This window comes from Cebus imitator, unplaced genomic scaffold (genome assembly GCF_001604975.1).
Source record: "Cebus imitator isolate Cc_AM_T3 unplaced genomic scaffold, Cebus_imitator-1.0 Scaffold138, whole genome shotgun sequence".
NCBI lineage: Eukaryota > Metazoa > Chordata > Mammalia > Primates > Cebidae > Cebus > Cebus imitator.
The window spans coordinates 1,662,176-1,734,264 of NW_016107453.1; positions in this window are offsets into that span (position 1 = coordinate 1,662,176).

Here is a 72,089-nt window from a genome sequence, read left to right on the forward strand (position 1 = left end):
TTAGAGATTATACTTATTTAAAGGTGGGGAAACTGATGTAACTATTTTACAGTAGCAGGTAGAGGGCTCTGTCAAGTTGTCGAATCTCTCTCTTTTTGCTGGTAAATAGAGTTTTTGTTACCCCAGCTTTACGTAAAATAAAAATGGTATATTTATGGTATGCAGCATGATTGATGTACATATATTATAAAATGATTAGCATGATCAAAGAAATATATTAATCACCTTCCCCAGTTATCATTTTTCAAATGAAAAATTTCAGATCTACTCTCTTAGCAAATTTTGAGTATACAGTACTGTACTATTAACAGTCACCATGCTGTGTATTAGATTTCCAGAACTTATTTATCCTATCTAACAAACTTTGTACTCTCTGGCCAACATCTCACCATCTCCCATTCACCCAGGCCTGCTAACAACTTTTTAAGATTTCATATGTATGTGACACTATGGAATATTCATCTTTCTGTGCCTGAATTATTCACTTAGCATAATGTCCTCCAGCTTCATCAATGTTGCACATGACAGAACTTCTTTATTTCTGAAGGCTGAATAATATTCTATTGCAGATAGATAGATAATCACATTTTCTTTATGCAACCATTAATGAATACTTGGGTCAATTCCACACAATGGGTTTTATGAATAATGCTACAATAAGCATGAAATGTAGATATCACTTTGAGATATTGATTTCATTTCCTTTGGATACGTACTCAGAAGTAAGGCTGCTGTATAATATGGCAGTTCCATTTTTAATTTTGGGGGCAACCTCCATACTGTTTTCCATAATGGTTGTAACAATTTACATTTTCACCGAAAGTGTATCAGAGTTTCCTTTCTTGCACATCCTGGTCAACACTTACTTTTTCTTTTTGGTAATAGCCATTGGCTGTGCATTTGCCTGGTGATTAGTGATGTTGATCATTTTTTCATAAACCTGTTGTCCTGGTGCTAGAGCTATCCAATATAAATGATAGACAGGCTGTGTTTAAAATTTGAGTCAAATAAAATGGATAATAGCTTTTAAGAGTGTCTGCTCTATTTATTGCTAATAATTTGATATTTGGCCAAGGTAACTTTGACTTGAATTACTAAAAAGTTGCCTCATGACTTTATTGATTTTATGTTGTTTTATTTTCCAGCTAGTTTCAAAAACTGATGGCATGCAAAACAGTGATAAGTTTGACTGTTTAAGTACTATGCCAAAGTTGATGCGTTGGCTTGTTATTGTAGTAAATCAAAGACTAGAACATATATTAAAAAGGCTCCACCTGCTTGCCGTGTAAATTATCATAATGATACAAAGGACTTAGGAAATATTATATAAAAACATTGTCTGAAAGTTAATAGGCTATTTGCTCTCAAGTTTATTTTCTATTCTTCCTCTGCTCTGTATTTATGAGACCCTCACTTGCCAGAATCCTTTGCCTTTTAACTTTCAGAGAAATGTTAGGGGGCCTGACTTTTATCAATATGAAAGTCTGAATATAAAATTCTGCATTGTTAGTCTTTTACTTTCTGTATGTTAAAGATGTTATTCATAGTCTTCAGTACTGTCTGCTGAAAAGCATACAAATATTTTCACATTTGTTCATCTGAAGGTAATATGTCATCTTTCCTCTGGCTACTTTTAACATTTCTTCTTTATCATTGTTTTTAGTAATTTGATAACAAGCCTTGGTGGCCTTTTCTTTCCTTGTTTTTTTTCTTTCTTCCTTATTTATTTTTACTGTGTGCAGGATAAACATGCATTCTCACAGAAAAATGTCTTCCGATTTGCAAAGTTGTATTTTATTTCTTTTTCTGTGTGCATGTGTGTTTATTCTGCTTGTTGTTTTTTGAGATTCTTGGAAGTGTGGGTTGATAGTTTTCATCAAATTAGAAAACTTTTGTCCAATATTTTTAAAAAATATTTTTCTGGTTCCTGATTCCTTCAGGGACTTTTCATACACAGATGTTAGACCTTATGACTGTTCCAGAAGTCACTGAGGCTCTATTACGTTTTATTAGACTTTTCTCAGTACTTTAGTTCAGAATATTCTACTACTATTTCCATTTCTTAAAATCTCCGTTCTTCTTTTCTCCTCTCCTCTTCTTGTTATGTTTGTTCTCCTTTACTGGAGTTCTTAAATATAAGTTATAAAAGCTGTTTTGACATGCTTGAATGCTAATTACATTGTCTCTGACATTATTTTTAAATGTAGCTTTTTGTATTATTCAGATATTTTAAGACCAACAGATCAGGAGACAACTGCAATTGAAAAGATAGATTATTATACTTACAGATCCCAAGAGGAGGTGGAACCAGGGTTTGTCTGAAGGCAGAAGGAGCAAAGGGAAAATGTGGGCAATAACTTTTATTGTGGTTTTCATGGGAAGGAATGGGAGAGGCTATATAAACAGGTTTAGAATTGGCTAGCTTGAATAATTTCAGTGTGCTGCAAAACATGAGTTATCCCTGGTTGCCTGGTATTTGACCTAGGGTGGTTAAGGCAGAGGAACAGTGGCCCTAAGTGAGAGACCTGTGAATGGCTGGTTAAAATGGCAGTTGGAGTATTGGTTGCGAATTTGTTATTTTGCATATGAAAGGCATGCTTACAGAGAGTACAGTCCAATCACTAGGAATTGGCTAACTCTGAGGGGGGCAGTCCCTCAGAGTCAGCAAGGCCTCAAGATGTCAGAGCATCAAACACAGAAACTAGAAAATGTAATTATTACCAGATTTTTTTTTCTTTTTTGAGACAGAGTGTCACTCTGTTTCCCATGCTGGGGTGCAATGGCAGGATCTCAGCTCACTGCAATGTCTGCCTCCTAGGTTCAAGCTCTTCTCCTGCCTCAGCCTCTGGAATAATTGGAATTACAGGTGCCTGCCACCACACCCAGCTAATTTTTTGTATTTTTAGTAGAGATGAGGTTTCACTATGTTGGCCAGGCTGGTCTCGAATTCTCGACCTCAAGTAATCCACCCACCTTGGCCTCCCAAAGTGCTAGGATTACATGCATGAGCCACCACACCCAGCTACAAGATCTTTATGCCTGTTTGTATTGATTGAATTTTCTCTTTGTTAGGAAGAACATACCCTTGCTTCTTAGAATGTTTAGTATGTTTTGACTGGATGTTGGGCATCGTGAAGTTAAATTGTTGAGTGTCTGGAGTCTGCTGTGTTTCTTTACGGAGTGTAAAGTCTGTGTTGGTAGGCAGTTAAGTTACTTTCAGATTAGTTCAATCACCTTGATGTGTGTTTTTAAGTTCTGCTAAAGTGGATCTAGAAGAGATTCACTCCAGGGATATTTTAGGCCTCTTACTAAGGTACAAATTTAGTTTTCTTTATGGAATTATCATGAATGCTTATAATGTACCAAGAAGTGCACTAAAATATGCAATAGAACACAAAAAAGGTACAGCCTATATCCTTTTTTCATAAAACTGTTAAGTAGAATTAAGTATATAAATAAACTAAATGTTTGACCAATAGTGGCATATGAAAAGTGAGATACTGTACAAAGTTTTTACCAATAATAAAATATGTAGCTATAAAAATATTTAAATTATAGTGTATTCAGCAAGGTAGGCCTTGAGAAAGTCTGTTAGGGCTTCATAAAAGTGTATGCGCTTTAGCTTTTGTGCATCTATTATGTGCTGCTAGCAGAGCATTGTGCTAAGTTGTAGAGATACAATGGTAAAGAAAACACATCCCTGGCTACAAGGAGCTTATCATCTTATGAAGTACAAAGACAAGTAAATAGTTCTACTAGAAAAATAAGTCTTTTTTGTTGTGAAATTGCATATGTAAGTCAGTCATTAGACATAAGGGAAGCCTTCTAAGATAAAGTTGTATAAACTAAGAACAAATGATTATTATAATTTTGTCTAACAAAGGAGTAAGAAGATTGGGAAAGGGGTTAGATGTGATTCATAGTAGAGGAAAAATCATGCATAAAATCTTAGATACCTGAGAATAGTAAACATTTATGGAATGAAAATTATACTAGTTTGTTACTAGTAGAACATGCTAGTCACGAATTATGAAATATGGCACACAGCCACCAACAGTGTAAAAGTGTTCCTATTTCTCCACATCCTCTCCAGCATCTGTTGTCTCCAGATTTTTTAATGATCGCCATTTTAACTGGCGTGAGATGGTATCTCAATGTAGTTTTGATTTGCATTTCTCTAATGACCAGTGATGATGAGCATTTTTTCATATGTTTGTTGGCCTCATGTATGTCTTCTTTTGTAAAGTGTCTGTTCATATCCTTCGCCCAATTTTGAATGGGCTTGTTTGTTTTTTTCTTGTAAATCTGTTTTAGTTCTTTGTAAATTCTGGATATCAGCCCTTTGTCAGATGGGTAAACTGCAAAAATTTTTTCCCATTCTGTTGGTTGCCGATTCACTCTAGTGACTGTTTCTTTTGCTGTGCAGAAGCTGTGGAGTTTGATTAGGTCCCATTTGTCTATTTTGGCTTTTGTTGCCAATGCTTTTGGTGTTTTAGTCATGAAGTCCTTGCCTATGCCTATGTCCTGAATGGTTTTGCCTAGATTTTCTTCTAGGGCTTTTATGGTGTTAGGTCTTATGTTTAAGTCTTTAATCCATCTGGAGTTAATTTTAGTGCAAGGTGTCAGGAAAGGGTCCAGTTTCTGCTTTCTGCACATGGCTAGCCAGTTTTCCCAACACCATATATTAAACAGGGAATCCTTTCCCTATTGCTTGTTTTGGTCAGGTTTGTCTAAGATCGGATGGTTGTAGATATGTTGTGTTGTCTCCAAGGCCTCTGTTCTGTTCCATTGGTCAGTGTAAATTAGTTCAACCATTGTGGAACACAGTGTGGTGATTCCTCAAGGACCTAGAAATAGAAATTCTATTTGATCAGCAATCCCATTACTGGGTATATATCCAAAGGATTATAAATCATTCTACTATAAGGACACATGCACATGAATGTTCATTGCAGCACAGTTTACAATAGCAAAGACCTGGAACCAACCCAAATGCCCATTGATGATAGACTGGACAGGGAAAATGTGGCACATATACACCATGGAATATTATGCAGCCATCAAAAACAATGAGTTCATGTCCTTTGTAAGGACATGGATGAACCTGGAAACCATCATTCTCAGCAAACTGACACAGGAGCAGAAAATCAAACACTGTATGTTGTGACTCATAGGTGGGTGTTGAACAATGAGAACACATGGACAGAGGGAGGGGAGCACTACACACTGGGGTCTGTTGGAGGGAAATATGGGAGGGACAGTGGGGGATGGGGAGTTGGGGGTGATGGCATGGGGAGAAATGCCAGTTATAGGTGATGGGGAGGAAGGCAGCAAATCACACTGCCACCTGTATACCTATGCAACAATCTTGCATGTTCTTCACATGTACCCCCAAACCTAAAATGCAGTTAAAAAAAAAAGAAATATGGCACACAGCAAGACAAAATAGGCAGGAAGTGGTCAGCTGATGGAGAGCTTGCCATGAAATATGAAAGAATTTGTACCTTCTCTTGAGAAGAATGGAATCCTTCAAATGGTTTCCTGCACTGGAGATTTATAATCATGAAGCTCAGGAGAGAAGCATGAAATGGTGGCTCATGTGGAGGCTTGATGGATTAATGTATCAGTTCATTAGGGTTGCAATAATACAGTAGTACAAACTGGGTGGTTTTAAATAACAGAAAAATAGCAAAAACAGTTCTGAAGGCCAGAAGCCTGAGATCAAGGAGTCATCAGAATTGTTTTTTTCTAAGGGAGACTCTGCTGCATTCCTCACTTCTTGGCTTATAGATGGCCATCATCTCCCGGTGTCTTCACATCACCATCCCTCTCTACATGTCTGTGTTCTTGTTTCCTTTTCTTGTGAGAATACTAGGCATGCTGGATTAAGGTCTACTATAATGGCCTCTACTATAATGGCCATTTTAACTTGATTACATCTACAAAGACTCTATTTTAGAATAAGGTTACGTTCTGAGGTATTGGGGTTTAGGAGTTCAACATATGAATTTTGAGTGGACGTAATTCAACCCATAGCACCTCCGTGTAAGAGCTGGGAAGGAAAGTAGCTAAGTTGTGCAAATGCACACATTGGTTGGAGATGATTAACTTATGTCATATAGATTTGACACCCATGAAGTGAAATAAAATGGATAAAAATGACTAGAGGAGAAATTGACAGTGGCAATAACAATATGGACTAGGCTTGGCCAAGTTATGAAGCCAGAAAAGTAGGTGGCATATGAAGTATGAGGCATCCTCTACAGTGATGTTAGGAATTTTTTTTTTTAATTCTCCATCGATTTTAATTTGTGAATTCTTTGATTAAAAATGAGCTATAGTCTTATCCTTCTAGGGCTTGGTTACTAGGCTATAGTACATAGTACTATATACTATATGTACAGAGTATTAGACTATATTTTTGTCTTGTTACTAGATAAGGTAATGGTCATTTAAATCTATTTCTTCCAGCCATTAAGTCAGGGTATGATTAAGCATCCCATAAATAGCTTGATCACTATGAAATGAAATCTGTCTTCCTATGTTTGGCATTCAGTTGGTTACATCAGATGTTGTTATGAAAGTCTTTTCTCAATAACAGTAAAATACACAGCCCCGTATTCCCATTGAGAGTACAACAAATTCTTTTGACCTAAAACTAGCACTAGTGAGAAAGTTGTGTAAAAAAAGTATACCCATGTTAAAATGGATACATTGCTCTACCTCTAAATAGACTAATACTGGAAGCATTACAAATGAAGTAATGTTTTAATATTTTGCAGCTCAAAAATTAAGTGCTAATATTTCTTCCCTGAATTTGTTGAAAACTATTTTTATTGCTTGTGGTACTCCTGAGGAAATTAAGGTTCTGGATTTTGATTCAAGATTCCAACTTTGTATATATTTTCTGGGTCTTGGCTTTATTGTGTTTTTTCATAGGGGACCAGCTTTCTACAGAAAACAGGGCAGTCAATATATTTGGAGCCCTCATTCGCTAAACTTTAGCCACACAAGAAGAGACACATTCTCTCTATTTGTTACAGTTCCTAAATGCTCTAGCTTAGGACTGATATTCACCTTTGACCAATCAATTGTATCTAGGCCTGGAATCTTGGGGAATGGCCCTGCCCATCTTGGATCAGATGATCACTAGACGGATGCATTATGGTCAGTGTAGCAGGGAACTAATCAAGCATATTGAAGCTCACATGAAGCACATATATAGGTGCAAAGAGTTGGATGGAACATGGAGGAGAGAAGTAAGCTCTAGAGAAAAGGAAGTGCTGAGTAGATATTCTTCCAAGTAGATGTTCTACAATTTTGTTTCTTTACGTCTTGCTGAAATTATGTATTCATTCTTAACTCATGTATTCAGTAAACCTTTTCGAGTATCTCTGTGCCCAACACTGCTCTAGGTTTTAGAAATGAGACAGTGAACAAAGCAAACTCTGTAATAGCATGATGCTTACTTTCTGATGTGGATATGGAGATGGGACATAAACACATAAATGCATGGATAAATACTGTGTCCCAAAGGGTAAGAGTAACAGGAAAGTGAAAAGGGGAAAGGAGAGAAGAGTGCTGAAGTTCAATGTGGCTGCATTTTATATGAGTAACCAGCAAGGCTTAACTGATAAGGTAGCATTGAATAAGGGCCAGATGAAAGTAAGACGTGACCCATGAGGATGTCTGATTGAAGAACCCTCTGGTAGAGAGAATTTTTATGAACCAAAAAACCTACAATAAAAAAATCTTGTTTTCCTCTAATCATGGTATATATATATATATATATATATATATATATATATATAGTAGATTTGCATGCATTATAAATTTACTTTTCTTTAAGTAATATATAACTGGATATAAAATAAAATGAAGATTTTACTAACATTAGGTTTGGTTAATTATGCCTATGATAACCCTCAAAGTAAAGCACACACCCTATTGTCCCTCTTGACCTAGCATGATACTTAGAAGAACAGAAATAGTCCAATGCACATTAACATTTGAAACTAAAACCTATAAAATAATGATAAATAGTATCATACTATTTTCACAATGAAAATTATATTTCTAATTTCTGAGATACCGAAAGAAGCAACATTTTTTAAAAAGTTGTATATTCATCCCCAGCCTTCTATTGATTTATGTTAGAGTTTACCTTAGAAACAAATCTAAGTTTACCTTAGAAACAAATATAATTCACTGGTGATCTAGCCACTGTTGCCATGACAACTACCAACATCAATATGGCCAATTACTAATATATGGCCAGTGACTTTTGGGGACATCTTTATACTTTACTCACTTTACATCCTATTACAGTAATGAGCACTATCACCATGATCTTAATTTTGAAGATTAGAAAATCAAAATAACATTTACTGAAGAAATTGGAGACCAGGTCTGGGTATGCTAGTCATTACATTTGTTTTGTGACTATTGGCTGAATAGCATACCAGGCAATACAGAAAGAGTATTTGCATTTCCCTCAAGTTTTCTCCAAGACTACCATGGACACAGAGACTCAGAGTCATGCTAAATAAATACGGCTTAAAAAAGACGGACAATAAAGAATACCAAACATTAAAGAGAGTCTGATTAAGATATCTTGAGAAATAAAAATGTTGGCGGCTGCTGGCAGTAATGTCTTTGTTACTATTTTCTAATTTCTTGCAAAGAAAGAGATGTCGATCTATCTGATAGATTCTTCTAGTTAATGCTCAGGCAAATGTATAGACTAGTGAAGACAAACTGCCAAAATCCATCGTTCCTTTCATTGCAATTAATTCCTGCTTCTCCTATTTCCCTTGTTGGAATTTTACCAAGGCACCATTTTGACCATTTTAAATTGAAGCCCCTGTCATCAATTTTTGTTAGTTCTAGAGAACCTTAATTTCAAGTTCAAAACACAATTAAAATATTTACTAAGGTTAAATTAGTGATTGAGTATCATGTGATATATATTTATTTGTTCTTGGAGTAAACATAACATTTATTTTTCCACAAACAATACTACTTTATAGATATATTATTTCAGAACATGTGATTTGAAGAAAGATTTTAAATAACCTTTGGTATAAAATGATATCTTCAAAGTATATTTTAATTATCTATCAATTACTAAAATTGTTTAGCAGTATATGATTAGAATGTATAAAGAAAATAATGCAACTTGGAGCTTATACATTCTGCTAAACAATAAACTTTTGGAATTACTATTTGTTCTTAGACAGAGCCTTATGTGTTATAAAAAATTGGTCAATTTTTAAACAATCTAAGTGTTCTATTTATGATTGAGTTATATCATGCCAAATTCCTTCTGATTCAGAACTTCCTGATTTTCTTTGAAAGTATGTTGCAAGGTTTTAATGTCAAAATAGCAAGTAAATAACGCTCATTAAGCAGTCAGCTAGCACACAACTACCAATCCATCAAGAGTTACAAAAGGAAGTAGACAAACCTTGACATTTATAAAATAAAGAGCCACCAACTCAGGGAGTAAGTAGATCTGGCTCTTTCACTAATAAAAACTGTAGAACAAGGACTAAATCATCTGATACTGAAATTACCACCCTCTCAAATACCACTGCAAGGTCATATCTCTGTTTTCTTTTCTAAGTTGAGGTCGGACAGGATGGTGGAGATATTAATAGTTGTTCATTTTTAGTTTTCATTTATTGTACATTTGAAGGTTATACTTCTCTGTCTCCTTTAGTTAGGTGGAACTGAAGTGATGTGTGTCACATCCAGGAAGAGCAATTTATTTTTTTATTTTTATTTTTATTTTTTTAATTGCGTTTTAGGTTTTGGGTTACATGTTAAGAACATGCAAGATTGTTGCATAGTTACACATATGGCAGCGTGATTTGCTGCCTTCCTCCCCTTCACCTATATCTGGCATTTCTCCCCATGCTATCTCTCCCCAACTCCCCACCCCCTGCTGCCCCTCCCTTATTTCCCCCCAACAGACCCCAGTGTGTGATGTTCCCCTTCTCTGTGTCCATGCGTTCTCATTGTTCAACACCCACCTATGAGTAAGAACATGTGGCGTCTGATTTTCTGTTCTTGTGTCAGTTTGCTGAGAATGATGGTTTCCAGGTTTATCCAGGTCGCTACAAAGGAAACAAACTCATCGTTTTTGATGGCTGCCTGAAGAGCAATTTAATTGCTTGTGTGAGACTCTAGCAATCTCTTGAAAATTGTAGAGGAAGATCATGATACAAGAGAGGTGACACAAGATTGAAGCATCCTGGATTTCTGGGTCTCCAAATGGAGACCTAGTTGTCATACATGGTCAGTTTGCATCATACCTGAAGAATCTCATGTTTAAGAAATCTGAATCTTCTCTTGGGCTGCAAATAATCTGTTTGAGNAGAGAGAGAGAGAGAGAGAGAGAGAGAGAGAATTATCTTCTTTATTTTATTGGAAAGCAAAACTACCTTCTGGTCCATAGATAATATATCCTCCAAAGCTGCTGGCATGCTAACATCCTTAAAAAATTTGTCTGGAACAAAGGTAGCTGGTGCCTGTGCTCACAAGACATGCAGGAATGTAAAAAAAACATGAGAATTGCCTCCAAACCCACTATTTCTGTTTTCTTGCTTATTCCTTCCCAATACATCTCAAATTCTACTTCTTCATGAATTTTTCTGGACTCCACCAGTCAAGTACATTTTCCTCCTTTTAACCTTGCTGTATTTTGGGTTTCTCTTTTAAGACAGGTATGAGTTTGCACTTTTTCATTGTTTATGTAGCTCTTTATCACCGCACTCTGAGTATTGGAAGTTTCTGGCTAGCAGAGACTGTGCTTCATTCATCCTTACATCGTTTATAGGAGATGATGCAACTTTTACCTAACTCTTTTCCGATTTTTTAGAAACTGCTTTACTAACATAATACAGCATAAAATTCTTATGAATCAGATAAGCAACCGTCCTAAAGGAGATATGATCAACACATCAGAATATGCCAAATATGACTAAAATACCTTTTAAAGTATAATTTGCTTTAGTCAAATGACATCCCTGAAATAGTCAATAATAAGAGATATTTTAGTAGAGCGCAACCTGAAGACAATCTAGATTACTTTGTAATTATGTTACATATTATCATTAGCAGCATGAAAATGTTTTTCTACTATTGCTGCTGCTACTACCAGCATTACCTCTATCACTTTTTGCAGCAACTACCACTAGTGTGTTGCTTCAGTGGGTTCCCAAATTACATGTTTTCAGCTATTTTATTTTATTTTATTTTGAGACACAGTTTCGTTCTGGTCACTCAAGCTGAAATATGGTGACATGATCTCGGCTCACTACAACCTCCACCTGCAAGGGTTCAAGCGTGATTCTTGTGCCTCCACCTCCCCAGTAGCCTGGACTACAGGTGCCCGCCACCATGCCTGGCTAATTTTGTATTTTTAGTAGAGACGGGGTTTCACCAAGTTGGCCAGGTTGGTCTCAAACTCCTGACCTCAAAGCCCACCTTGGCCTCATAAAGTGCTGGGATTACAGGCGTGAGCCACTGTGCCAGGCCACATGTTTTTAACTTCAAAATAGTGCAAAAGCAATATGTATTTAGTAGACACCATTCTTTGAATTTTGGATTTGGGTCTGTTCCTTGGCTAGTGATGTATGGTACCATACCCTCTCATGACGCTGGGCAGTAGAGAAAGCTGCAGCTCTCACTCAACCATGCAATCACCAGGTGAACAACCAATAATTTATACTTGCTATCTTCCTTAGGAACACTGCGCTTGCTGTAAACCATCAAGTGTTGATGCCCCAGCGCCTTCTACCAGCTATTCTCAAGCCTCATCAGAATAAAGATGAATTGATGACTCTGTCACTTCAGTATTTCCGTCATCCAGCAATTAATTTTAATTAAATACTTTAAACATTCTTCATGCCTGGTGTGCTTTCAGATGTGTATATTCATAGTGAGTACTCATACAACCATTCTGTTTTTCACTTTCAGTACAGTATTCAATTAATTTAATGAGATAGTCAATACTTTATTACAAAATAGGCTTTGTGTGTAGATTTTGCCCACCTGCCGCCTATGTAAATGTTCTGATCACATTAAAGTAGGCTAGGCTAAGCTATGATGTTCCATAGGTTAGGTGTATTAAATGCATTTTTGACTTACTATATTTTCAACTTAATAACAAGTTTATTAGGATGTAACCCCATTGTAAGTAAGTGAGCATCTGCAGTCTATGGGCTGCTAGAAACTATTCTACATACTTCATGATATTGTCTCTTTTATTATATTTCAGAATTTCACATAGGGATGTATGGATTTTTATAATCCCAAAGGTCAGATGAAGAAACAGAGGCTACCCAAGTAAACTGCCCGAATTCACATAGTAAATATGTGATAGAATTGTGATCAAATTTTTTTATTTAGTGCTTAAATCTGAGTTCTCAATTATTATCAAAGTGGCCTGCATATGAGCTTTTAAAGATTCACTAGCGAATACACCGTCAACCAAGGAGGAAATATTCTCCCATACTGATGATATTTTAAAACAAGTATTTGATTCAGTTCAACAAATTGAAGTGCCCTATTCTATTCTCAGGCACTGAGAAAGGAACTGCCATATGACTACAGATCATCTTCACTCTTTTGATTCTTTCAGTAGTGCTTGCAGAATAACAATTTATAAATCAACTGTAGAAGCAAAGAGTTAAAAATAAATCAGTTGCTGGCTCTTGGAACAAGTCCCAATTGTGTAATAATAAAGTAAAGGATACAATAGATAGATTTTCCCAAATGTCAATCAATGTAGTGATAATTTTTAAGGATTTTAATAGCTGAAGTCAGACTTTAGCTTTCAAAATCAACATCAAAGTAGTATCTTGATTGTTGCCTGCTGATCATGGGAAAGGATGGTGGAGAAGGTCATTAGGAAATATTTTTTAGTGTGAGTGCCATTGTGTGTCCTAACTCTAGTGTTCTGATTTGTACAGCCATAACCATGGCACATCACGCCAAGCTTTCCGGATTCATTGCCATTCACTGAACCATTATATATAGAGATAACATGTTTTTTAATGGAAGAAATTATGTTCTCTCTCATGTCAATGCATGCTATTTAAATCTGGTGACTTTTAAAGTATGAGACAGGTTTTTCTTTTTTTTTTTTTTCCATTGGCTTTGGCTTTGGTTGTTTTTTCCTTTATTAGACTCTTACACTGCCAAGTTTTGAATTTTGCATGTTCAGGTTATTGGGGATTTTGTTTTTCTGAGTGCACAAAGAGTTCAAGTTTCTTAAAATAGGGAAAATTATTGCTCCCTTTCCCCTCCCACTTAAAACATGCTTATGGTTCAACACTATTTGATTTAGGTTAAAACTAAAAATAAATTCTTTCAAGTTATGACTAAACAAGGGAAATTTCTGCTTAAAACTGCTTTTTTTAAAAAAAGTCCTAATTGAGTGTAAAGAAAGTGGATGAAGAATGATTTTTGCTTTTGAAATTTAACCCTAAGAAAAATATCCTTTTCTGGAAGGTAACTACTACCCCAAACTACCAATGCTTTCTAGGTCTGTAAGCAACTATTAGTACTAAAACCTGATGTTGTTGTTGATTTACTAGATTTAGTCAGCATATCTGATCTTTAATTTTTCGGTTTTGAAAGTAGAGAGCTGCTTGATCTGCTCACATTCCTGAGAAAGTACATCACCAGAAGATACCGGTCAAAGAATAGGAAATTTCATTTAAACAGGAGAAATAAAGTCAAGAGATCCATGCTTAATATGACATGATGGCTATAGTTAATAACAACGTATTATATTCTTGAAAAGTGCTAAGGGAGTAGATTTTAAGTGTTCTCACCAGAAAAAAAGAGTAAGTATGTGACGGAATGCCTATGTTAATTAACACAATTTATCCATTCCACAGTGTATATCTCTCAAAATATTGTGTTGTACATGATAAACAAATACATATGTTTTGGTCAACTTAAATAAATAAATGAGGAAAAAAATTACACTCAACCTGAAAAAGTAGTTTGAAAATACTTTCTCATAAACAGTATCATACTTTAATAAGGCTGAGCTCATAAAAACATTGTGAGAAAGATGAATCATTTTAGCTTCCTTTCAATTGTCCTTTTTAAAGTTCCTTCTCTCTAAAGATCCCAGCCAACTCTTCTATTCCTATCTCGGGCCCTTCTTTAGAAAATCCTACTGAGATTTCTCCTTCCTTAACAATGTTATCTTTGGATGTACAAAGTCTCCCAAGTTTTTCTTTCCATGATTCCCTTTTATCTACATCCCTTCACTTTCAACTCCCCCTCCAAAGAACCACTCAAGAACAATTTTCTATTTTATTCACCATTCCTTCACTCAGCACTTGCTAAGATATATTCAATGTCTACTCTGCATTAGGCATTACTGCAGGCATTGAGGATGTAGGAATATAAAAGATGGTACATCCCTAACTCAAGTCAGTACATATTCTTCGTAAATAAGAGTAGCCAACTACAAATAAAAGAGATTCACTAGTTATGATGGTTGCCATGAAGGAGGTAACCATGGTGATGATGGGGAGTTACTAGATTTAGCAGTGGGTGATGGAGGCAGTGTATTAACAGGAAGATCAGGGAAAGTCTGTCTGAGATATTATTCTGCTTAGACTTGAAATTCTGATAAAAAGCAGTTGGATTAAGAGTAAGGGGTGAACAAGGCTCAACCTGTTGAAGGAAATATGTCCAGAGAATGGTCTAAATGTGATCAGATGATATGAGTTAGGATGAAAAGTGGGGAAGATCCTACTTATAAAAATGTCTTAAAACCATTGTAAGATGTTTAGATTTTCTCCGAAGAGCAGTGAGATGCTATTGCAAAATCAGTGGTTTGCACAATTCTAAAATAATGTTTTGCCCTAATAGTGTAAAGTCAGGTGAATTTCATTGGTCACAGTTCATTGCCTTGATCAAATTAGTGCTTCTACCATGAATGAATTTTCAGGCAACATGCAAAACTATGTCTCCCAATGAAATTAAAGTGAGTCTGTTAAAAGTGTTTCTTTAAAACTCATTAAGTAGGCACGTGGGTGTTTTGCCTAAATGTGGGGTAGTCCCTTGATAGTTTTTCCTACCAAATATATTTTGAGACACATTTAAGAAATCTGAGAGATGTATTGACTCTTTGTCAGAGATATATGTGGAATTGACATAGCTTGAAAATTTTATATGAGCTTCCAAACTTTAATTCATTTGGAAAATTGATTATTAAATACCATTCTCAGCATAATGCTGTATAGGTTGGTATCAATCACATCACAGAAATGGTTGAGAATAGGAAAAGTCCTATCCTAGTCTATGTACGAATACTACTAAGTCATATTAGAAGTAAGTGTTAAGCTATGTTTTATGTGTTTAATGTTCATTATTATTTTTGGATTCTTTCTTTAAGCTCCAAGCAACATTTTCATATATCTCATAGTATAAAATTGTTGTTTTAGTTGCCCTTTCCACAACCGTTTCCCTAGTTCTTACCCTTAATTTTTAGATAGTACAGATGAATAGGACACACGGGAGGTAAAGGAAAGACCACTGGACCCAGGGCTGGCTTCACAGGTCAGCCAGGTCCTGTGTTCAGAAAGATGTGCATCCAGGTCCTGTGTTCAGAAAGACTCCACTCTGCTGTCATCATCTTGAAAAATTTATTTATTTTTCCCTTGAGTTTATGTTCCATAAGAGAGATTTGATTTGACAATGGATTGAATATTTCACAATTTATTTTCCGCTGACCTCCAAAAATTCTGTCCTTTTGGATCCATCACATCATATGCACAGGTCATTAGAGCCATCATTTCCTCCATTTCTTGGTAATCATCAGACCATACAACCACTGTTAACTATCAGCTGGGCATCAACAGCTCTGAAAGTTTTGAGGAATAAAATAAGCCTCTAAGGTGCATTCCAGAATGGTTAACTACAAATAAAATATTTCTGTTTGTAAATTGTAATAAAGCTTTCTTCAAATTGTAAATCTTTTATGAAACTGTTTTCCTAAATTCTTATGCTGTTAAAACCAGCCTTTCAAACTAAGGGTCAGTAGGTCATATTAATCCCATAATTATGATTTGTTTGACCAACATAGAAGTTTACAAAATATGAATGTGAGTGCTTTTAAATGGGGCCTGACATTCCAGAGAGTCATTGGCCTAACCATTTAATTGTCTTTTACAAGATAATTTGTTTATCCTTCCTGGTCTTTGGGAGCATTTGAATTTGCAATTCTGAGCTCTGAAGTTTAATGTCTAAAACAGTGGTTCCTAAATTTTAGCATACGTGTAAGTCACCTGGCTAGCTTGTTAAAACACATATTCCAAACTTCCTCCCTAGCATTTCTGACACAGGAGGGCTGGTGTGGAATTGGAAATTTCTAGCAAATTCCCAGGTGATACTGGTATTGTTGGTCCAGGAACCACACTTTAAAAACCACTGATCTAAAACAGCAACTGCCATTCTTGCTATTTGCTAAGTTTCATCTACTCAGTTATAAATGAGATTATGTGAATAAAACATATATACTTTAATTAGTCAAGCTAGCTAAATAAAAAGGCTATGACAGCATACATTAACTGAAGCAATTAGTGAGTCGGACAAATTTTTCTCTCTTAAATAGAATAAAATATCCTGCTATTCAGTAGTATTGTTGCAATCCTATTTCAGTGTTCTTCACTTTTTTATGCACATGCCTTGCTTTTTCAAAAATTAGTAATACAGCCTTAAAATAATCCAGCTAAAAAAAGTTGTAAAGTTGTCTCATACTCAGTAAATATAAAAAGCAATGAGGTAATGGAACAAGATTATTAAGGCTGTTGATGATTGATTCACATTGGACAGGGTCTTATCCTACTGTCAGAAAGTGTAAATGCCCTAAGCCCAAGATGCCAAGGTTTTCCTAGACATTTAAGAACTCAGGAATATTCATCAGATATATGCAACTCTAAGCTGAAATGGAATAAAGAGTTCAACCTGGAGTCATTTCCCTCCTCAATCACCTTTTTGAGACTTACAGTCTCAAGTCAATCAAAGAGGATTTCTCAGTAGTCATCATCAGCCATCAACTTCTCAAACGCTCACCTTTTAGAGGATATGTGATACTGCAACCTGGTGACTAAACTGGTTTTTCTGAATATAATGTGTCCTAAATTCCCTCTTTAGGTCTGCTTTCCATTTGTTTAATAACTTTTCTTTGGTAATGGAATAGAAAATGACTTGAAGAGAAATTAACATCTTAATTTTACCTTTTTTCATTTTTTTCTTTCTGCTTCTTTGTGTGAGGAGAAAAGGGTAATTATTAACAGGCTTTTATTTAAAGCACCAGTGGAATTTTCTCTAAATCTTGTCTTTAATGGGTTCATTACATTTACTTGTTTCTCTAGCTATCATCAGTCTTAATGATAATTCATTTAATTTTTATATTCAGATCATCCATTTTCTATAATAAAGGGAGATTGTGAGAATGTGAATAAATTATATCCACAGTCCTGTAATTATGTGTATAGCTTTTTAACCCACTAGACTGCAGATCACTTGAGGATCTGTCTCTTTTATCTTTGTCTCACACAATAGTGAACATAAAGTTTGTATGTATTATAGCAGACATTCAAGAAATGTAGATCAAATTGAAATGACCTCCCTAACACACACATAACTTTTTGCTTTCATTTCTTCTTTATTAAAGAAGGATAATAATCTACAGCTCAGAGGTTTCTCAAAGTGCTTGTGTATAAAACAATGTACTTAAAGCTCCATGACAGGTAATAAATAAGCCTTCAATCTAGGTTTGCTTTTAATTGTTAATAGGTATTTTTACTATGTTCATGATTATTATTTGTATTAACTGTTCCAAACTCCCCTATGGTGAATGGCTTAATGAAGTTTGTTTTCCTGAGCAAGTTAATTGTACTTGGCTACCTTCTATCTTTGTTTTTTCTGCTCAATGTTTTGTTAATTCTTTCACATTCCTGTAGCTTGATCAGTCTGATGTTAAAACCTGACATCAACAAAACACTGTAATCTATGGTATATCCTTAAGGCTTGGGATTATCAAATTACAATAGAGCAAAAGATACTTGGAAAACAGAACATTTCCTCTCTTTAAAAGTAGCTAATTCTAATCCCTGTTGCATGTTTTACTAATACATGTCACCTCATTAAATTTCCTTTTCTCCAAAGATTTAGCCACAAAATAATGTCAGGACAAGAATTGGAAGACCCGGGCTATTCCCTATTCTCTTTCTTTTGGTTGAACAAATCATTCAGCCTTTTCAGGATATCAGTGTCCTTAACTGTACACTGAGTAATCTCTATCTTAGAAATAATGCTGGCCTTACGGACTTGTGAACTTTCTTCACAAGGTTGCCCAAAAGGCTGCCCAGGTTGAGCACTGCACAACTCAGTGGTACAACTCACATAGATGCACTTGGCAGGACTGAGGATCTTCTTCCCGCTCTTTTCATCCATGAAGTAGTGGGTTAAGTAATCATGTGTAAGATCCCTCAGTAGATGTGCCACTTTTTCCTTGTATTAAAAGTATGGCCTATTACAGAAATTATCTGTGCACATTACCAAAAACAAGCAAGAGGACGGGGGACATTAACCACACTTAGAGGATATTTTCTGTTTTTACCACTTAATCCTTAAATGGACTGGCTCTTGGGGATTCCCTAGAACTGAGGATTTACAGGCAGCCATAAAGACTGCTTAGGACAGGATTATAAAACTAAAAAAATATCAAAAGTACCTTCATCTAAGAACACCTTTTTTGAGGAAGGGGTGCAATCACCCACTTTTACATGCAAAATGTCCAGTAGGAGAAGAAAGCTCTAGCTATGTATTAGCAGCTTATGGCACCTCACATATAGAAGAACGAGGGGCTGTGTTGTAAACCCAAATGAGCACAGCTGTTAGAAATAAGGTGCTGTCTGTGGAATTTAGGACTGAGGCCAGATTTGCCTCTGTAGCACATCTTTTTACAGCATGTGATTCCACATTTCACTTCACCACTTGATTTCAGGGAACTCAGAAATTGCTACAGGGAAAAAAAAGCGCAATCAATTCTTGCTATTCACTGGAATGATGCCAATAGAAAATTAATAAGCTTTTCTGTAATTGTTGAATAGTCTCGATTGATGAATTATTGGGCCCTCTGGTACGTCATCCAGAGATCTACATGGTCATAGACTGTTAACACCGGTAAAAGCCTTAGTCACCATCTTGTCTGTATCTGACACAAGTTATGCATGCATGCCTCTGGCTCTGGGCACTGCCCCTTCAGTAGGGTCTGCACTGTGCCTGCTGGTTCAGGAGCAGAACCGGCTGTGGACCCCCAGTCTGGCCTAACTGCACACACATTGGCTCTGCTTTTTCCATTGGCTACTACGCTCGAAGAATCGGTATGGAGGGTGAGATATGGCTTCCCTAGTGGAAACCAGAGAAACTTAGATGGAGAACCTAAAAGTGCAGGGGCATTAATACCCATTGGGGCAGACTTTCATAGTGAGAGGCAAGGAATTGAAAGGAACCTGAAAATGCCCTCTCCTACCTTTCCTCACGTGCTAGACTTTTGAAATCTAGACATGCAACATGATCTGCTGGAGACACTGGTCATGTCTAAGCAACAGACTTTTTTTTTTTTAAAGTTGTGGCCAGTTCAATAACTTTCTACCTTTTATTTGCTTTCCTTCCTTTAAGGTCTTGTTTTCTTTCTTCCTCCATCCTTGTTGCCCTGAGATTGTATCTCTTCTCTCCCCTCAAAATATGAGTGTACCAGCTTCACATGAGGCCTTTAGTTTGTTTGTTTCAGAACTTGGACAAGTCTTGTTTACAGAAGACTCAAAGATTGCAAAGTATATGTTTTTAAAAAGCTTGTTTCCTTTGCTTTCGTTATCAGCTATCTATGATAAAGCTACCCTGCTATCAATATCCAGCTGAAGCACCCCAGGCCTCACACACATAGCGTTTCCACCCTTTGCAATTTGTGCTGATTGTTCTCTTGATTGAGTAAAACAAATGTTTTTTGATTTTGCCTTTATTTGCATATTTTCATCTCACAGTTTCAGAGGGAGCACGCCTTATCTCCATATGAATTATGTTCCCTGAGAACAAGCAGCTCATTTTGATTTTTTTGTTCCCCAGAGTTTTGAATATAGTAAGGGCCTTCCATGCAGGTTTTATGAAGAGCTCTCCTTCAGTAAAAAGAACTCTTCTCTCCAATAATAGCAGGATTCTGGGGGAATCCTCCACCAACTACCAAAACCTTTTAGAAACACCAAATGACAAATGTTTCTTATACTCCAGTTCTCCAGCATACTGTTTGGCTCTTCTTCTTTAACATCCTTTCATCTGCCCTTTAGTTTTTATTTTTTTTTCCCAATCTTGCATTTCAGTTCTTTCATATGAAGAGTGTATTCTCTCTGAAGGTCAAAGCCTATAAGAGAACAAGCTGCTTCCACTACAGCTTTCAGAAAACTTATTAAACCTATCATATAGTTAAGTGTCTTGAAGGTACACATTATTAATTAAGATTTACTACATGCTTTTGATAATTAAAGGGAAATTTGTAAAAATTATAAGTAAAAGATATTTATAGTAGGAAAAGCAATGAATTTGGATGAGTAGATCGGCATTCAAATCTTAGAGCTATAATATACTGTCTGTATAGCTCAGTTTCCTCTTCAATGAGGAAGGCTCCTATTGGACCCTAATTACAGGCTTTTTGTAAGTCACACAGGAAACATATATAACAATGTGATTTGAAAATTGTTAAGAACAAAATGTATGTCACACTTTCAAGTCATGCATACCTCTTTGAAATGGACAAATGCGGTAGTGGCAAGTTGCAAAATTACTTTGGGGTCATTTGGCAATCTTAAACTGTTCCATCTCTTGAAATCCATTACCTTGACCAACAGGGCATCCTCCCTTTTTATCCTCTTTCCTCCTCCAGGATCATTTTCAGGGTTTTTAAGTCATTCCCTACACACATATCATGGGCTCATCTCATTTTCCTTCCACAGTAAGAACTACTTCTGGGGAAACATAATCCGTTACAGACAGTTGCAATAAAGTAATGTCATGAAGTATGACTTCCATTGAGAATATGACTTATTCCAAGCCCAGTTAATGAATTCAACTTTGGGTCAGTTTTAGAATTCTGTTGTTTGTGGAAAAAAAAATGAACTAAAAGAAATTCACTTAATATGAGTGCTCTGTGAGATAACATGAAAAGAGAGGTTACTGTGTAGGAAGGATCATTTAAGCTGGATTTTTGCAGACTGAGATTCAAGTAGATATTTCTACTTCCTGTGTAATACCTTCTGAGAATACTCTTTTTTTTTTATTATTATTCGATTATTCTCTAGTTTAGGTTCTCATTACTTCCGAGAAAGATTGTAAAAACACTGTCTGCCCTCAGCTCTCTGTCTCTAATGTTTCCAACTGCAGCATCTCTGTGTTGACCATCTTAGTCACATTTTCATTTGTAGCCCTCCTATATCTAAATGCCTTCCTCACTGTTTATAGCCTCTTTGGCAAACTCATCCCAGCAAAAGTCCGTCATTTACACTGCACTCTACAGTACAAATTTATTCTAGCAAAAACTTTCAAATAAAATTGATTTCTGTGGTGTTGCCCATATGCAAATGCTTATTCCAAACTGTGGCTTTGAGCATATTTGCATGGTTTGGTTTTAGCTTTTGGTGTAATGTCTTGTTCCATTGCATTTTTATTCACTGAAGAATAATGCACATGATCTTTCTTAGGGCTGATTTTTCCTACCTAGTTAAAGTGCATGTTGAAATTCAGTTTCATGTTAAACTTTTGGAGTTAATTTTAAGCAAATCTAAAACTGACTTGTGGTGATGGGAGAGATGGGCATCAGGAAGTAGAAGAATATGAAAAATTTATCAAAACAATTAATGTATAACTTAATTTAAGGGCCTATAAAGAGGTGTATGCATGGTGGTTTAATATGATTAATTTTTCTGTATTCCTAAACAGAAAAGAGATGAGTTCTGTATTTTTAAAATTTTTAACTTTGTTTTATCTCATTACTTTCTTAAAGACAGCTGTTCTGAAAGAGGATAGTAACATAAAGGTAAAAAAGTGGCATTATTAATCAGATTATTATATTGCTAGAATTTCAAATTTCTGTCATTAATGACAGGAATTAGTAGTTCAATAAATAATTGAATAAATAAATAATTGAAATGAATACTACTTTCCTTTAAATAATTGAAAGGAAAACTACTTTCCTTTCAATTATTTATCCAGAATTACCATTTTGTTTTACGCCTATCACTTTCCATATTTGTTTTATTTTTATAAGCTTATATCCTGTATTTTATGTTTTCTGTATATGATACTGATATTAATTTTGTTTCAACATGTAACAGTAACTTATACTTCCTTATCTAATGTTTCTTTTCCCTTTTTCCATAGAAATTTCTTGTTTATTTTTAATTATCATTATTATTTCAAACTTAAAACATTAATTATTAGGTTGGTGCAAAAGTAATAGCAGCTTTTGTCATTACTTTTAAAAATGGCAAAAAAAAAACACAATTACTTTTACACCAACCTAATACTATAATGAATAGCACTTTTAAAAATAGCTCAATGTTTCCATATTTTTAATCGTTATTTCTGAGGTGAAAGAGCATTAACGTTGGAAACCACTTTTATACAAGCCTCATTCCTGCTTTTAGGAGTGAAGTCATATTCTACCAACATTTACATTTCCTTATACCTTTCCAACCCCATTTCCTTCTAAAAACATGAAGATTTCAGTATGTCAATCCTGTTTAAGTCTTGAGGTTAAGGTTGCCAAGCTTAGTTGGTTGCTTCTCTTTAATGTATCTTTCTTCATTAGACTGCAGTCACCAGCTCATTTAATTAACAGGCCTAAAAGAGAGACAAAATGCTAATAATTTTAGGCCTCTGTAGAAAGACAAAAACACTCGACACCTTGTCAAATCAACCTTAGATTTTTATGTACAGGATCACCTATCTGTATTTTCTAATCTGTGCCATTACAATAATATCTTTTGAGCTATTGGAATTAGATTTCCCTTATGAAGAAAAGTTTGACGATTGAATTATGAAATGAACCTTTCTCAGGGTTGAATATCATGAGGCCGAGTGAGTATTAAATAGTGTACAGAGGAAAATGTCTGGGGTTCACTCCATTAATTTGGATAAAAATGGAGGAAAATGTAGCATCTGATCAGTATGAACATCAGGTGCTGTATTTAATACATCAGTTAGGTATTTATATGCCTACTTTTTCGTGTCACAAACAACTTGTGCCATTTAACAAGAGACCTTTTCATGGTTCTGTGTTTCGTCCTTGATGCCTACATGATTGTTTGGTTCTGAATGCCTGGAATAGCTAACCAATCAAGGTTAATTGAGAAAAAAAGATATCTTTGGCTTTAAGTTTATCTTGATTTGATGCTTTAGTCACCTGTGGTTAAGTAACCTAGACACAACAGCTTGGTCATGATAGAGTGGGCATTACTGTTTTTGTAAAATCACTTCTTAGGTAACTTAATAATGTTACAATAGATGTATGAAATATATTCCTGAAAAAAAGAGATGCCTTTTCCATTACATGTGTTTGGCATTGAAATGTGCTTTGTAAAGGTCATTTAAGATTTGCCCGTCCTCTGACATTGCACAGTACATTTCACAATTTTTAGTATGAGAGTAAAATGTTCATTCTTCTAAAAATCATTCTTAAATTGGACTGACTGGATAATTCTTTGTTATTTCTTAAATGTGCATGGTAATACTGAAGAGTTCTATTCTTCCTCTTAAAAATTTCAAAATTAATTTAATATGAGGAAATTATATTTCCTTTGGTCATTTTAAATTAAATTTCTGGCTTCTTGAAGATGGAGGTAGAATGGAATGGCAGTGTGGTGAGGGGGGAAATACATTTAATTTAACTACTAAAAAGTCATGTTTCATGGCAAACGGTCGCCTGCAGGTCTTTTATTAACACCATTTATTTAGTTCCTCATTCATCCGTCATACTATGCACCAGTCATATATTTTGACTGTCTATTGTCAGCACCTATTTGAGATTAAAAAGGTAAATAAGACATGGTCCTTAAGCTAAAGGAATTAACAGTCGAAAGGACGACCTTCTTACCTAGATTAAATGCATTATGCTTTTTAGCAAATTAATAAAAACTTTGTAATTCTTTCTACAGTTATTAGCAATCAAATTTTGAAAGCATGAAACTTATGCAGAGCAAGGAATCTTTCAAAATCAAAACTGAAAAGGGTAAATTATAGAATCTGAAATGAGGCTTTTAGAAAGACTGAGCTCATTTAGAAAACAGAGACATTTTGATTAGCTTTGTTAACCAATCTGTCCATGAAATAGAATCAAATGAGAACCCTTAGATTTTTAATTTAGCCTTTGGTTCCAGAGAAATTTATGACCTACTTTATATAAAAACATTTTAAACATAATCAGAAGACATTTATACTTAAAATATTACCAATGCCATATATAATCTATTATTTAATGTCTTTAATTTTTTTCAATTACTCTCATAATTTTATTTCTTATTTTCTGCAGTTTATTTTTTTCAGTCAAGTTCCAAAACATGGTCCATGCTTTCCAACTTGTGAATATGCTCTCAAGTCTTTTTAATTTATAGGCTTCCTCTTCCATTTTTTTTTATCCTTGCAAATTATTCACCAAATAAATAGGCTCATTTCATCTGTAGAGTTTTCTTATATTCTGGACTTTGCTGACTACATCGTGTAAAGTCATTAATATGTGTTTTGTGTGTGTGTGTTTTCTGTAAGTTTCTAGCAATATATAGATGCTTAATCAGATTCAGCTCCCGATTTTGTGATAAGAATCCTCCATAGGTGGTCATGTGTCTTCTACCGGGAAGTTTATTGTGTTTGATTGTTTCTCTTTTTGTGACAGGAGCAATTAATAATCATTTTCTAGTCGCATTATTTTATTAGAGTTCAACAAAATGTGATATTTTAATTCAATTATCACTTTTGTTTTAGTCAGCTGGACTTTTTTATAAAGACAGTCTCCCAAAAGTATTAATTTACCTAGGTATAACTCGTAAAAGAAAGTCAGTTAAATACTTATTTTTCCTTTATTAGTCAGTTTGCAGAGGAGAGAATTGGCTCTAAAGCATCTTCCAAATGTGATAAACAACTATTTTCCCCTAAATATTGGAAACTCACGGACTTTACATACTTTATATATTTGAATTTATTGCAGTTTTTATTAAATTGATACTAAATTTGGCAGTGGAACATCATTTGTTTCCCTTTACAAAATCCCAGTGGTCTCTGATAGTTTCTTTGCTTTCTGGTAAAGCAAGATCTTCTGGACATTTTTGTGCATTTGCTCTCTGAGACCTCAACCAGTTCTTTTCCTGAAAATCTCTGATTTCTTTTATAGTGAAAAATGCTTATTAATGACCATGGTCTGAATAGTAGGACACTTTTAAAACTTAGGCCATTTACTGTGAGCATACTGGCAAACACTAATATTTCTGTTTCATCTCCTACTGCTAGAATATGCTTCACAATGTACTTTACTATTCAATTGGGGACTTGGGAGTCAACAGATGTTGTAAAAGGGGTTTTACTGAAGATGACACTTGGAACTTTCAAAACAGAACACTTAAGAAGCAGTGTAGAATTTTTCTTGGGCTATTCTAGTGCTGGGAACAGAAACTGTTCAAAATCATAGCAGGATGATGACTCTTTCATCAACCTGAGTGATTATAGATCTCACAGCCACTCCCACTGATCCACATTCATTACTGCACACATGAGACTTAACCTTTTGTTGTCGAAGCCTCTGAAAAATTTGCATAATAGGCTACCAAAATATAATTCTGACAGATGTAATACTTTGACTTTATACAAAAATGAATGCTATTTCAACTTTCTGTCTTACATTCAATCCACAGTCTAACACTGGCAAATAGAGCTAAACTTCTGTACTTCACTAATGGCAATTCACTCTCTTTTACAACTTTCAGGTTATTTATGCTTCTTCTGATATATGGTTTTCTAAATTATGATACAATGACTCTATGTGCTGACTACCTGGTAAACATACCTCGGGATAGTTTCCAGCAAGTTCTGATTTGAATTGCTTTGTCCTGGTGCCAGTCTTTGAGACATATTAGATTCACTGATTTTATTTAAGTGCAGATGTGTGTATTCTGTCACGTGCATGTTCTGTAGAGTATATTGTGTTGATGATGTGACTGAATAATTCCATGTTTTGGACTATGGAGTCACAATAAATAAGACATCATAGAATATTTTTAATGTAGTTCACTGTACAAAAAACTTACTTTGTTCTGGAAAATATTTTGGTGATGTGTAAGAATTTCAGGCCCAGGGATATCTACTACTCCTGCTATACGACTACATATAATAAAGCCCTCTGCTATGAACAGAATAGACATATAAGATAAGCTGACACAGGCCAGGTACTTAGTGGATATGTATTACATGAAAGAATAATTGTGGCTGATATAGCTGATCTACAAATAAATGTACATTTATTTGAAAATTTCTATTAGAGTCAGATAAGTGCAAAAAAATTGTACTCTATACTTATTTTTTGGGGGGAAAAGTATAGTAGGGTGCTATTGGCATTCCACCTAGATCCCCTTCACAGGCTGGTATGCACATCGCCCTACTGCTACAAGTGTTGGCTGCATATCTGCCAAATTTATCCCTTTTCCCACATGGGAAATGCTTGGTAAATAAAGTTATACTCCAGTGCCACCACCCTGCAAATTACTGCCCATAGTAAATGACTTACTGACATGGAGTACAAAGACTAATCCCCTTGCCTCAAAGTGGGTCAACTCTGTGGTGTGATTTTTCTCCAGAGCACCCTGTGAATCAGGTCAAGGTTAAATTTCACCTGAGACCTCATCCATGCTCAGCTCTTTCTCTTTCTTATGTTGTTTCTGTCACTCTCTGATGCTTTATCTTTTTTCCTTTTCATGAAGAACAATACAACATATGTATCCAAAATTTTCTGTTTTAGTCTCTGTTTCTAGAACATCTGATCTAAAACAGCTGGTTCAAGGAGTGGCCTTAGCAAGCAGTCTCTAAGGATAAGATCTTGGAGATGAATTTCTCACTGGCTACATGACAGTGAGACCCACATAACTGAAGGTAGGTGGAGAATCTGTGAATCACCATTCCCTGGAATCCTGCAGCAATTAAATTGTTAAGATTTTTCATTCATAGTGAACTGAGTTTATAAGTGTGTTCTCACGCTGCTAATAAAGACATATCCAAGACTGAGTAATTTACAAAGGAAAGAGGATTAATTGACTCACAGTTCCATGTGGCTGGGGAGGCCTTACAATCATGATGAAAGGTGAATGAGGAGCAAAGTCATGTTTTACATGGTGGCAGGCAAGAGAGCTTATGCAGGGGAACTCTCATTTATGAAACCATCAGATCTTGTGAGACTTATTCACTAACACAATACAAGTATGGGAGAAGCACCCCCATGATTCAATCAGCTCCACATGGCTCTGCTCCTGACAGGTGGGTATTACCACAATTCAAGGTGAGGTTTCAGTGGGGACACAGCCAAATTATATCATTCCACCCCTGGCTCCGTTCAAATTTCATGTCCTCACATTTCAAAACCAATTATACTTTTCCAACCGTCTTCCAAACTCTTAACTTCTTTCAGTATTATCTCAAAAGTCCACATCCAAATTCTCATCTGAGACAAGTCAAGTCCCTTCCTCCTATGAGCCTGTAAAATCAAAAGTTAGTTAGTTACTTTCTAGATACAGTGGGAGTACAAGCATTGGGTAAATACACCTGTTCCAAATGGGAGAAATTGGCCCAAACAAAGGGGCCATAGGCCCCATACAAGTCCAAAATCCAACAGGACAGTCAAAGCTTAAAGCTCCAAAATGATCTCCTTTGACTCCATGCCTCACATCCAGGTCATGTTGAGGCAAGAGGTGGGCTTCCAAGGTCTTGGGCAGCTCTGCCTCTGTGGCTTTGCAGGGTATAGCCCTTTTCCTGGCTACTTTCATGGGCTGGCATCAAGTGTCTGCCATTTTTCCAGGTGTATGGTACAAGCTGTCAGTGGATCTACCATTCTGGGATCTGGAGGATGGTGACCTTCCTGTGACAATTCCACTAGGCAATACCCCAGTGGGGATTCTGTATTGTGGCTCCAACCACATGTTTCCCTTCCACATTGCCTTAGCAGAGGTTCTCCAAGAGGGCTCTGCCCCTGCAGCAAACTTCTGTCTGGACATCCAGGAGTTTCCATATGTCTTCTGAAATCTAGGCAGAAGTTCCCAAATCTCGATTCTTGACTTTTGTGCACCCACATGTTCTTCCATCTTCTAAAGCAAGGCCCTGAACCTTATGTTTTCCCATTTTATCCACGGCTGGAGCTGAAGCAGCTAGAACGCAGGGCACTGTGTCCCTAGGCTGCGTAGAGCAGGAGGGACTTGATCCTGGCCCAGGAAATCATTTTTCACTCCAGAGCCTCCAGGCATTTGATGGGAGATGCTGCTGCAAAGATCTCTGACGTGGCCTGGAGACATTTTCCCCATTGTCTTGGCAATTAACATTTGGCTCATTATTTATGCAAATCTCTGCAGCAAGTTTGAATTTTTCTCCAGAAAATAGGGGTTTTTTTCTACCTCTTGGTCAGGCTGAAAATTTTCCAAACTTTTATATTCTGCTTTCTCTTGAATGCTTCACTGCTTGGAAATTTCTTCCCTCAATACCCCAACTCATCTCTCTCAAGTTCAACATTCCACAGTTCTCTAGGGCAGGGGCAAAGTGCTGACAGTCTCTTTTTATAGCAAGAGTGCCCTTTACTCCAGTTCGTAACAAGTTTCTCATCTCCATCTGAGACCACTTAAGCCTGGATTTCATTGTCCATGTCACTGTCAGCATTTTGGTCAAAGCCATTCAACAAGTCTCTAGGAAGTTCCAAACTTTCTCACATTTTCATGTCTTCTGAGCACTCCAAGTATCTGGAAAGTTCCAAACTTTCCTACATTTTTCTATCTTTTTCTGAGCCCTCCAAACTGTTCCAATCTCTGTTTGTTACCCATTTCTAGTCACTTTTACATCTTTGGGTATCTTTATAGCTGTATCCCACCATGCTGGTACCAATTTACTGTATTAGTATGTTCTCATGCTGCTAATAAGGACATACCCAAGACTTGGTAATGTATACAGGAAAGAGGTTTAATTGACTCACAGTTCCACATGGTTGGGGAGACCTCACAATCATGCAGAAGGTGAATGAGGAAGAAAGTCACATCTTATGTGGAGGCAGGGAAGAGAGCTTGTGCAGGGGAACTCGTATTTATAAAACCATCAGATCTTGTGAGACTTCTTCACTACCACAAGAATACTATGAGGGAAACTTCCCCCATGGTTCAATTATCTCCACCTGGCCCTGCCCTTGACATGTGGAGATTATTACAATTCAAGGTAAAATTTGGGTGAGGACACAGCCAAACCATATCACTGAGATAAAATGCAGGTGGAAAAGAGCCACGGACTTGGGCAATATGTTGTGTTTGAGAGGTAGAGGGAAGTGGTAATTAGAGGACTGTGATGTTGGGTGATTGTTTTTCATGATTTGAAAAGTGAAAATAACTGGCCCTAAGGAGACTAAACACAAATTCAGAAAAACATGTGAATGTCAGAGTGTCTCACTGGCAATATTTTAAAAGCCCTCATCGCCTATTACCCAAGAAATGACTAATTTAAAAACTAGGTTTATTGTCTAATGATAAGAGTAGTAGAACTTCAGAAATGACTGAATAAAAGTAAAGACTCTCATAAGGAATAAGTAGGGAATTGAAACTTGGATTGCAAATGCTGTTAAAGCTTTTGAACTCCTGGATTCTTTTAAACCCCTGAGTCTGAACAAGTGTCCCCCTCCTCTCTGTTGAATGACATAACCCCTCCCAGTCCCCCTTGTTTGAAGATCATCTAAGAGCTCTTAAATGTGTTAGTTGCCTTACAAGACAATCCTTGCTATCTTAGTCCATTTGGGCTGTTGTAACAAGATACTATAGACTGGGTGATTTAAAAATAGCCCACATTATTTCTTACAGGTCTGGAGGCTGGGAAGTCCAAGATCAAGGTGCCTGCAGATTCAGTGTCTTGTAAGGGTCTTCTTCTCCATAAGCAACCAACTTCTCTCTCTGCACTCACATGCAGAAGGGCTGAGGGGTCTCTTGTGGTCCTTAGGAAAACTATTCCAACCCATTTATTTAAAGTGACATGATAGGTTGTTTGCTGTAAGTGGGATCTAGAGAATGATATTTCTTGGCAGCTATTATAAGCAGTTTTGCCCATAGAGCCTTATCATTCTATAGACCTCACAGCACTAGAAGTATCTGTGGTTTAAAACAAAATAAAAAATATCAAGTGCAATCTGAAAAATTTCCAAAGGAGCCATGCAATAAAAATTCCTAACGTCCTGCAACAAGATCATACCATCTGTAGCAGGGAAGCATGTACACTAAAAAAGCAGCTTCTGGTATGCACTGAGCTCCACTCCAGACAGAACATATAACTGTGGAACAACAAGTGACCCTATCACGGAAACTGGCCAACATGAGCTGGATATGCTCAGAGCCCTCAAGTTATGAGTTTGGATGTAGAGAGGGAGGAAAGATGATTTTCAATGATTAAGAGTTGGTGATTTCCAAAGTTAAAATAACATAGAAATCTCTCTGTCTCTCATTCTCTCTACTCTGTAGAAGCATGCTATGTTTTCCCTTAAAGCATCAGCAGAAGGCAAGAAAGAAAGAATATTTTGTATTGATTGATCGATTATTTGGGTCAATGCCTCTTGACAGATTCTGAAGAACATGAGGTGAGAATGTTTTCAACTGCCCTGCTCTGTAAGTCAGGGAGAACAAAAAGGAATTCTTATATGTATAGGATATTTGAAGTTCTAGTGAGAGAAGTAGACTTTTTTGAAAGTGTGACGTTATAGAATGAATGGAGGACATTGTTGGAAATAATTTATGGAAAGAAAAAGTAGCTAGTTCTAAACTCAATATGATATTAAACTCCATTCTAATTCTGTAACATTTCCAAAACAGGATAATTTTGCAATGGTCTTTAACTGATTTTCAATTTTTTTTTTAATCCAAAGAAATCTAGACTAGGTGATAAGCGTCTCTCAACCTAAGGAAGATAACAGTGATATGAACTCCTCTGAGAAATTTTTGGTACCCAAAAGAATATTCAAGATTAATTTGCTTCCTTTTCCTACTGGGGAGGACCCAGTAAGTAAGAATAGCAGTGTATATTACAAAATAAAAAGAGTGACTCATTATCATAGTTTTCCCAAGCCACAACATCAATAACTATCTTTTCCCTCAGCATGGGTTTTGAAGGTAGAGGGATTACAGTACTCTAGGTGGGCTCCAGACGTGAATGAACAAATGATATGCATGTCATCTCTATCTGATATTCTGGAAAACATGATTCCTTGATCCTATGCCTGTATACCATGCCTGTACAGTCTCATGGTGGGCATAAAAAGGGACCAACTCTTTATTTAACACTTTGAGAGTGAATATGAGAAGTTTTTGTATATATACAATTTTATTTTGGGTTGCCTGAGACACATCTCAGTTCTTCTAATGAAGACAAGAACTTGAATGAATGTACCATGAAAACTGAGGACTATTGAGCAACAGATGAGAAATTGCAAGTTGTATTAATTTGCATTGTGTGATGATCACAGATGTGTTTCTTGTTAATATGCAGTCCACTGAGAACTGTTTAGTTAATTTATTTTCTTTGTTTACAAGGGAAAAAAGCAATTGTAAGTGATAAATAGATCATTAAAGCCAAAAATGGAAAAATGCCTTCAATTGTTATCTATTTAATTTGGTAATTAGATCACATAGTTAATTTAAATGTTTAAAAAGAAACAATGACTAAAATTATGCACTGATCTTCAATAAAGTAGCCCCTCTATTGTCTTTTTTTTTTTTTCAAAAAAACAAACAGGTTTGAGTTTAATTCACTCTATTACTGAGATGAAAAACAAGAGAAACATAGAAAAGCACATAACACTATAAGTAATCACAATACTTTCTAGAACATAGAATTCATATTCCTTTATAGCTAGTTATACATCATTCAATGAATCTATTTTAAATTATGTTTTCAGGTAAAAATATATATTGCATCATATGTTAAAATTATATATTTCCTGAAGTCATCATACTACCCTTCTGAGGGCTGGACACAGCTCTTTTTGTAAATAAGGTTTTATTGAAACATTGCCATGCCCATTTGCATATGAACTGTCTATTGCTGCTTTCATGCTACAGCAGCAGAGTTGATTAGTTGCAGCCAAGACCTTATGGCCCATAAAGCCTAAAGTATTTACCTTATTTCTCTTGACAGGAAGTTCGTCAACCCCTAATCTAATACATAAAAGAAAGTAACATAGAATATATTTTATTATCTAAGTTATATATTACTGCTTTTTATCTTAAATTAGCAAAGCAGTAGCTGTTTCAGAAATCTCTCTCTCTCTCTCCCCCACCCCCACTAAAAGGTATAGAAACATGCCATATTTCACTTAAAACTTCAGCAGAAGGCAAGAAAGCAGAAATACTTTGTACTGATTGATTTGTTATTTGGGTCAATGCCTCTTGACAGATTCTGGGGAAGAGGATTCTAGTAATAGCCAAGATTACCTTGTTTCTAGTGCTGAGAACTGTTTGCCAGTCCAATAAATGTATCCAGAAAAATTTAGAAAGAGTCTCTCTGTAGCGATGAACAGTCTCAAGCTGCATGTCATCTTGAAACTACTCTTGGGGTAGCTTTCAAGTGACAATAACACAATTTGTTTCCATTCTTTAAAATAAAGTAAAAACTTGACCCATTAAAATGATTTATTTGCAGAACTTAGAATAATTGTTTATATATTAATTATATAATTATAGATATATAAGATCAATTTTGTAATATATAAATATAAATTATATAAGTACTGTTTATACCTATAACTATTTTTATTTATAAAAAGATGAACAAATAAGGTGTTTCTTGTAGGACTTTTAGACTATGGCAACATGTTAAAAATACAACCTGCAGAAACTTTGAGCAGGTTGTGTGTATGGTTAGTTGGCACCAACCAGAGCCTGGATCCTTTTCATGGGGATACAACAAAGAAATGTTTAATTGGATGGTGTGAGCTGTGGGGGTTAAAGAAAATTATCTGACCAGAAGGGTTGTTTAGGAGGGAATTCCGGGAAAATCACAAATGGGAAGGTCAACCAGTTCTGTGGGTGTGTCATTACATCCAGGAATTCAGTCAGTATGTGTGAGGTCAGAATCCTGGGAGGTCTCTCCATGCAGGAAATGGAAGCCAACAAGTAGGTTTGAACAGGCAGGATGTATGCCCTGGGTGGCACATGGGAAGGAAGAGTAAAATTATATATTCAGTCATTGGTTTCTTGTCACATGATTCGAGCCTCAGGGCAGGAATCCAGCCTACAGAGGGAAGAGGATACTGGTCAGTGACAAGCTTTTGGTGTAAAGGGAATATAAGGACATCTGACCTGAACCCTCAGGAACTTAAAAGAATTATGGAAAATTGAGGAATGACCAAAGACAAAGATATCTCAAGCCTGAAGGAAAGAGATATTTGAGGGAAATTGTTTCTGTTTTCCAGTCCTAGAAGAATCACTTGCAATGTCCCTCCTTTCTCGAGGGGGAGAAGAAATTCTTCTCCCAGAATAGGTGTTGGAGTTGTGGCTGGTCTAAGCTTTCAAGTTCACCACAAGACACAAAACAAGACAGGGTCTGATATTCAATAGGGTTTCCCTTGGAGAGATCAAACTCCTGTGAGTTACACAACCTAGCCCACTCAGTTTGGGAAAGAGAGAGAGTAATGGGAATTGTTCTTTAACAAATTTCAAAATATACTTATTAAATTAAAAAGTAGTAGCCAAAATGTTCTATTATGAAATATTTTGTCTTCTCAGGTTAGAGTCAGAGATCATGAAACTCCCATTATAAGTTTAACTTGTCAGTCTGATTCATATCTCCTGTGTTCAAGCTTTTAATTCCTCCTTCTTATCTCTATTTCACACCATATTCTGATTTCAGCATTTCTGACATTAGTATGGTACCTCTCAGTTTTTTCTAGGAATTCAGTTTGTCATGTCTTCTCAATCTATGGTGTATTCTGGCTCCAATTAACCTGCTTTAGTGCTTCAGCAAGAAAGGCTTAAGTCTTTTCCATGTGAAAAATGATGACTATGCTATTTTTAAAGTTACTTTATTCTGCTTTTCCAAAATCCAGCCAGCCAGATTATGTCCTGATAACATGTTAGCACTGGCTTGGATAGGGAACTCCTTCAGATTAAGTGTGCCAAGAATTTTTTTTATTAAATTATGATTATAATCAAAGGCTTTTAATAATTATTAGATTAACTTGTATAATAATAGAAAGTCATAACAAGAGAGTGTCATGAACTCTGACTTTCAATCATGAAGTTTAGACAAGTGTATATGTGTATATATGTGTATATCTTTATTTGTACTTCTGAGAATTTACATAATTTATTTACTGCTCATTCTCTAAGTAATTTTTTAAAAATAAATTACCATCTAGAGAATGGAAATTTAAAGACAAAGATCCTAAAATCAGAAATTAACAGGGTGATGCTGATATTGACTTACATCAAATTGAAATGAAAACCACTGAACTTCATAGATTTATATGAGTTCTCAGAGTCTTTATCGGTTCTCACAGCCTTTTGAAATGGTAGGTAAATATAAAAGCTTGCTGTCTTTCAGGTTTATGTTTGGTTTGTCAAAGCATAAGCTAAATAATTTTATTTAATTCTGTATAAAAGCAGAAAGATATATTGTTTTAAATGAAGGTTTATACATACGGAGATTTGCTCGGAAATTAGAGGTAATATGAAATGTAATTGAATAGCAGATTAGCTGGAATAGTTATAAGAGGAAATATAAAAGGTGATAGTTTGGGAAGAGACATAGGAAGTAGAGTCGGCTTGGATGGTTCTTCCCTACAGTATAGACAATGAAAAACATTTTTCAAAGCTTAAGGAAGAAAACAAATCAATAAAATTAAGAAAAGAGAGATGAAAATATTGATAATTGTTCACTTTTAGCTTGACTAGAGTAAGACTCTATATCTAAACTCTTCATAAACATAAACAAAATTTGGCCAAAAATTCTAGAATTTGTTAAGTTATTGATAGCTACCTGACACTAGTTCATTAAGTAAGGGATTTCTAATTTATAGGCTTTAACTGTGTTTTGCAATATGTTCTTACAGCCAACTAGTAGTTCCTAGGATGATTTCAGATGGTATGTTAATAAATATTTGAAAAAATGTATTTAAGTATTAAATATGTATTTTAAAAATATAACCAGCACAAAAATTGATGATTTAGGTAGTTGCCCAAAGGTTGTTTTTCTCTTGCCCATATGTATATAAGTTAAAAAATATGAGATAAATTTAAAGTGAAATATTAAATATATAAAATATTGTGATATAAAGATTTGGCGAAATATATGAAAGTGTTGTAAAATTAACTAATGTTTTACAAACCCAAAAATAGAAAGCCAATGAGACTAGACCTTTTCAGAGATTGAAGTGTTTTCACTCACCTTTAGGGTACTTCCCTCATGGTTAAAGTATTTGAGAAATCAAACTGAACATTAGAAAGTTGATTAATGAGCATGAACTCAACAGAAAGGCATCGGGCTAGTTTCGATAACTGTATCAGCAAGGTCACATAAAAATCTGGAATCTACTTGAAAACAAGGTAGTCAAGTTCTATGATGTTGGAGATACTATATAAATACATTTTAAAATATTCAAAATATTCAGTATCTTTCTGTATTACTAGGAGATGGTCTTTATAGACTCAATTTTTAGGAAAGTCCAGAAAGCTGGCTCCTAAAAAGTTAAGATGACACCCTTGAAGAAAACAATGTTTATGTCGACTTCTGAAGAAGACAAGAGGCCTAGGAAAGCAGGCACTCCGCCTGTGGGAGGTGGCAGGGAAAAATGTATCCCCAACAGGAAATACCAGACTTTAATCAATGGAAAGATGCTTTTGCTGAGTATAAAATAAGGTCATATCCCATTTCTGCTTTCTTTTTCAACCCGCTGTTTCCTAGTACGTAAAATAACCTGCAGAGTTGCTGAGAAGATTAAACAAAATAATGTTGTATGGCAAGTACTCAATAATAATATTATGATTATTTTCCCTGAGAAGCTGGTCTTACTTCATGTGTATGTTTGAGAATGGTGATTGCAAAATTGAAGAAATCATTTTACTTGGAGGGACATGTGGGGAATGTGGGCAGCCTTAAGTATAGATATGAAATCACTCAAGGGAAAACGTTCCTTCTACTTTGGCATTCTGGCAGCAATGGCAGCAGTTGTGGTAAGCACAGAGGTCTGGGAAGCAACAAGGGGTGTGGCCCTGAGGAATAGACAGGAGTGGGATGAAGAAGGGAGAGATTAACAACTAGGAAGGAGTGAATGACTTCCTGGAGGTCTTGGAAGGCAGTTTGGTGGCCATGGCTGAGAGCAGAATCTAGCTACAGATGGTCGTTGTTCAAATCAGACTCTACTATTTCCTGATTGAGCAACGTCGGTCAAGTTCCTTATTATTCTGTGTCCTACTATCCTCACCTGTCAAAAGTGGTAATAATAGAACCTACTTCAATGCCTGGATATATTAATAAATTACAAAGTGGAGAAAGCACTTAAAACACTACATAGCATTTAGTCAACTCTACATAAGTAGAGTTTCACAGTAAGTGCCAAAATCTAAAGGGACCTAAGGCAATAGGTCTGCCCTGAACTTAGGCAGCTTCCAATAATTTACATGGAAAAGCATGCATATAAATTAGGTTTTGTGCTCCTGTTGTCCTTGTGTGTTCCCTCTTGAATTTGTTTTCTGACACTACAATTCTAAGATTACAGTATTGATTATCATCTCCTTCCCATCTTCTGTGCATTTGTAAAGATGCATGTTAATCTTGGCTGCCAGCCATACCATCTGGTCCTAATGGTTAAGGGAACGGAGAGGTCAATTTGAGGAGATACTTTTTTTAAAGTCTTCATGAATTAGATGTATAAGAACTAGCGACTTATGAATCAAATTATGAAAGTTAATATGTTTGGGATAAAAATAGCTAAGGATGTTTAAATATGGACATATCTGAAGTAATCCTTTTAACTCTGTCCTTTACCTAAAGTAACAAAATGGAATGCTGGGACTAATTTAATTTTCATGGCCTGAATTTCGGTGCTGTTTTAAATATAGTTTAATCATAGCTTGTTTAGGACATCTGTGGTATAATGGGAAGTTGATTGAAATTGGAATTAGAATAATGCTTTCCAAACTGTTGTCTGTAGGAAACAGGTCCTGCAAGATGTTTGCAAGTGTTCTATGAAAAGAGATTTCTTCAGCAAAATAAGTAGGAAAATGTTGAATTAGCAGATCTGAGTTCAGAACCCAACATTGCCATTTATAGGTTATGTAACTTTGAGTAAGTCACAAGTTTTCTGAACTCCATTTGTAATTCCTCACAAGTTTGTTTGGCTTTTTTTTTTTGTGGTGGAATAAATGAGATAATATAAATGAGAGACCTGAGAAATGTGTCCTTGATATATGTCAATGGACTTAGCTTTAGAATTCCAATAAAATGGACCTGAAATTGGGCACTGTTTTTCATGTGATTAACATTCAAGTTTAGAGAGAAAGTACTGCCTGTATGATATGGAAAAATTATCAGGTTATTAGAAAGAGTTGCATCTGCTATTTCTGACTTGGATATAAATTGAAAAACTGGTAATCCTAATAAAGCTTTTTTTTTTTAAAGTTGCTTGTTTTAAGGGCATATTTTCACTTTAATGCTTTTTTCTGTTAAAAAACATCTATCAACTATATTTTACCAATGGGTACAGCACACCAAAAAATACAGAAAAACCAAACATCAGAAGAAAAAAAATCTCAGTCTTTATGATGTTAAACCATCAGTCAAGAATACATGCAATTTTAAAAGCAATTAATGTACTTAAGCTATGAAAAGTTATGAAAAATAGTGATTGAAATATTACCATGCACTTAGAAAAAACTATGAAAAATAGTGGTTGAAAAACTACTATTATTAAAAAAGCAAAACAGCTAAATACCATGTTGGAAAGTGTGAAACAAGCAGAAGTTTCACACACTACTGATGATAATACAAAGTGGTGCAACCATTTTGGAAAACTATTTGGTAATATACACTAAAGCCGGACATATGCATACCCCATGACCCACAATTCAAGAAACACATGAATTTTCCAAAAGACAAGCACTAGACTCTTAATGGCAGTGCTATTTGTAATAGCCACAAAGTGAGAAACTATTTAAATGACCATGAACTGTAGAATGGCCACATAAATGGTTGTCTGTTCAAGCAATGTACTATTACGGAGAGAGAGAATGAACAATCTACAACTTTAAGCAGTAATGCAAATGCATCTCATTGGCATACTTTGAATAAAAACCCCAGACATAAAAGGACATGTAGTGTTAAATTTTAGGTATGTAAAACAGTAAAACCTAGCTGTGTTAGAAGTTTGGATAGTGATTACTGGAGAAAGGCAGTAACTAGAATAAAAGGCAATAGGCCTGCCCTGAATGCAGGCAGGTTCTGTTTCTTGATCTAGTTTAGTACTGGTTACATGGATGTTTGTAAAAATGTATTGAGCTATAAACATAAGTTATGTGTGCTTTTCTGTAGCATATTTCACTTTAGTAAAGATAAACAAGAAAACAAACAAAATGTCTAGCCCCGAAACAGACTGTTTCCAGCTTCAAAACTGAAAATTATCTCTAGGTGTTTCCTGAGACAGTCAGAGACTGACTTCTGTTTTGTATTAGTTGCTTATTTTTTTCTTTTTACACGTCAGCCTTGTCCTGCTCTGGTGTAATGTTCTATATTTTTTGTTGGCTAATGAACTTTTTCTATCTTTAAGTTATTTTAGGTACTCATCAAGAATCAACTACTAAAAGCCTGAAGACCAGGCTGTGTAACAGACCATTTTTAAGTAGTGCTATAGCTGCCCCTGCTCTGTAACTTAGCCATAGCCCTTCTATCTCCAGTCACTATATAAAGACAAAGATATGACAATACAGCAATTATCGCTGCATCAAATGCAGCTAAGTCAAATCCAGGGAGTTTAAATACACAAACAAAAAACTGTGTGATGACTTTGTAATTGGTGCTGATGAGAGACTTCAGCAAGTGGAAGAAGAATTCTAAAAGTTTATATTGTATCTCAAGACAAATTTAACAGTTAACAAATTGCTCTGCAAAATGGAAATGATCTGCAAATGGGCATCAACTGTGTATTTCAGTAAAACTGTGAAGTTTATAAACACATTTTAAAATATATATATGCTTCTGGGGTTTTTCTCCTCTTCTTCCTCATGTTTCAAAACATTAGGGCTTTTCCGCTATCTTTTTTTTTGTTGTTGTTGTTGCCTATTTTTACATCTCACAACTCACTTACATGATGTAGACTTGCAACATAAAATCAGCACAGAGATTCATTAAAATGTTTTTGCCATGAAAATTACAGGTTAGAAATTACAGAAACAGAGAGGATTTTAATTTCGAAGATTTTTTTTCTAGCTTCATAGTCTTTTAGGAAAATGAGAGTGATTGCTTTTTCTTCAGTAGTGGTATGTGCTAAATTAAATTTAAATAAAATTAAATATTGCTGACACTGAAAATGTCTAAATAAAACTTTAAAATATTAAGTTAAAATGAATAGAGCACATTACTACATGAATAATAACACATTTATAGCCACATCCTTCTAATATGCAAGATTAAACTGTTTGGTAGGTTAGACTATCCAATAATTTAACAACTGTGTTTTTAGGTTTCAGATTATGAAAAGATAAATGGGTTAACCCCTTTATTCCTAGTGTTCCATTTTTGGAACACTAAGCATATGGAATTATTTATATCCTACTGCTCAAGGTCATCATCAAAGTCTGATTGCAAAAATAAAAAAAAAAAATTGCAACCTCAGGCATAAATCAGGTAGCCAAGTACCTTAAATTTGCCTTCCGTTAATGATGGGTTCATGGCAAAACCTTAAACTTGGGATGTTACTTCTGAAATAAAAAAATGTGTGATCAATGAAAAAATATAAAAAGAAGACAAGAAAAACTTCTTTAAAAACATGATAATAAATAATTTGGATCATAGTATGATTTAGATGAGAGTTTTTGTCTCCTAAACCATCAGTGAATAAATATTCCATATTCAACTATACTTTTAATAGAATGGTGTTAATATTATTATTAGACTCTGAGTAGTGAGTTATGCTCATTAATTTGAATAGTTATGTCCAAAATATAATTACCAAAGTATGTGCAAGAACTTATGTACAATTATATTCCTTACGATATCATTTTAATGAAACAGAAAAGGTTTAAAGATTGCTTTCTAAAACTATTTGTATAAGAACTGGGTTAACAGTGTTGAAATTGAGTATTATCCCAATTCTCTAAATAACCTAAATAATATTCTCTCTGTCTCTATCTCAAACACACACACACACACACACACACACACACACACACACACACACTCTAACACTACCTATTGCAAAAGACTGAGATGAATCTAAATCAAGTTTTTAATAAGAATTAACTATGAGTGATAAAATTACAAACAGTTGTTTCAATATTCTCTGTGATATTCTAAAATGCTTTTTTCCCCTTTGTGAATATGTATTCTTTTTATAATCAGGAAAATATTTTTTAAATATTTATTCTTTTAAATCTTTGTTTTAATGGTGCCTTATAGCTTTTCCCCAGTATAATACCTGAAATTGTGAATCCTCTTCCCAACCTACAGACTTTAATTTTCCCTTCTCTATTTTTTTTTTGTAGTAAATACTATTGAGCTTTTTTCCAGTATTTAATACTATCAAACATATTATACGTTATATGTATTTATTGCATTTAATGTTTGTTATCCCTAATATGTATATATGAAATACATACAAATATGTTAGATAGTATTAATTACTGAAAACACACACACACACACACGCACACACACACACATATGTGTGTTTTGAAGGCTAGAATTATTTCCTGTTTTGTTCAGTGGATACCCCCAACACCTAAAATGATCCCTGGTAAATAGCATGAACTCAATAAGTATTAGTTGAATAAGGAATTACTTTTCTAAACATCTCTCTCTGGCATATGTATAATAATAATAAGACTACTTCTTATGCTAAGCAATGGACATAGTAAAGGAATTAAGGTCTCATCCTTATGAAGAAGAGAGTAAATCAAATATAATACTGGATCTTTTCCTTGTGAACTTAATACCATCTAGAAATGTCAATTCCTCTGATAATGACTTTCATATTATAGCTTTTGCTAATGTTGGGAACCTAACATGTTCTGGTATGATGGTTGGAGGGTAGTTAACCTTTAGAGATAGACAAAATACTCAGAGTAGAGAGAGCTGAGTGGTCTTTACGGATAATACAAATATATTTTTGACTCTGTGGAAACTAAAGTTTAAGAAAATTTGGCTTTCCAATGTTTAGACAATTCTTCAATTCCCAGTTATAACTGTATGGAGACTAAGAGGGTAGCAGCCTTGTAGCGGCTTCTACAAAACCTGGCTGGTACCCCAGCTGCTGTTGAGATCCATTTGAAACCTGGCAGGAAAATTAAACTCCAGTTCTTTCATCCCTTTCTTCTGCTGCTTGTTTGCTTTGGAGCTTTGAACCACACTCCTTACTAAGTGTTACAAGAACTTTTAAAAGGAAAAAGTAGTAAGGAGAAAAATAATAAGAGTAAAGAAAAAAAGTAAAACAAAAAGGAGAAACATAATGGAAAGCAAAACAGGAAGGGGCAATTCCAAAATCTTGGAAGTGATTATACTTATATGGTTGTATGTGACAATCTGGTTGATTACCAAAACATAGAAATCGCATCTTCCAAAATTTTATCACTTCCTTTAAACTAAATTTTCCCAATGCGCAAGTTACTGAAAGTGAAATCACATCATAATAAAATTGTAATAAATCAGATTTTGTTACTTAATAGTAGATTCATCTCAGTTATTAGTATCATTGAAATGACTGGGCTGCCAACATCATCATCTTTATTTTCTTAAAAACTAGACTTGATGTTTGAAGAACCTGATGTCAGTGACTAAATAATTAAAAACTGCAAAAAACTCAGTTTGTTTTTTGTGGATATCATTTGAATGAACAGTTATTAGAAAACACATGTTCTTGGTTTATTAAAATACTACTTAGTATTCTAAATAATGATTTAATAAAAAGTTGTTATATGACCTTAAAGAGGCTAAACAATTATATAAGGATCTAAATTAATTCTATAGTATAGCATAATGTGTGCACCAGACACTAGCAGTTAAAACAGGTCTGTAAGGTTGATTTAAAAGTCATTTATTTCTAAGTTTTTATTTATTTTTAATTGACATATAACTACATATTTATGAAGCACATAGTGAGGTCTTGATTCATTTAATGAATAGTGATCAGATCATGGTAATTATTATATCCATTATCTCAAACATTTATCATTCCTTTGAGTTGGGAAAATTCAATATCCTCCTTGTAGCTATCTAAAACTATGTATTATTATTGTTAACCATCGCCATCTTACAGTGGTACAGCTCATTAGAACATATTCCTCCTATCTAGCTGTAATTTTATAGCCTTTGACACATATCTAATTGGTAAATCAGTTAAAATAATATTGGTCATCTCCAAACACAATTCTAGAGCCTAGGATGTACATCAATCAACCGCTTACTGGGAGAGTTTTACATAATACACAGCCCTGAATCCAAATGAGTTAGAACATTTGTGTCTTTCTCCTGGATCTGTGAGCCATCTCAGTTAGAGATGGCTGGATTAGGCTGGGTTTGGATTTAGCCATGGGTATAATTCACATCTGCTATACCTGTTTATTACCCTAATAACATACCCCAAGAAACAGAGACTGCCATGGACGTGATCTTTTCATGGAGGGAAAGCCTGTGTTAAAAGTGGCACAGTGTCGTTTCTTCCCACATTCCACTAACCAGAGCAAATGTCAGAGCAACATATGTGGAGCAGCAAAGTGTACACTTCCCAGGGGGGAGGATCAGGACATAGCTGCTGAACAATAATTTTTTAAAAATAATCTATCAAAAGTATAGTAATGAACAAAACAAAAATATACTTGTACTTGGGAGAAAAAAATAATAGTAAAATAATAAAATAAAAATGCATAGATGTATATTATAACAAAATTTTAAATAAAGAGGTGAGTATAGCACTCACTGAAAACGTGAGCTCTGAGTAAAGACTTAAATGTAATGATGGATTTAGCTGTGAGAGTATTAATAAGAAAATTATTTCCGGGTGAAGGAGTAATCTTTGCTAAAGACCTCAACTGAGGATGTGCCTAGCATGTCAGAGAAAGAACAAGGAGCAACAGTGGCTGGAATGACTTGAATGAGAAGTGCTGGATGAAGTCAGAGCGGTAATGGAGATAGGAGTCTGAGGCACCTATTATCAGGACACCTATCAAGGACATAGTAAGGGCTTTGACTTCTACTCTGAGTGAATTAGGGAGCCACCGATGTAGGAAACTTAGGCTTAAAGATACATAATTTAGAATTATCATTGCCTAAAAGGCATTTAAACACATAGGACAAGACAAAATCACCAAGGAGCTAGTGTACATCATAAAAACTGAAAAAGACTAAAGACACAGTAGTAGTGTCCCCAAAATTCATAAAGAGTGATTGTCTTGTATAATGTTCCTTTAACTCATGCCTACTCAACAAGAATTAAAACATTGCAAATTGTAAGTATTTTTCCTGTCGATTCACTCTTCTAATTCAGGAAACATCTGCCCAGCTGCACAATATATCTGTTATGGTGAATGAACTTGTCCCTTCTGATTAGTAGGACTGTTCTTATCGGCTGCTAAGTAACTTCAACCTCACTCTGACCTGGGCATTCCTATCGATGTTTATAGGAGCTCTCTTTTTATGGTACCAGAGATGGAATGAGGTCACCTCTATATCAAGCAGCCCATGACTTTGTTGACTACCGCTAAGAAAATTCTTTCTTTTATTAGTAGTTATCTGATCTTGGTTTCCCTGTAATCTCCAGCCTTTTGTTCTAGCCCTGGCCTTAGGAAAGTCACAGGGTGTATTAGTCAAGGTTTTCCAGAGAAACAGAACCAATAGAATATATATAGACATGTAACAGAAGATTAATTATGGGAATTGACCCATGCTATTATGGAGGCTGAGAAGTTCCACAGTCTATGGATTGTGTGCAAGCTGGAGAACCAGGGAAGCCAGTGGTATAAGTTTGAGTTCAAAGACCTGAGAAGGAGGGAGGGACAACCAGGGGCTCTGGTGTCCGAGGGCGGAGAAGATGGATGTCCCAGCTCAGAGGGGAAGGCAGAGAGTGAGACAGAAAGAGAGAAAAAGAAAATTTGACCATTCTCTACCTTTTCATTCTACTTGGGTCTTTAAAGGATTAGATGATTCAAATGCTGATATCTTTCAGAATCAAAGAACTCCAGGTAAAGTATTTTACTACCTTTCACTATATCATGTAATATGGTTATTTAAGCCTCTACACTATTCCGACCACTATCTTCTGTGCAGTATCCAGTTTGTGGGCTATAATCAAATATACAAAAAAGTGCTTTCTAATTATGGAAGAATAATAGATGTGTACTCTCCTTTTTAGAATTATTAATATTTTATGAATGCTTTAATTTTATAAGAGAAAAATATTCTCCTTTTAGAATATGGCTTTACATCTTAGGCAAATTTTGTAAAATACTCAAAATAACATTAGTTACTACCCACGAAAATAACTAATACATAGATTCAACTCTTCTACTTGCATTTTGTTTCACTATTTAAAATAAAACTTTAATAGCTTTATTAACTATGATTTAAAAATCATTCCTGTTTGGCCTTAAGTGTTCAGCTTATCCTATATTCACTATTCAGACACCTGATGGCCTTAAACTGTTCTTTAATTTTCTTCTTTATGACAGTATGTAATTATGTAAAGGGAGATTCATTTCTGAGATGCCCCCTTGTAGTCTAGGTGTATTTACTCCTAATCAGTTCATGGAATCTCCTCTAAATTCATTAATTCTACAAAGCATGCTCAAAAACTCATCTCTTTTGCTATTGGTATAGTCATGGTTTTCTTCTTTCAAGATTTATGTCATTTTTCACTTCATTAACCAGGTAATTCTCTATTGTTGATAAGAATAAAATGAAAGTACTTTTAATAACAAAAATAATAGTAATCACATTTGTTCAAATCTTCTTGTATGCTAGAATTATCCTAAGTGCTTTATGCTTAGCTCCCATAATCATCAGAAAGTATTTTCATTTTAGGAGTGAATTAATAAAATCACAGAAAGGTAAGAAACTTTCCCATGGTTAACTAACTCAAATAAATTAGGCAAACAACTAGTAGGTGGCCGCTCTGAGATTCCATTTTATGCAACCTACCTTGGAGGGTGAACTCTTTACTATTAAGTAATTTTCTCTGGTGTTTTCACAATATCCAGAGAGAGAAAGGAGCCACTACATTGGTTACACATTTTTATAGTCTCTTTAGAAAATATAATCTAACACATTCCATCATCCATTTACTCAGTCATCCATCCATATTTATTCATTATCTACTAATGACAAACATAATTCATAGTGCTCGTGATTCAGTGACGGGTTAAACAGCATTATCTTACCACCTTGGTGATTACGCTTTACATTTACAATGGCTATTTAGAAGAGCAATCACTGTTCTAAGTACCAGATATCTCATTTAATCCTTACCAGAAAACTTACAAGGTAATAGATACAATTATCTTCACTTACAGTGAAAAGAACAATACTCAGCTATATGAAGTGTCTTGCTCAGAATTTCAAAGTTGCTCTATCATATGTCAGTTGATACATTCAATTTCATTCAACATTCAGCTAATATTAATTGATCACATTTTATGTTCAAGGCACAATTATAGTACCCTGTTCTACTACACAGTATTATGGTAGAATAGAAGGAGATATTACTGAGTCTGCAGATCTGAGGGTACCTAACAATGAACCTGATGTGAGCTTAACAGGTAAGTTTGATTCCAGCGCAGAGGAGGACGGTGTGCTAGAAGTATATTTAATACAAAANAAAAAAAAAAACCAACAAAAAAGGAAAGACAGAGGTGCAGTTGCATGAAAGAAAATAAAATGTAATAAAAATAGTGTGGTTGGGGCATAAGGATAAGGTGCCCTTGAGGGTGACAGAAGAGTACAAGTAGCTAAAGATCAAAAGACAGTTTGACTGTGCGGCTGGGATTCAGAATTTGGACTTGTCCTATAAATAACAGAATCATCTTTGACTGCTTGAAAGCAGAGGGATTATCCCAGCGTCTGTGGACTGAGAAAGATAGCTCTGTCAGTGTTATCAAAAATTACAAATTTTTATACAAGAATTCATAAAGTATACTTTTTAAAAAATGTTAATTTTTAAGGTTTATTTTTGTGGAAGAGATGTTCTCTCCTACTTTGAAAGTTGAAAAGTATTCTAATCTGTAGCATAGCCTTGAATATATCGGTCAGTGTGGCAGAACTGTGTATATGCACTCAGGATTTTTTTTTTATTTTTGTAATTTCTCACTTATTCTGCTATTTATAACACTCATTAAATTTGAATCCAGCTCTTTTTGGAAATTCCAGTAGCTGTACAACCATAAATACAAGAATGTGAGGTTCCAGTGGTGGTTTGTTTTTCAAGAAATTTGAAAACTACTTTTTATTTTTATTTTTTAAACCATGGTGCATTATATAGCAGTAACTAAACATAGATCTGAAACTGGCACATAGAGGTAACTCTAAAAATAAATCCGCACCTGAGATAAGAAAGTGCTCTGGGTCTCTGCAAATACTCTCACTTTAGAGAGTGTAGCCTTAATCCTCTTCAAGGTAAAAGAGATATAATAAATTACGCAATGGCCTTCTAATATAAACAAATCTTTATATCTTATCGTTCTTGAGAGTTTATTAAATACCATTTTATGCATTACTTGGTATATGGCAACATAGTTTAGCAATATTAAAGAATATAACATGAGCAATATAATTACTTGAACACCATTTTCTTTAAAAATTTTTTAAAATGTAATTGATTTTGAAGTTATCTAATCAAAATCCTCTTTTCTGGATGAGAAACTGAAGTCTAGTGAAGCCTCCCTTACATTCACAAATGCACCCAGATTTTCTGCATCCAACTTCACCACCCTTGCAGGCACAAAACAACTTGTGAAACAGGCAGGTCCCAGGATGAAAGTCTTCAATTCGTAGACAAATGTGAGAATCCTTTAAATCCACTAGTTTTCTCAAGGTCAAGTGGTTAATGAATGGCTCAACAATGAGTATGTTTTGACGCCTGAAAGGGAGTAGTGTTATCTTAAAACAACTGCATATTTTATCAAGAACTTTATTAAAAAGATATGATTCACAAATGGATTTTACTGGATAATTGTGTTTTTCAACAAATACTATGTTTACCAATATGTAGTAATATTTAAAAGGCAGACCCCTGGCATGGTCAGCTGAAGTCTTCAGAGCCTCCATTGGCTTTTTCTTGACCTCTCCTTTATATATTCTATAATGTAGACTCAGAAAAGGCACAGAAAAATAATAAAATCCAGGTCAAATTAGGTATTCCAAAAACTAAAGCATTTTTGTCAACTAAGCACTTTTTGTTGTGACATATTTTAATAAAATATTTTAGTTTTTCTATCTTGGTATGTGAGTCCAAGATAAAAAACACAATTTAAATTTTCTTTTAACATTAGAGAACTTCACTGATCTAAGGTGATTTGTATTTTTTCTTTTCTATAATACTTCCATGTTTCACAATTAGAGAGGTGCTATCGGGCTGGAGAGTGTGATGCTTTCAATTCATACTTTTGTCAATGGAACTGATTTTTGATTCATAATTTTGGTATATAATTTTCAATTTCATGTTGTATTCTTAAAGACACATTATCTGACATATATATAATCTGTATTTATATATGGCAATACTAAGTTTTTTTTTAATATACTACTATCTATTTCAAGTTAAAATAATTAGAAAACATACAATGTTTTCTGATGAAGTAGGAACTGATTAGCTAACCTCTCACTATGTTGCCAATAAAAATCCTATACTTCTTGGTGGCCTAAGCATTTCTTCAGATTTTTAGATTTAAATTATTTGGAAGGTAATTTTAGTGGTAGAATTTCTTTTCATAAATTTTGAATAATAGATTAACAAATACTTATCAAGAACTGAGAAGAAAAATGAGGAAATGTAATCCTAAACTATTTTACTCAATACTAATATGTTTTAATAATATGTAAACAAGTAAAATATAACTTGAACTATATAATTGCTTGAAAATATTTTTCTTATGCTTTTATTTCAATTTATTTTGCAAATGTTTTACTGTGTGTCTAATAAGTTCTAGATGTTGTCAGAGGCAGCAAAAACAAAAAAAGTAAGACATGACTTTTTTCCATTAAAAAGACTGTCTAGTAGAGGAGACAGATAAAATCACTATCATCTATGCCATAGAATTTTTTATGTTCATGATTGGGTTGAACAAATTCTAGAATAGCACTATTCAATAGGATACCAATACCAGGAGAGCCACATATGTAATTTAAATTTTTCTATTGTTCACATTAAACGGATAAGAATTAGCAGAGGAAATTAATTTTAGTGATATATTTCATTTAAGGAACATATGAAAAATATTTTCATTGCTATATGTAACTAATATAAAAGCAATTAATGAGATTGATATGGTTTGACTGTGTCCCTACCCAAATCTCTTTTGAATTGTAACTCCCACAATTCCCACGTGTCATTGGAGGGAAGTTGTGAGAAGTAATTGAATCATGGGAGTGGGTCTTTCTTGTGTTAGTCTCACGACAGTGAATACGTCTCATGAGATCTGATGGTTTTAAAAAGAGGAGTTTCCCCGCACAAGCTTTCTTTCTCTTTGCCTGCTGCCATCCATGTAAGACGCAACTTGCTTCTCCTTGCCTTCTGCCATGATTGTGAGGCCTCCCCAGACATGTGGAACTGTAAGTCCATTAAACCTCTTTCTTTTGTAAATTTCCCAGTCTCGGGTATGTCTTTATCAGCAGCATGAAAACAAACTACAGAGATGCTTTACATTCTGTTTCTCTATTGTGTCTTTGAAATTCAGCATATATTTTTCACTTATAGTGTAGTTTCAACTTGGGCCATCCACAGTTCAAGTGCTCCATGGCCACATGTGGCTAGTGGCTACTGTATTGGACAGTGAGGTCTACATCAACAAAAGGGAATGTGCAAAGCTTTGAGAAGTGTTGTGTGAGAAGCCTTAAGTCAAACAGTGATATGCTTTGGCTGTGTCCCTACCCAAATCTCATCTTGAAGTGTAGCTGCATAATCCCCATGTGTTGTGGAAAGGACACAGGGAGTGGTAATTGAATCATGGGGCTGGATTTTCCTATGCTGTTCTTATGATAGTGAGTAAGTCTCATGAGATATGATGATTTTATAATGGGAAGTTCCCCTGCACAGGCTCTCTTACTTGCCACCATGTAAGACATGACTTTGCTTCTCCTTTGCCTTCCACCATGATTGTGAGGCCTCCCTAGCCATGTGAAACTGCGAGCCCATTAAACCTCTTTTTCTTTATAAATTACATGGTCTCAGCTATTTCTTGACAGCAGTATGAAAATGGGCTAATACATATAATATATCAAGAGTGAAGGAGCAAGAAAGGATGTGGAGGCCAGCAGGAAACAGACTTGAGAGAACTTCATATACTACTCTGTACCTATGTAGTTACCATCAGCCCTGTAACAAACCTATGGCATTAAATCTCAATGGCCTGGTCCTATTAGCTATCTCAATTGATTTATTTTTTTAATGCCTCTTTGCCATGAATCAAAGTCAGACATAGTTGATTAGAAATGAAGCCATTTCCATAGATTTTTGGTCTTTCAAATTTCTTAGTAGTGGTCCCTCAATATTTTAAAGAGAATGCCCTACATTAACTTCAAAAATATTTATGGCAATTTTTGAATTAATTTTATTTTTTCTACAAGTAAAGTTTGTTTTTAAAATAAAAATAAGAAAATTTATAAATTTCATAATTTTACTGTACAAATTTAGAAACAATCTCTCATAAATAAGAGAATTGACTAAAAATTCATTTTCTAAATTCTACAGTGTTACAACTATCATTTGAATGTCTGGGTACCTTCCAAAATTCATAATGAGACTTACTATCCTAATGTAATAGTACTAAGTTATGGGTCATTTAGGAGGTGATTAGGCCATCAAGTCTCTGCACTCATATATGAATAGGTTTAGTGCCTATGAAAGGGCTGGAGAGAACTAGCTAGACCCTTTTTGCACTCTTATTCTTCCATCTTTTCTGCCATGTGAGGACACATTATCTGGTCCTTTTGCTTACTTCCACCATGTGCAAATACAGCAAGAGGTGCCATATTGGAAGCAGAAAGTGGGCTGTAATCAGGCATCAAACCTGCTGATTTTTTTTTTTTTTTTTTTTTTTTGAGATGGAGTCTAACTCTATCACCCAGACTGTAGTGCAGTGGCGCTATCTCGGCTTACTGCCACCTCTGCCTCCCAGGTTCAAGCAATTCTCCTGCCTCAGTCCCCTAAGTAGCTGAGACTACATGCATGTGCCACCACGTCTGGCTAATTATTTTGTACTTTTAGTAGAGGCAGGGTTTCATCTTGTTAGGCAGGCTGGTCTCTAACTCCTGACCTCAGATGATCCTCCTGTCATGGCCTCCCAAAGTGCTGGGATTACAGGCCTGAGCCACTGTGCCAGGCCCCTGCTGACATCTTGATCTTGAGCCTTCAGCCTCAAAAACTGTGAGAAATAAATTTCTGTTTTTTTATAAATTACCCAGTCAAGGTATTTTGTTATAGGAGCAGGAATGGGCTAAGATAATCATTATAGGAAATTAGGCGCCTTCAATATACAATGATGACAAATCATTGATGAACTAATTTTATGTTTAATGGTAATTTTTTTATTAGTAGAATTTATTTGAAATTTTTTTCCATTTAGGTAAAGCTACATCATTTTAAATATCTTTTTATGTCTGTCATAGAGACAAATAGAAGGGTTCATTTACTCTAAATGGGAAGTCAATAAAGAAAGAATTTCACTTCTGGAGGTGTACCAGTTAGAGAAAATCTGGGACTAGCCAGTTTAACAGAGTCTAGACTATGCTTTGTCTTCGCTGTGCAAAGTTACATGTGGGAAACATACATTCAGTAACATAGTCTAAGATATCCAAAAGTAGAACAATAACTTTGAAAGTATAAAATAATGAAGTTGGCAAAGGGGAGCAGATAATTTTTTCATCAGAAACAACTACACCAAGAGCCATGATACTAATGCCAGAAGCCCCAAGGAAGGCCCAGGCGTTTGAACATCATGCTTAACTGGGCACTTTCTCTCTTGGATCACATACATTAAAATTCAACTACAAGGGAAATAGGACCTCCTAACTTTTTATAATGATGGTGACCATAGCATTCCTGTAGCTCCTTGTTCTGAGAGTAGAATTGTTTTCAAACTTGTTAATCAAGACATTCTTCTGGTTTATAAGAATTTAAATTAATGCTAAAATAGCTAAATCATAGTGGATTTTAGGAAATGGTTTCAATCACTGCCAAAAGAAACTCTGGAGATTATAGGGAGGTAGGACTTCACATTAAATGTCAACTCACTGAAATCTTGCAATTTAAATGAATCATTTCTACACCTTGCATTGAGAATATCTTTCTCCCTTTCATTTAGGATTACTTAACTAGTCTATTTTTACTCAAAATTCTTATTAAGTTTTTTTGAGAAATCTCCAAACTGCTTTCCACAGCAGCTGAACTAATTTGCATTCCCTCCAATAGCATATAAGTGTTCCTTTATTTCCATAGCCTTGCCAGCATATGTTATTAACTTCTTAATACTAACCATTTTGAGTGGTGTGAGATGGTGTCTCATTGCAGTTTTAATCCACCAATCCCATTACTGGGTATATACCCAGAGGGAAATAATTCATTCTGTCAAAAAGACACATGTATGTTAATCGCAGTGTTATTGACAATAGCAAAGACATGGGATCAACCTAGGTGCCCGTCAATGTTGGATTGGATAAAGACAATGTGGTGTATATACACCATGAAATACCATAGTCATAAAAATGAATGAAATATGGTCCTTTGAGCAACATGGATACAGGTGGAGGCCATTAAATTAAGTGAATTAATGCAAAACTGAAAAAGCAAATACTGTATGTTCTCACTTATAAGTGGGGAATAAGCATTAGCAACACATAGACATAAAGATGGGAGCAGTAAACACTGGGAATTACTAAAGGGTGATGAGAGAGGGAGTCATGGACGGAAAAACTGCCTTTTGAGTACTATGCTCACCACATGGGTGAGGTTACAGAATTATTCATGTCCTAAACCTCATCATCACGTAATGTACCCACAACCTTGTCCATGTACCCCCTGAATCCAAAACAAAAACAAATTACAGTGTGTAAGATGAACAAAATTCTTTTTATTTTTTAGCTGGAGTCTGATTCTGTTACCCAGGCTGGAGTGCAGTGATGCAATCTTGGCTCACTGCAACCTCCACCTCCTGGTTCAAGTGATTCTCCTGCCTCAGCCTCCTGAGTAGCTGGGCCTACAGGTGCCTGCTGCCATGCCCGGGTAATTTTTGTAGTTTTAGTAGAGATGGGGTTTCACCGTGTTGGCTAGGCTAGTCTCCCACTCTGGACCTCAGGTGATCTGCCTGCCTTGGCCTCCCCAAGTGCTGGGATTACAGGAGTGAGCCACGGCGCCTGGCCAGATTCTTACTGATGTTTTTAAAATCCAAAAGAAAGATGTTAATTTTTTAGATTAAGTAAATTTGAAAGGGTTGGTACACGTTCATCAGCAGATTAAAATTTCACTATAATATGTTCACTTAAGAGTCTCCACAATGAGATACCAGATTTACCAGGGAATTAGTTTGCTCCAACTTGTCTTATTTGTACTTCTCTCTGGCCTGAACTTGGTTGTGGAGTGGAGCCTCTTTGCACTGATAGAGCCTGGCATGAATGACTGCAGAGGGTGTGAAGAAGCGGTTACGTCCTCAGTGCTCCACGTCACTACAATCTTTTGACCTAAGTAGCTTTCCTCAGGACAAGGGGTCAGGAAAGTGACAGACTTTTAGCCTGAATATACCCAGGAGGTCTACATACTGTCCTTTTCATTATAGTATCCAGGCCAACATATTTTCTGCTAGTTTGTTCATTGTTTGTTTATTTTAAACAGTGTTTTCCTATAGGTAGTGAGGAAAATGTATTTTCCAACTTCATTAAAATCGGTATTTACTGGTTCACCACTTAGTTGCAATGTCTTAACTCTTACAACTTAGCAGATAGTTCTTAATGGGTTGAAGTGTGACATCACTAACCAAGTTCTGGTGTCTAGACTATTTACAGCATAGTTTCTATTTATTAGCTTTATTTCCTGGACTATATAATTGGGTCACCAAGTGTTTTTTATACATGGCATAATGTTAAGTATGATAAATCCATATTTGTGGTGAGGTGGGAAAATCTCATTAATAGCTTTCATCAGACTCCCTTTTATAAAAAGCTAGTGTATTTGCTCAGGAAAAAAATAAAAAGAAAATAACTACAACTCCTTGACAAGTGATTGACAGTGGAAGATGAGATCTTCAGGGACCTGGAAGTGGGTGGAAATGTTCTAAGTGAGATGTTAAAATAATATACCTGTCAATCTAGAAAAAGGAGAGCAGAAGAGGGTTGTGGAGCTAGGTAGATGGTAGAAAGCTGTATGGAATCTAAAATAACTCCACCCATTGTCTGCTGTATGTTGAATAGAGTTACCAAACTGAGAAATGCATGTCATTAGTAGATATGAGTGTTTAAGAGTGACGTGTGTTTGAGGGTGTGTATATGAACCAGTGATGAGGCTGGGTACATATCTTTGCTCATGGAGGGCAAAAACTCATGCAGATAGGAAAATATATAGTCAGAAGAAAGCCTGAGGACCTGTCTCAGCAGCTCCCAGAGTCTCTGAGGAGGGCTCTGTGTAGTCACAGCCTGAAATTGTGTTTCAGGTCAGGTTTATCCAAATCTCCAAGAATCAGAAGGATTCAAGATAACGTATGTGTCCCTTGAGGCAGATACATACATGAAAAATGGTTTCCAGGAAAGAACATGACCAGGACTCAACTGTTGGTTCTGGGTTTTCTCCTGATTAAGGAGAAGAAACTCCATTTAAATTATGAAATGAGGGTGGGAGGGCAGAGAGAATCAGAAAAAATTACTAGTGGGTTCCAGGCTTAGTACCTGGATGATGAAATAATCTTCAACAAAACCCTGTGACATGAGTTATTTACATTAAAAAGCTGCACATGTACTCCTGAACATAAGATAAACATTTAAAAAACAAACAGAAAACTATAAAATGAGAACAATTTTGGAACAAGATGAAGCCAAAAAATTCCTTCCCTGACTCTGGAACCAAAAAGATAGTCTCCGTATTATCTCCTATTAGCAATATAATTTTCTTTTTTTTATGTAGATATTTATTCCATCTGAATTTTACTTTTGAATGTGGTGTCAGAAAGGTACCCAAATATATTTTTTTCTTATAACGAACTGATTTTGGTACTATCATTTAAAAATACTCCATCCCTTCACCTATGGCTTGTGATGCCAAATCTATGCTTTCTCTCTGACCATGTATTAGTTGAAATTTTATTCCCTTATGTATCTTCTCATGATTTCTTTGTAGATTCATACCTATTATTTCTTTCTCCTTTAAAAAATTAGTAAGAGGGAAGTCTCAGGATTTTTAATTGGTGATGCATGTGACTAATATACGATCACTGAACTTTTTCAATGACATTGCAATTCTTTAAAAGTTAAATCCTCTAAATGTTAAAATTAAACTCAGATCCATAATGCCTAAGTAGGAGGCACCCACATAACTGAGTCAGTTACATGTGTATATTGATTTTTTAAGAAACATTTATTGAGTGTCTGTGATATGCCAGGCATATGACTGTCTAAGAATATGGAAGTGCATATGACTGATGGTTCTCCTTTGCATTGCTATCGGTTTATCATCTATCAAACAGCTTTGCCATGTTAAACTCTAGGCTAATCATTTTTATTAGATATTAGCTGGGTCTGGAACAAAAGAAATAAAATAATGTGACCTACGGATGACAGATATTATGGGATCACCAGAATTTTTCAACTGAAGGATAACACTAACTTGTGACAACATACAATTTGTAAGCCATGAATTTTGCTGTCTGCCAAGTAACGTACCCACTAAGCTGTCATATTCTAAAGAGAAAATCAAGACTGATACCTACAAAGTATATGATAATTTATTATTGAGGAAACGTTTTATTTCTTAAGTTTTAGCAACAAATGTCTCGTTCATAGGTTATTTCCTTTGACTATCTATCCAGAGCAAAATCAGGAACTGCAGGTTGAATAAAAAACAATACTTCAAAACTAAAATAAATGGGCCATACACTAAAATTCATTGACTTCAGTCATAATAGAGTTCTTGAATCCTTAATTTGTTTGTATAAATTTTTACATCTGTAATACATACCATAAATTTCATCTTCTAAATGTCCATCTCACCACAGATTAGAGGCATAAAATAGAAGTGTAAAATTATAAAAACAGCATCAATAACTAGAGGAAGATAACCAATATTAGGAGAGAGTTATACCTGACAGCATGGGAGGTGACTGGGAATGCAGCATTCAAAACACAAAAGAGCATGGAAAAGTATAGTCATACATTTATCTATAGCTAATAATCCTGGCCCATTTTCTATAATAATGGTTGTTGATGATAGTTCCCCTCATATTTAAAAAAGTGTAAATGTAGGATAAGTATCTCTGGTTAAAAAGACAGATAACATTTGTTTTGTGTTTTAGAATGTCTTATTCTAAAAAAATAGTTTTGAAGGAAAGAGATATGTATGTATTTATATATATGATACATGTACCACATGTACAACATAATTATTCAATTTGTATATAATGAATATAACATATATATTATGTATAATATATATTTTTACATAAATTGAGGTTTATTTCTGCTGTCAGGCAGTGTGATGGATTTTCAAAAAGGTTATTTCATTAATTTTGATATATACCAGAGAGTTTATGTTATTGTTTAATATGCTTACAGATAAAACTGTTTCAAAAATTCACTTCACATCACACCACCAGACAGTGACTGAACTGTAATTGGAATCAGATCTGCCATTTTTATTGTTAAGTGACGCAGTATAGAACACTGGCTAAGACTGCTTTCAAGTCAGAGGACCCTGATTTTGAATCTCAGGTTTGACATTACCTATTTGGCCATAAGAAATGACTTAGCCTCTCTGTGACAGAGCTTCCTCATATGAAAAATAGGAATGGTAACACCCAATTAAGTAGTTATGAGGATTTGATGAGATAAAATATGTAAGTAAACACTTTGCCTAATGATTAGCACTTTGTAATCACTCAACAAATGAAAATATTCCCTGACTCTTAATTGGAGAGGCTTCTATCATTAGAGAATGCAAAGTTTAAAGATAGCTTAGCCTTTCAGAATTCAGAATAAATTAAGTCATGACATTTAGATTATAATTAATCTATAGCAAATAGTAAATATTCATTTTGTTGTTGTAATAGTTGGCCACCGAATAAACTTAAGACATTTTTCTGAGTCATCTGTTTTCTTAATCTCAAACAGTCTAATCCTTTTATCGCTAAACCCAGGAAACCATTCTTCAAAGTCTTACTGGTTATTGTCAAAGAAAGTAAGTGAATGTTTGTTAAGAGATCAGTATAAAACTATCCCAACTAGTTGAGATAATCGAGTCATGTATCATAGGTGACATTATGTAAATAGCATCTTACAGACTAATTAGAAGTAGTTTTAAAATACTAGAATTCACATTAAATTTGCATTATAATTTTGTTAAATACTAGATGCCTACAAGACAAACTGACTTTCCAACAATCAATATAAAAATAGATTTCTAATATTCTTTCTCCATTGTTTCTTGTGGTTTCCTATTCTCCAGAAAGAACCTAGAGTGGTCTCTTAAAATAGATGATAGTTCATTTGTCTATTTAAAACCCTCTGATGACTTCACATTACATGTAAAATAAAGCCTAATCTTCTTAAGGGCCTACAAGGTGCTATATGAACTGGTTCTTGTCTCTGAATTCTTCTCTTTCCTTCTATTCTCTCCCTTGCTTACTCTGCAGTTAACAAAAGGGTTTTCTTAACAATCCTTGAACGTGTCCAGAGCATTTAAAACCAACATCTTTCACCATGAGTGGTATAGTTTGGCTGTGTCTTCACCCAAATTTCATCTTGAATTGTAGTTCCCGTAAACTTCACATGTCTGTTTCACCATTCTACACAAGGATATTTCAATCAGAGTATTGAGTATGGTAAACTTAACAGCATTTTCCTCCCATTTCTACCCCAAATTATTCTCTATAGTCCTTCTTTTCACCATCTGTTGATGGCATCTTAGGCATAACCTATAAATTTTGGTTAATTCCAGATGTCAGTTCTGTAATTAGTATACTAGACTTTATCTGTTCTGTTCTTTTGGCATTCCTATTGAGCTATAGAATATATTGTTATAGATGTATAGAATACATAGCCACATATACATAGACTTATAGTATCTACTAACTATAGTATTTTTAGACCATCTGTCCTTGCTTCATCTATAACCATTCTTTATTCATCCATCCATAAATTTTTTTCAACATATATCTGTATTTATATCTATACCTAATATATACATTTGTTTAAATTTAACATGTGGAGTGTGTGTGTGTGTGTGTGTGTGTGTGTGTGTGTGTGTGTGTGAATATATCTTCATTATCCCCAATCAATCTTTTTTATGGCAATTTGCTTTTGTTTCATAGGTGCAACGTTAACTTAATTAATTTCACTTTTTCTAAAGTCATCTTCGGAGCGCTTTAGTACTATTTCCGTGTGTGTGAGTACTTTGGTTTGTTATTTGTTTATGTGGTCTCCATGCTTCTCAGATAATTTGAAATCATTAACCTTGAGCTTATCTTTGCATGCACAATTCCTTAACAACTGCTTACTGCTGTTTACTGCAGAGTCCACCTAAGTGAGTGAGAAGAAAATTACTTCTAGAGTTCATGTTCCTCACCTTTTCAATAAGATGAGAAATTGTTGAAACAATCCTTTTCATCTGGTCTTCTTTATCTTCTCCCACCTTTGCCTGGTTCAGACCTTCTACTGGATGGCCCTTATCAGTTACCTCTCTCTCACCCCAGCTTCCACACCTCTAGATTTAGAGATTTTTGGGATTGATCTCACTTTATTTGACATTCTTTTCCACAGACTTGCACACTTGCCATTTTTTTCTTAGTTTGAATGCCACCTTCTTCAATATTAAGAGTACAGGGTTAAGAAGTTATGTAGTGTAAATAATCCAAGTTCATTCTGGGATAGACAAGGAAAATAAAATATTGAATAATTAGAGAATTCACCCAGAGCTATAAAGACATCTGAGCCAGAAATAACGTTTCTTTGTTTCTTTCTTCAGACTGAGAAAACATGGTACTTTTGTCTGTAAAAGAGTTTGGTATAACAACATCAACGCATGTAGGAATTTTTCCCTACTTCCTAAAGTGCACAGTTTTAGGTAAGTTATTCAGGGTTTACTAGATATCTACTCTGGTTGGAATATTGTCATACTAGAAAAAATATATCTCTTATTAGAAATCAACATACAGCCTAAGAATATTGGTTCTTTAAACAATAGATTTAAACAAATTCTTTATGAGAAAAACAGTGTTTTTTCATCTACAAATGGTAATTTCAATCTCACCTTTATATGATCTGAGAGAACATATAATGACAACATTAAAAGAGGATGTTCCTTAGGTTTTACTTAAGCAAACACTGCTAGAAAAGATTTAAGTAAATAGAAAATGACTTGACCGTTAGCATGATTGTATTTTAAATAGATCTTAGTTTTAGAGACCACTGATCCATAAATAGCAAAATGTACCCCTGTAATTTATAAACTCTCTGACTTTCCTATGGTGAAGTAGAAAATTCACTTTGGTTCCCATATTTCAGTGTTTTACAGAGTTAATAAAATAATGACCTTCTCCACCCTTAATTTTAAGATCACAACTAGTGTAGAAATTTCCATTGAAATTGTTAAATTTTTCTTTTTTTTCGGTTCACTGGATATAATTTTTGGCCTGGTTTTGATGTTACTCATTTGTTTTTGGATCAACTTTTACCATGTGGCTGAGATTTTTTATGTTGCAATAATACTAAGTTGCAGCACTGCTCTTCTAAAAAGTAGAACTCAATGAAAATTAAATCTTAAAAAACACTGTGTCTGCTCAATGTTAAACATCTGCCTTGAACTGACAAGGGCAGGACAGGGCATTTTTTTGTAACTTAAGTCCTGAGTTGATCTGGTTTTTAAATAACTATCAGCTCTAAAATACCAGGGGCCAGGCATATAAATCAATTAATTTTATTTCAGTTTATAGCTAGATTTTTTTTAAAGTTAAATCTTTAAGATAATTTTTAACTTCTTAGAGGAACATGTTAGGGCTCAGCATGATGTTGAATTGTCCTGTTTAAATATTCTGTCTTTAATCAGCCTTTGGGCAAATAATGTGTTATCATTTTCCACGAAAATACTTAATCATTTGCACTCTTATTTAAAAATGTGAATGAATTACTGCTATATCATTGACACCTTGCATTTATGTGGGAAGTTTGACTGAAAACGTAGGTGTTGCCATGAAATAGGTATTAATGTTGCAAAAATAAAGTTTCCCCATAAACTTGAGAACCCTCTTTGCCTTGTTTCCTCCACCTCCCAAGGAGTGAAAAGTTTTTAGTTTGCCATCACTATGTAAATTTTAATCAGTAGCCTGTTGGTATTAAATGGAATTCACATCAAATATAAACTGGTCTTTTAATTATAAAATTTTCTTTACATTAAAACAAAACATTATTTCCAAGTTAAAAAGTATATAGGAGACATAATATTTGCCTAAAACAGAAATTCTGTTTTTTCCTTTTTTTTTTTTTTTTTTTGACAGGGTCTCACTCTGCCACCAAGGCTGGAGTGCAGTGGAGCAATCACAACTTACCAGAGCCTCAACTTCCCAGGCTCAAGCAATACTCCCATCTCAGCCTCTCCAGTAGCTAGGACTACTGGCATGCACCACCATGCCCAGCTACTTTTTAAATTTTTTGTAGAGGTAGGGTCTCCCTATGTTACCCAGGCTTACTTTTCTTTTTTTGAGAATCTTTTATTGCATGCCTACTAGGTAAAATATAATATGGAACTAATAGAGGAAAGTTAAAAAATACTATATATTACAGAATCCTGAAATCAAGGGAAATTTTAAATTGATGATACTGATTACTTTTCGGCAAAAATATCAATAGTCCGATGGTCTTACAAAAAGATGTGATTGCCTAGGAAGCAGATTTTTCAGTGGAAATAGCAATGAGTTTTAAAACCAACAACAAAGAAAGAATGACCAGTGAAAGTAACCAAGCTAAAAAAAAATTGAAGTTGAAGTGGTTTTCTCGAGGTGAACACCCATGAAATAGCTTTGTCATGATTTTTTACTGGCAAGTGTTTCATCAAGATCATAATGAGGTAAGAGGATAGACACTGCTTGAGAACTGCACTGATATCAGCCATTTTTCCTTTTAAATAGTCTAGTTGTGGAAAGTAATATTAGAGAACTTATAAATCCTCAGTTTAATAATTTAGTAAAGATTTGGCAATTACAGAATATTATAAAATTACTTGAAAGGATCTGATTTATTTTTGTTCACAAATTACTCCTTTTCAAATAATAAAATTGAGACACTGTGACATGCTTTGAATTATATTGTTTCATGACATCTCTATGAGATAGGCAAGTTTATCATCCATATTTCACAGCTGAAGAAACTGAAAGAGATAAGTTAAGCAACAGGACCAAGATGGCGCACTAGTGAGGGTGAAGTGGGGAAGTGAAAAGCACAACCTGTCTGAGACAATCCTCTGTACCATGTCACTACTGTCTTCCAGGACCCAAGTTCATGGCAGCAGGAGGACTTGAGCAAGTAAGGCGGTTGATCTTTTGGAGGAAAGGGGGAAGAAGGGGATTGTTTGATTTAGGGACAAACTAATATAAACTGGCATAAGATCATGGAGGGCGTAGAATGTTCATGGTAAAAATTTTGAATCTAATTTTGTAGGCAAGGAAAAGGCAGGCTTAGGCTATCTCTGAGCTGACAGAATGGCTTTATTCTAGGTTTGGAACTAGGTCTCTGGTAGTTCATAATGGTCCATAGAGACTGTATCCAGAAATAAGCAATGATTTCTTTATTGAATAATTCTACAAACAATCAGATCTACTCTGTAAAATCATATGTCCTTGAAGCTGATATACATAAATTGATTTTAATTTAAAATTGTTAAAGTTAAAGAGAATGTGCCTACTTGAAAAAGCTTATGAGCTGCGATTTTTGTTCCAAAATAACAAATTAAAAATGTACATTTAAGTTTTGTCCTGTCTGCAAACCTTTCAGGTACAGTTCTACAAAAAATAAATAGAAAGCATCAAGTTACTAAAGGCTTCAATAAGCCATAATTGAAAAATGTTTATGGCATTTGAAAGATGTTTTAAAATGTATTTTGTAGGTCCAAGTGCCATAAATTAGAAATGTGAAAATAAATAGAATGACATATAGAAAATAAAGAGTATAAGCTCTTATTTTCTATATTTATGATTCTCTTTAAACAATAAATTCATTACCCTTTGTAACTTGGAAGGTTATATATTTTCTATTTCTAATGAAATAAATTATATTGAATATTAAATAACAATTTTTCTCCAAAAAGATTTAAATCTAGTTTACCATGTAAATTTAATAAAAAGAAACTTATAAACATAGTTTGATCAAATTACAGCTAGAAAACTAGGGAAATAACAGAGAGATTCTAAAATCTCTAGTGTTAATATGCTTGTATTCATGATTACAAGTACTTATATGAATGTTTAAATGAGAAAATGGATGAAATTGCCTTAATTCCACATACTAATATCAAGTTATTTAAAATATTTTACATATACTTGTTTAAATTGTTCAATATTTGAAAATAAAAATATTAATATTATATTATAAAGATAGTATGCAATTATGAACAGTTTTCAAGTAATGTACAAAGCATGAAATGTAAGATTAATCACTAAAATATTCTCATAGGTAAGCACTCAATTTTTTGATGAACAATTTCTGACATCTTTTTCTGCATAAAGAGAAATAATTGTACTTTCTGATAATTGTGAACATTTTTCTTTAATATTTGACAAAAACTAAATTAATAATAATTTCATAAAAATTAGTTGCATAGCATAATCTGAAGCCATATCAATGAACATTGATACTATGTTACCTTAAAATATTTGTTTATTTTTCATGCTCAATGCATCATTTGCCCATGTGGATTTTGGAACATCATGCATTGGTCATTTGGACAATATCAGTTCCCTGAATTAAGCAGATATTCTAAATGTTGATACATTTTGTTATAGAATATCAAATAATCAGTAATGTCATCACGAATCTCAGCTGAAAAGTCTTTAAGTATTAGGAAGGAGTCAAGCTCATAGTAACAGATACAAATATACCAAAGTTCTAATTTTCACTTGAAAACTTAAATTTGAACAAATATGTCTGTTGTTTGCATTTAAGACTCATTTTATTTCTGAGAAAACATCTGCCATATATCTCAGTTTAAGTAACCATAGTCTAACAATCAGTCATTCTTTCAAATAATACTAGTATTCAAGGAAGAAAATAGCTGGTGTGGCTCACAAATCAAGTATAAATTTATTTTCCTTTAGACAACGATGATATAAGAATATACAACTGCTTTATATGTGTGCTCCCCATTTCTTCATTTAATTTTCTAATTACTTTGAAACAGAGAATATAAAATGAATAAGATATTTTATATATACATATATTCTGGCTTATATTTAATCTTTGATATTTTTGTGTTATTACATACCAGTGATATAAACTATGTTAAGAGCAGACTATTACACAATTAGATTAATTCTAACTCTTTACCTTCCTGGTAGTGGGAATTTACGCTTTGTAAACGTCTTGAGTCTCAGTTTTGTCAACTAGAGATGATTAAATATATGCACAGATAGACAGGAAGGTAGTTAAAGATAAGATGGCCTGCATCATGCAGTTATTGTGAGGATTAAATGAATATATAACATTCTCAGCACAGAAAGCATTCAATATATGGTATTAAAACAACAAGATTAAAACTTATTTGCCCAAAGGCTGAACCCGTGTCTCAAGGTTCTTTTCCATGTGCTAGGACATCTTCTGTTATGGTTTGTATGGCAACAAAAACATACAAAGATAATTCCTTATTTCAGTTTGCTTAATGATCGTCTGTCTACCAATCTAAGTTTCCCCTCTCCTAAAATGAGTTTGGTTTTGAGTGTAAAATTAGACCTTCCCTTATCATTTGGATCATCATATCACATTTCTCATAGGAGAGAAATGCATTTTCAAATGCCTTTTTAAGTATAATTGAAACTTATTTTGAGTCCATTAGGCATGACACTTGTCTGCTGAGGTTTTTGCAAATAGCTTATTTGAGTTATCTACAACATAATCTCTCACTTGAGATTCCTCTTTTTTGTCTGTTTTCTCCTTTTTCTCTATCAGATACTCCTGTGGTTATTCTTATTGCCTTGAAGTAGCAAAGTCAATTATCCCTTTAAACTCTCTAACATCCAAAGTTACTTCAAATTGTACATAGACATATAGATTTTCTAGATTGAATTTTTCCATTGAATCTGGTTGCAGTAGATGCTTTTATTTTTCATTTTTCATAGTATAATGTATTTTAATGGCTCCTGGTATTTAGCATAATGAAATTAAAATAATAATGACAATAACAACTGCAACAGTATCCATGGCAGCAACAACAACACTAAAAATGTGGCCTCAAATTTGCCTCTTTAATCTTTTTTTCTGTGACTTCTGTACCCACTTAGAACATGTACTTAAGGTTAGAATGATGCGTAAAAGAAGCTATGATCACATATGCTGAATTATATTCATTTCCAATGGATTGACATGTTGAAGAAAGGTAATTGTAATAAATATTGGTTTTGTCCTTTATCATTACATTTGCCATTAAAACTTTCTTAAAATTATTATGATTGTAATTTGCCATTTATAGCCAAGGTGAGTAGAGTGAGGAGGAAAAACCCTTTCCTCAGCACCTCATCTGTTGAATCAGTGTGACACTGAACATTCTCTACCATGCATCTCGAAAAAACCAAGCCACACCAAATCTAAGTTTTCTTTTTGTTATTCTTCATGGTGTGACCATTGAGAAAAAGAAAAGGATATAATTGCCTTTGTTCTCCTCATTTTGTCTTGTTATGAGGAAAATTTTGAAACTATTTCATGAGTTCATTTTTACGTATATAAAGGATGAATAGTATTAAGTATAGACAAAGGTAGATGAGTCAACCAGTTAATATGGACTTGAAATGGGATGGATTTTACAAAAGGTAGATTTTATAGACAAAAACATCTTGCACTGTTGAGCCAGTGGGCGCTTTCAACATTCACACTGATCTTGAGTATTTAATTTCTGTGTCATCACTTTTCTTTTACCACAGCCATTCTCTCTTCTCTTTGCAGTGTCTTTTTTTTTTTTTTTTTTTTTTTTTTTTTTTTTTNTTTTTTTTTTGTCTATGCAGACATTTGTTCTGTCTGTTTTCATACAATTGTGGCTGGAGAAAAATAAAAAATAGTTTGAGTAAGGGTTTCTTTTATAAGACAAAAATTGTTATTGAATTTCTATGCATATGCTTTAACAACAAATCTTAACAATAAAGAGAAGAAAATATCTTTTCTGTGAACTGTTTCTTTACTGAGAAAGATATTTCTAAAATTTCCAGAATAGCTAAAACATGACATAATAATAATGGGAACATTTGTTATTTGACTATTCTCATGTTAGATTGTTCTTTTGATTTAAATTGTTATTGTGATGAATTTACTATTACAGTTTATTAAAACTACATGCTCACTGTTTGAAAAAATAAATAGTAAGCATGACTGGTGATGATTAGATAGGCAAATTTTTAAAAGATTACATTGACAATGTTATGTAGAATAAATATGAAAGGGAATGAGATAAAATAAGATAAATAATAAAGATGTTTGGGCAATAAACCAGATATAGGTTGTCCAGCTCCTCCTTTCTATTCTCCTTTACCAAATAACCCTCCTGTAACTATTTTTAAAAATTTTTTATTTTAATGTGAATAATGCTTATTTACAGTCAATTATCTAAATAATGTAAAATATACCATGTAAAATGAATCTCTGTCCCTCTGCCAACTTCCTTATGTATCCTACCCAGTCTTAGATTACTCAAGAATTGAAATGAAGCCTTCTTGTATCTCACGCCATACTTCCTCCCATTATCCATGCTCATTAATTTAAAACTTATTTTAAAAATTTCCAAATGTCTATGTCAGGCTCACCTATTCTAATTTTATGCTAGAATTTTCCATTTGGATAGCTAAAAGACACCACAAAACCTTCAGTCCGTAATTGAACTCATGATCATTACTCCTAAACTTAGACCCCTCCATGGTGGGATTCCCTGTCTCCATAAAACATATCACATTGGACTAACTGCCAGATTTTATCTTCAATATGACTTTTTCTCCCTTACCTCTGTATCCAATCAATTACCAGTTCTATTGACTTTACCTTCTAAATTTATCTCTAAGTCTTATACTTCTCTCCATCTGTGGTGCCGTTAGCATCATGTTGACCCAAACTACTCTCATCTGATACTGGTTTCCTAAAATGTCTACCCAGCTTTCTGTGATCTCCCTTTAATCCATGCTATACCTAACAGCTTGAGGGATCCTAAAATTTGAATCTGATAATGCCACTTTTGTGCATACAATTTTTTGTTTTAATATTAGTCAAGGTTCTCTAAGGAAATAGAACGAATAGGATGAATCTATATTTATCTATCTATATCTATCTACGTACCTATCTAGAAAAAAAGATCTATATATAATAAATGAAATATATAAATATATATTTATTTATATACAGACACATTATATATAATATATATATGAATAGTATGGTCCAAATGAATTGCTAACATGGGGAAGAGGATATGCTGTGTTCATGCCCCCTCAGTTCCTTTTTGGATTCCAGCACGATGCATCAAACCATACCATGGTGTGGCTGGGACCCAACCCAGTACCGGAGATGAAGAAAATGACCCTGAAGGACCCACAGCCCTGGTTGATGTGACTCCTGGGACAACACAGGCCCTGGACATTATGCTGAAGAAAATGACTCAGAAGGCTGAGTGAATCCTGCTCCAAACACAAACACCATTCCTTCTAGATAATTTGCTCCTTTTTCACTCTCTCACTTTGCCTGCTATCTGTACCTGCTACACTCTATTGATCCCATCTTCTAAATCCGCCTTTTTTTCTGCCTGTTACTTAGGGAGACACCCCCTTCCCAGCCTCTAATAATGTAACTGCTTGGCTAGGAGGGATCGATTACCCCCAGTGGGGTCCCTCATTAATGGCACACAGTGGACTGAGGTGCCAAGTAACACTACGTGTCACTCCTTGATTGGAAAAGAATATTACTGTTTATACTCATGTTTGTCTCATATCAGTTACTAATTCTAGGATAGATACAAAGCTGGAGTATGACTTGTAACTGCTGTGCCTGACAAAACTGCTGCTGCACACATCTGCACTCTTCAATCAACAAAACCTGATGCAAAAAGCAGAAAAGGGGAGATGTAGGAGATCAGTTAGGGTGGTGGTAGAAATAATAAAACAGACACGAACCTCTTTGGAAGGCCAGAAGGCTTTGCAAAACCCTCGGGAGAAAGTTATAGCTGAAGGCAGTCTAACTCTCTTACCTTGAGCTAGTAGCAAAAAGCAGATAACAAGAGAATGTAGAGGAGTTTATCTAAATAGCTTGTTTACCTGTTTCCCTGGAAACCAACCTTTGATCATCCCTGGACAAAATTGCTCTCTACTCATTAACTACCCACAAATGGTGTTTACTCAGGACCTTTGTCATGAAACCTATACTAATTAAATAGGAGGGTCTCTGGCTTATCAGGGCTGCAACACTCCCCTTGGGGCCAGTAAGCTGTGAGCCTTCTAGCTGCACAACTAGGCAAAAATACTTGTGTTTGTATATGTCTTTCATCTGTCATTGAGCCACAGTCTGCCAGCCAGACTTGAGAAACTGGTAGTATAATTAAGTCTGAGTCCAAAGGCCTGAGAATCAGGGGAGCAGGAACAGATGGATGTCGGGGGCAGGAGAAGATGGATGTCCCTGCTCAATAAAGACAAAACGAATGTTCCCTCCCTTTGCCTTTTTTTCCTCTTTGGGCACTCAGATTGGATGGTGCCCACCCATGTTGGTTAAAGTGATCTTCTTTTCCCATTCTACTGATTCAAAGGAGAATCTTCTCTGGAAACACCCTCAGAACCACATCCAGGAATAATGTTTTACTGGCTATCTAGGTATATCTCAGCCCAGTCAAATTAGTACATAAAATTAAGTATCCCAATTTCTCTTAGCATGAACATAAAAAAGTTTCAAACATCTTAAAAAGATGCAAAATCTGTTGTATTTGTAATTCTTCAACCTTATTTGCATAGCTCTCCCTTTCTGAATTGTAGCTACACGGCCTTTTATTCAGTTTTACAAAGCATTCTGCTCTTCCTGTTTCTTGGCCTTGCCCACATTGTGCTCTGCTTGGAAGGCTTAAATCTTGCTGATTCTTCCTTAAGAAGCAGTGTAAAGAGTTGCAATAGTCATCTATATTTCTCTTTTGTAGCAATTAGCTACAGTTTTCAACTATATTTTTATCTGTATAATTATTGAGTCTCTAATGTATTAGACAATAACTTGCAGGAACTCTGTGTTCTGTATTCTATGTTGTACAATATGAATTCTGGAGCAAGAAGCCAAGTTTAGCATTTCAAGCTCTAGTGTATATGATGTGCACGTTACTTGATGTTTATAGATTTTTTTTTTTAACTTTACTGTGTTTGTTTTGAGACAGGATCTCCCTTTGTCACCCAGGTTGGAGTGGCAAGATCATAGCTCACAGTAATTTCTGCCTTCCAAACTCAAGTATTCCTTCTACCTCACCTTCTTCAGTAGTTGGGACTACAGAAGAGTGCTTAGCCACCAGGCTAAGCTAATCTTTAATTTTTTTGGAAAATTTTTTGGAAAAGATGAGGTCTCACTATATTGCCCAAGCTTCTCTTTAATGAAATGTTTAAAAATCTCTAAGAAATAGGTGAGTTTATGTTAAGTGCTTAGAATGGTATAAAATACTTAGTATCATAAAAAAAATTAGTCACTGTTATTTGGTTTTGTTTGTAACTGTTTCTCTAACACTGAGCCGAGTACCTGGGACATAGCAGATAAGTAGGAAATTTTAATTTATAATACTAATAAAGAAGGATCAGCCTATGATTACAATAGTAAAAAAATAAAGAATGAATAAAATTATTACTTGAAAAAATCTGGAAAGACTTTGTGAATGAAATTTATGAAACAAAGAAGAGTTTTAACAGGTCTTCAATAGAAAGTTTGGCAGTGGTCTTTGGCTGAGATGATACACTGGCCGGGTGCAGTGGCCACCACACACCTGTAATCCCAACATTTTGGGGGGCCAAGCTGGGCAGATCACCTGAGGTCAGGAGTTCGAGACCAGCCTGGCCAACATGGTGAAACCCTGTCTCTACTAAAAATACAAAAATTAGCCAGGCGTGGTGGCACACACCTGTAGTCCCAGCTACTCAGCAGGCTGAAGCAGGAGAATCACTTGAACCTGGAAGGCGGAGGTTGCAGTGAGCTGAGATCCACTGCACTCCAGCCTGGGTGACAGATTGAGACTCTGTCTCAAAAAAAGAAAAAGAAGAAAAAAAGGATGATACATTTAGAGGGTAACTTTGGTGTAGGGAAAATAGCAGAGATGAGCAGAGATGAGACTGATTTGGAACTTAATGATTCTTAAATAATGATGAGGATTCCAAATTGAAATGTGTAGCTGGCATCTAAAGCTGTGGGATGTGAGGTGATGAGAGAAAGCTCAAGACTGGTGGCCAAGAGCAAGAGCATAGAGGTTTAATTGAAGTCATAGGGATTTGTGGTGAGGTAGAAATGCTTAAGTGACAGCCAAGGAAGGCCCTTGCCTCCTTTCTTAATGGTGATAGAATGAGAGCTGGGCAAATGACAGCCTAGATAGACTCCATTTTCCAGCCTTTCTTCAGTTTACCATTCTACTGGCGAAAGCTTTTTCATATGGCCTTTCCATGTTCTCTCTTCTATCCTGCTGAGAGTTCTGGCTGTCAGCCCAGCCTAGGCCACTCATAAAAGCCCTGGGACTGCAGAGCTACAACATAAAATGAACATAGATTCATGGTTAATGTAGCACCTGAAAATCTTCCATGCTTCTCATGGATTTCTGCATAAGAAAGATAAATAAATCCTATCTTTTTTAAAGTAACTAAATTTGGAATCTGTTTATTCCAGTTGATTTGTCTTTCCAACTAACCAGTGGGAAGTATATATTTTTAAAAATGTATTTCCTGGCTCTAAGGTTTATTGGTACTGTGACCTGAGATAAGTGACATAATCTCTGAATATATTTCCTGTAAATTGGGACAGTACTAACTGTTAAGGTTGGTTAGAGATATCATATGTGCATTACCGAAACCTGTGCCTGGCCTAGAATAGATGAGCACTAAATTATAGCAACTATTATTACTGTTATCCTTCCATTTCTATATTTTCTCTTGTTTCTTGAAGGAAATGTAAAGTATATACACAGTGACCTGAGCTAATGATAAACTTGTACATGGTAAGTCTTTTCGATCATTACATGACTTGCCATTTACGTTTTTGTCTGAGTCTGCTCAGGCTGCTGTAACAGAATGCCACAGACTAGGTGGCTTATAAACAACACAGTTATTTCTCACAGTTTTGAAGCAGGGAAGTCTTAGATCAAGATGCTGCCAGATTTGGTGTTTGGTGAGAACCTATTCTTTGGTTCATAGCTTTTTAGCTGTGTCCTCACATGGCAGAAAAGGCAGCTTGAGTTTTCTTTTATGAGGCCACTAATCCCATTCATGAAGTCTCTACCACCTAATACTATCACACTGGGGACTAAGTACCAACACGTGAATTTTGGGGAGACATAAGCATTATATATATATGTGTGTATGTGTATATATATATATATATATAAACTTTTCAGTCAAGGTTTGCCAAAGAAGCAGTTTATTTAGGAGAAAAAAATATTTACATGACAGGGAAAATTGGCTTTCCTCCTAAATTCAACATCCTCATTATCACATTTTACACTAGAAATGAGCTTTTACTTATACATTAATATGTTATATGTTACCTTTAAAATGTATTTTAACTAATATATTAGAAAAAATACATATTAGAAACAAGTAGCTTGCCTTTGAAAACTAATGAAGCTGAACTCCGCACAGTTCATTTTCTTGTGGTTATATTTTTATCACAAGAACTTAATTTACACATGTATATATTGCATTGTGAATAATCATTTTTATGAAGCTGCAATAAAAATGTGTAGTAGTAATTAATTTTTTATGACTTGAGCTTAGTGTATTTTATATTAAATTGTATTTTAGAAGTCATTGAGGAAACTTTTTAATTCATCCTTTAGTTAAATGAAGGGCATGTTTTATTTAAATATGTTTGAAGTATTAATATACGTTTATTGAAGTAGAGAGAAGACATTATAAGATTTTTTTTCCTCTTGCTACCAATCCCTGATTATTTTTTCCAGAAAAAGTGATATATTTACTCCTAAGTAGCACCATCTTAAAGGATGTATCAATCGTTATAGATATTTCTAAGGAATTCACCAATGTCGATGGAAAATAATTTAGAAAATTTAAAGGTTAGCTTTGCAATTGAATATAATCTCTCTACAATGAGTGGTACTTTCTTGACCATTACCACTTGGACAACTATGAATGAGGTAGTGAATAGTTGGTTTTTATTTAGCTTAAGTTATGATTAAAACACCTATGATTATGAAAGACATTTCAAAGATGAGTTTATACTTTGATGCCATTTTCTGTGAAATCTCTTCACATATCTGTGAAGAACACAAAACAAAGCTTCTACTCCAACCAGAGAATCATACTCATCCTAAAAAGATTGAAGAATAGTCCTCAAAATAAAAGGAACAAAAAATGTTAAAAAACAATGTGTTAAACATGTGCCAGGGTTGGTAAAAATGCAGGCTGAATTTATTACAATTCCCCTGAGTTATCAAGGATAGGAGCCAATGTATGTTAAGATTTTCTAAGTTTTAGTGATGTTTGTAAACTTCAGGCAATACTGAAAGGATAATGTATTTTTAAAGGTGGCTATGGGGATGATAATTACAGTCATAGGAATCATTTCTAAGTGTAAAGTGGTATTGAGAGTTTTAAATGCATTATTCCATTTAATACTCGCAATAAAGCTTTGAGATCTGTAATGATTTTGCCCGTATTTCATAGATGAAAAAGCTAAGACTGAGCAGTTACATGACTTGCAAAATGTCCAGCCAGCCAACACTGACA